General features: G+C 35.6%; 3 protein-coding genes and 2 long non-coding RNA genes across 5 annotated transcripts in view; 3 read left to right on the top strand and 2 right to left on the bottom strand.

Moving 5' to 3' along the window:
• Window positions 1-1,657: 1,657 nt before the first annotated feature.
• LOC136820926 (ADP-ribosyl cyclase/cyclic ADP-ribose hydrolase-like) lies at window positions 1,658-32,067 on the top strand. Its single transcript, XM_067077162.1, has 8 exons — window positions 1,658-1,808; window positions 2,705-3,109; window positions 14,207-14,298; window positions 14,859-14,991; window positions 30,009-30,091; window positions 30,847-30,948; window positions 31,205-31,333; window positions 31,965-32,067. The coding sequence occupies exons 2-8, from the start codon at window positions 2,789-2,791 to the stop codon at window positions 32,038-32,040; spliced, it is 936 nt and encodes a 311-aa protein (XP_066933263.1). The 5' UTR covers window positions 1,658-1,808; window positions 2,705-2,788; the 3' UTR covers window positions 32,041-32,067.
• On the top strand, window positions 3,447-9,036 carry LOC136820862 (ADP-ribosyl cyclase/cyclic ADP-ribose hydrolase 1-like). Its single transcript, XM_067077101.1, has 7 exons — window positions 3,447-3,470; window positions 4,021-4,112; window positions 4,933-5,062; window positions 5,910-5,992; window positions 6,496-6,597; window positions 8,161-8,289; window positions 8,891-9,036. Exons 1-7 carry the CDS (start codon window positions 3,447-3,449, stop codon window positions 8,967-8,969), a joined length of 639 nt encoding a protein of 212 aa, XP_066933202.1. The 3' UTR covers window positions 8,970-9,036.
• A 2,145-nt stretch (window positions 32,068-34,212) lies between the features above and the next one.
• On the bottom strand, window positions 34,213-36,629 carry LOC136820898 (uncharacterized). The gene is made up of 3 exons (XR_010848651.1): window positions 36,501-36,629; window positions 34,661-34,751; window positions 34,213-34,369 (listed from the first exon to the last, which is right to left on the bottom strand). It is a non-coding gene; the product is annotated as an uncharacterized lncRNA (long non-coding RNA).
• A 15,157-nt stretch (window positions 36,630-51,786) lies between these two features.
• Window positions 51,787-53,059, bottom strand: LOC136820964 (uncharacterized). The gene is made up of 3 exons (XR_010848666.1): window positions 52,755-53,059; window positions 52,474-52,545; window positions 51,787-52,235 (listed from the first exon to the last, which is right to left on the bottom strand). It is a non-coding gene; the product is annotated as an uncharacterized lncRNA (long non-coding RNA).
• An 8,780-nt stretch (window positions 53,060-61,839) lies between these two features.
• The window catches only part of LOC136820873 (fibropellin-1-like), a 35,645-nt gene continuing 35,289 nt past the window's right edge, over window positions 61,840-62,195 (top strand). The window contains exon 1 of the mRNA XM_067077112.1: window positions 61,840-62,195. This exon is cut by the window's right edge and continues 810 nt beyond it. Within this exon, the coding sequence (XP_066933213.1) occupies window positions 61,895-62,195 (301 nt within the window). The 5' untranslated portion in view covers window positions 61,840-61,894.

Raw genomic sequence — 62,195 nt, 5'->3', positions numbered from 1 at the left:
AAAATTGCTCTATTGCTTGAGAACAATATAATACCAAGCATAATGCGAGCTGGATATGGAGGTAGATGCTTCCTTATTAAAAAACATGTATTTAATTCAAGCTGTAACATAGTTTTCAAGAATTTATATATAATCATTGGCAATAAAATTGCAGAATCATTTTGTTACAGATTTTTAAATACCCTATAAAATCCCATTTTACCCAAATCACATGGCATTTTACTTATTTTCTTCCTGCACACTCAGGCAAAGGCAAGTTATGCTAATAACTTCTCAAATTTTAATCAAAACGCTTTCAAGTTTGGTATACACGTAGGATGGACTTTCTTTCTAAAAAATAACTTGTGGAACAACTGGAAAAACCGTGCCTTTTGATTTATCGATTTTTTGCTCAGACAGTAACTTGCCTGAGCATATACAGTTGTTTTTAGATCGAATGCCCCTGAAGATTGAGAGAGATATTTCTTGTTCAATTTTTTATGAAGGATACACTCGGTTTTTGGAATTTTCTACCTAGTACACCTTCAAACACCTAAAATGGGCCTAGTTGTCTACAGTGCGAATTTGGCAGTCTGTAAAGCAAAGAAAATTAAAATATACTACCAAATGAATTTTATTTCGATTTTTGGAATTTCAGGGTCGGCCGCGCCCGCAAAACAACTAATCGAATTGGTCTCGCCTAATCTAATTTTGAAACTTTTTTGAAAATATTGGTTTGAAAAAATTTGGTTTTCAAAATCATGATGAGCCTTATTACCCAATAGACATTAAATTTTGCGAACACATTTCTTATTAAAATACAACTATGGGATTGAAGCAAACATTAACATTTCGAAGCTCTTTTTAGAATTTTTGAATATTTTTTCAAATAAATGTCTTGACAAGATCAAACTTTCCTCATTAAGCCTTATTACCCAATAGACAATGACATTAAATTTTGCAAACGCATTTCTTATTAAAACACAACTATGGGATTGAAGCAAACATTAACATTTCGAAGCTCTTTTTAGAAAATTAGAGTCTCCTTTTAGAATTATTGAATATTTTTTCAAATAAATGTCTTGACAAGATCAAACTTTCCTCATTGACCTTATGAACCCAATTGATATTAAATTTTAGGAACGCATTTCTTATTAAAACACCCGGGGGGGGCACTCAAGGTAAATGACCTACCAGACGTTCGGCCCTTAAGGGTAGGTTTTTCATAGTTCAGCTAGTGCACTGTAAGGGTAGGAAATTACAAGACTGCACTGAACTGCACTGTAAGGGTAGGAAATTTTGGTAAAAGGGCAATTTTTGGGTAAAATTATCACAAAATTGGTCAATTTTGGAGGAAAAATTCCACATTTTCTTGGAAAATTGCAAAAATTTTCGCCCTTACGGGCGAGAAATTTCGAAAAAGTGCACTGTAAGGGTATGATTTTTCATGGAAATTCACTGCACTGTAAGGGTCCGATTTTAGAAGCCAAATTTTGGGCCGAACGTATGGTCGATTTCAGATCGAGTGCCCCCCCCGGGTTAAAACACAACTATGGGATTGAGGCAAACATTAACATTTCGAAGCTTTTTTTAGAAAATTCGAGTCTCCTTTTAGAATTTTTGAATATTCTTTCAAATAAATGTCTCGACAACATCAAACTTTCCTTATTGACCTTATGAACTATATTAGAGACAAGTCAAGAAAAAATAATTGTCATGCAAATGAGGCCCATTATTCTTTATCACCATTGAATTTAAGATTATGTAAAGTGAATTTTTAAAATTTCAAAATTAGTCAACGCTTAATAGCATTTGAAGCCACATATCTGGTACGTAAATTTATTCTTCTTTAGAAGCCTTTGTGTTCTAATTTTTTGTCTGAAATTTATTCTTGGATTACTTAGAGATTAAGTCAAATCGTTTAAAAATATTCTTAGGTCTAATTTCAGTCTTTTCTCGTATTGCAGAAATATGTGAAAAATTATTTTAAAATATTCTAAAAATTGACTTTCTTGAGTGCCGAGTGTCATTATTTTACAACTATGTATCACTGCTAAGTGACAAAATTGTTTTATTACAGGTTAACGACCAACCAAATCAAATAAGAGCTTGTAAAAACTTCAGCTTTTCCCTATAATTTCTGGGAAAATGTTTTTGAAAGTTCCTCTTTTTTGCCTTCTGCTTGTTAGCCTCCTTTTCAAAAATTTTCCACCCAGGACACTTATATTCCACCCCCCCCAATTATAAAGTTTTGAGTTTTAAATTTTTCCACCTAACTCGCTTATACCGAGCCCCCCATTTATTAGATACACAAAGACTTTTGAAATTTCCGTGAAAATATCAGGTCTGGCATAAGAAATCCTTCCCGTTACAGTAGTGTAGACAGGGGGCGCAAAATTTGTGTAGGGGAGCAAATTTTGCGCCCCTCCTGTCTAGCTACTGCGTTATATTTTTTTGCTATATCTAAAAGACATGTCCCCCCCCCCGGGACATAAAAAAAAGAACAATACACATACTATTAACGTCTTTTTTTGTTTTACTTTTTCCATTGAATCCGAAAAGTCTACAAGGTGAGAATAATACATTCCTGCAGAAAAATGCAACAAAACCAATGATTTTAATCTGATAAAAATCAAAACAATCAAGATAAGATAAGAAATCTGTCAACGCTCTAATGGTTAAACCATTAGAAAAACTGCTTAATTATCCTGAATTATTTTTGCAGAACCTTGCAGAAACCGAGGTGGAAAACAAAAGCATCTAATCGAACCATAGTTACTGCGGAGGCATTGCACATACACTTAATAAGATGAAACAAGAGGTTTTCCTAGCAATAGTCGTAATTGCGATTGGCCAAATTTCGGCTACCTGGCAACAAGGCTTGACAACGGAAAAAATCGATGAGTTTTTTGTTGATAGATGTGTAAAATTCGGAACTCTACCACGTACAAAGGAGATTTTTGATGTCAAGAAATTTACCAAAAGTCAATGCCAAACGTTGTGGAATCAATTTGCGGAGAATATTAAAGGTCGTGATCCTTGCAAAGTTACAAAGGCTAGCTATGGTGATTGGCTTAAAGCAGTTGATAAATTGTACTTGGACCAAAAATGGGGCTACTTTAAAAACAAGGTGAGGAGAATCTTTAGGTATTGTAAATTTCAGAGATTACCTTTAAGGAGCCCCCCCCCCCCCCAAGCAGACCTTCAATTCACGCAATCACGCAAATCTTTTTCCTGAATTCACGCACTCACGCGGGTATTCACGAAATTTTTGTTCACGCAGAGCTTTCCAATTCACGCATTCACGCATTTTTTTTTAAATTTTCACTCATTCACGCAAGTGGAAAAGGCCTTTCACGCATTCACGCAAACCGCAGGAGGGGGGGGAAGGGGGCTTTAAGAGAACAAATTTTGACGAGAACTAGCATTTTCTGTCTTGTCTAAAAGTAGTGTTCTTTCAAGAAATGATGGAAGAACCTAATTTTGACGAGGTACTAATTTTTGTAATTTTGGCGAGAACTAACTTTGGCGTACTTTGCGGGTAATTTAGGCAAATAAAAGCTGGTATGACAATCAGGGAAACGAACGAGCCTGTTTTCCAAATGGAAACACCGTTCACCACATGTGTGATTTTTTACCTAAGTGACTTTTTGTCCATATATTTATAAAACCCGAAGGGCTAGATGTCGTGCTTTAAGCCATCGCAGGCAAAAACAAGTGAATATCGGAAAAAATATTGTTGCTATCGTTTTTGAAAACTCACGAAACTTTTGATTGGTCAAGTGCTGAAATTCTATTGTAATGTCGAGTGATCTACCTAACCACGGCACACTTTTCAGCTAAAGTACGCCATCTAGCCCTTCGGGCTTTATAAATCTATGTTTTTGCCCTCTATTTTTTTTTTCGAAATCAAAGTCAGCATTCTTAGAATTCCAAACAATTTGGTTTCAAACCACAATCGGGAATTTTTTACAGATTCAAACATTATCCCATGAAATTCTCCAATAATGATCAGAAATAAAATTTTCTTTTTCACACTAGGCAACCTTTTGGTCACAAACAAAAGATTTGGCAGATGGAATGAGTGCAATTCCTGGTTCCAATTACCTAACTCTTGCCAGTATGGTTACAGGGTGAGTTTCTTTTATACCTTACATTTTCAAAATGTTCCTTTTGTTAATATTAGGACCTTGCAGTGCTAGATTTTTCCAACTCGAATAATTTGTTTACAGAGAGCTTCAAAATAAAGGAGGGATTCTCCAAAGCCATCGTGTGTTGTGTAGATATTTGAGTGCAATTCCTGGTTCCAATTACTCCCGCAATTACTCTTGCCAGTATGGTCACACTCACACTTTGAGTGTGACTTTGAACAGCTTTGAAAATGTTTAATGTTAAAAGTGAAAATGAAGTTATTGAGTCTACTTACGAATAATCTGAAGAATGTAAAGGCGCCTGAAGGTTTTAATAAAATGGTCAATTTAGAAATAAATTTAGTAAATTTTCTCGGGGCACTTAATATGCAACGAATTTCAGCATGGCGTTCCACCTAAACAAAAAAGGTTTACACGTCTTTTTTTTTAAGAAACACACTTTTAAGAAACATGAGGCTCAGAATGCCTAAAAACTAAGAAACATCTAAGAAACACGCTGAGGTTGAGAATGAGAAAATAACATTTTTTAATTCGGTTTTTTATAAGAACCTTCCAATCAATATGTCAAAAAGTTTAGAAACATGTAAGAAACATTTAAGGCTCAAAAGGCCGATTTCTTAAGAAACATTGAGGCTGCTTGGTAAAAGTAGTTTCTTAAAAAAAAAGATGTGTATTTCGAAGCGTATAAGATGATCAGAGTGTAAAAAGTATTCAATAATTCTTTCTAAGACCATCCTGAAATCTGAATCTGAAGTTGTTCTTTTATCTTCTACAAATTTGAGCTAGATGTTATATTTTTCAGATATGTTTTGGACGGAGACGTCGCTTGGTGTCCAACAGACTCTTCTAATTCGAAGGACGGCTGGGAATATGGAACAGGACATTGTAAATGTAATGTTGTCAAACATTTTTGGGATGCTGTATCTGAGGATGTAAGAAAATATTTATGTGCTTAGATATGGTTGTGAGATCTCACTGCGATCTTTAGAGTAATGTTTAAAAATCGGGGAAATTGAAAGTCTATTTTTGTAAAAAGTGCTGTAAAAGTACTTAAAATAACTCCATTCTTTGGATGAATAAAGCCCTAGTATGTACAATTTAAACACCAAATTTTTTTTTAAGACAGGTTGTTCAAAATCGGATAATTTTGGAAATGTTTACTTTTAGCTCCCTCAATATCCCACCACATCCCGCGTGAGCTCCCTCAAAATCGGAATTGGAATTATTCCGGATTGGAAAGGAGTAGAACTTTGAAATTTTCACTGTATATTCGCTTTTTAGTTCTTCATCAGATAAAGAAAAAATCATGTCTTTAGACATCGTCAACTTTTCTTTATGACCAAAATTGGACATTTTTGAATCCGATTAAAGATCGCCGTGTCTGAGAGGAATATATATCATATATCCCAATGTGCACAAACGTCTTTTGGACGTCTAATTTACGTTTCTAGGACGTCCAAAGGTCTTAAAGCCGTCCATGGGATGTTCATAAGACGTTGCGTGCCCATAGGGATAGTCTTCAATTGAGTCTTCAATATCAGAATTATACTGTTTTTGAGGATGTTTTTTTTCAGATGTTTTTTCAGATTTATCTTATAAGTTTCTCGTGCATCTCCTACTTGACAAAAGCTTTAATAACTGAGCCAGCCAAAGTTATTGTTCTCAAACAAGAACACAAAAAGCAGAAAAGAGCCTAGAAATACTACGTTTTAAGCATGTCAAAAAACGATATAGTCGATGTAGTCATTGCTGGCATTAATGGCATTTTTTCTGTTTTAGATGGCTGAAAAAGCGAGTGGTAAGGTGTACGTTTTGTTTACGACACAGTCCACACCAGAAAGACCCTCGTACCGAGCAAACAGGTTTGTAGAAAATAACATATCTAATATATAACAGCATCTTGAAATCGAAAATTGGATCCTTGTAATTTCATCCAAATTTTGATTTTCAAAGAATCTAGCTAAGTCGAGCACGTTGGCTATGGAGCTCCGTGGAAATAATCGAAAGACAGTAAAATTGTATACCAACGAACGAGTGTACATGGGGACATTGAGTTGAGTATCTCCGCAGATCCCTGCTTATGGATTATTTTAACTCCTCTACGACGAGTATATCAATTTCCACTAGCTGGCAGCGATGTTCTTTTAAAGGAGTTCATTTACAGTATCTCGCATCTACCATTTGCTGACACTGCACTTTTGAAATGAAAGGAAAGAACAACTTTCTCCTCCCGCGCCGCGCAAGTGCAAATTATGAAAAATTATTTTGCTATTAATTCTGCTTTGTCAGTATAAAAGACGCGCCTTTCCTTTCAATATACTGTTGTGGTAACATGAAAAGTAACTAATACCTATTTATTTGATAGTGTTTTTGGTCAAACGGAATTACCAACGTTAGAAGCGACGAAGAAGATCAAAGAGATGGTTGTGATGCTTCTTAAACCATTCAATGATCAAAACCCAGTGCAGTAAGTAAAAGTCTTCCGGTAAATTAATGCGCGTTCAAATTTCTTCTACTAATTTTTCGCACCCATTATCACTCCTTGCAGTATGATGAATAATAATTTAGAAGAATCGTATTCCGGTGTGGAAAGTGAAAACCACTGTTATTTTGGCCGAAAACCTGTTTTTCAGGCCATTTATGATGACGCCATAAATAAGAAAAAATTGAATATCTTAACATGAAATTTTCACCAATAATAGAAAAAATCACAAGGAATGTTTTATCAATCTCAAGACTTTTTAAATAGTTTAACAACCCAGCAGAAATTTCAAAAATTTAATTTTCTGCTATTTTTACTGACGCCATTAAGTTATTTTGAAATATTTTGCAATCAAAATACTCCGTGCATGATTCATCACATTACGAGGGGAGATACATGAGTGCGAAAAATTACTGAAAATCTGGACACAATAATTTACTTAAGTCGAGCCTTCTCCTAAAAGCTGTGCTTATCCTTTTCCCTTAAAGGTATCATTTTTTATGTTCCCGTTTCATATCAGACACATATTTATTTAACATCCGGACAGTGTCTTGCTAATATTATATTGTGCTGATTCTTTTCCTCTTTCTGACCAATCTTGCTTCACACCCATGTCAATTCAATGCGAAACCACCGACATATTTTTTAATTCTGGTAGCCCCCTTTCTATAAAGAAATATTCAACTCTGCACTTTGAAAACTAAAGCCTCACATCTTCACCTTATCGGGGAAAACTTCGTCGGGGAAAATTTTCGTCGGTGAAAATTTTTGTCGGAGAAAAATTCGTCACTTGCTGGTAGTTCGTAAACGCATTAAGGCCGGGGAAAATTTTCGTCGGGGAAAATATTCGTCACTTGTCCAAAATTTCGTTACTTTTCCCCGACGAAGTTTTCCCCGATAAGGTACTTTTCTTATTTAGAGAGAGAGTAAGTGCAATAGAAATCTTAATTTTTCTTTGAAAAAAATCACTACACACGAGCCAAAAAGTAACGCTACTTGCGAAATTTGTAAACAAACTGTACGTAGCGGATACAAAATCAAAACAAATGTCACATGTCAAAATAAAAAATCAAACCAAATATGGATAATTTTGATTGTTCAATTGTTTTACAAATTTTTTTTGGACACGTGATTTTAATTGTTCTCTTTAATGACACGTGGTTCGCGCAATGTTTACATTTTACTACTTTAATGTCCCTTTAAGGGGTGAGGCTATGTTACCTTTCTTCAAGAAATTTCTTTGTTAAGCGTAGTAAACCTTTTTCTTTTCCCAATACATAAATATTAATCCGACAAAATTATCGAGACAAAATGCTGGACAACCCCTTTCGCAATAACCGGGTGAGAATTTGGATGTACGTGCTTTTTTTTACTAAACTGGCCTTTGCAGACCAGGCCATAAATGTTTGAATTTCAATGTCTCCAATTGGAGGTTTTGTACGTTTGTACCACCTTGACGAAATATCTATCAATCAATGCGCATTATTTCTAAACCCAATTACACCCTCTTGTGTTATGCTTATAAAAAAAGTTATTTTATTATTTTAGGGCAGAATGTTGGGATTCTATTAAGCCAATTACCCCTGATAAATCGTTAGCTGATATGAAGAAAACTTTGGATTCTTTACCTTACATCAAGGGAATCAAGAAAGAATGCATTGGATACCCTGAGTCCAAGTAAGTAAACCTTAGCAGACCTGACAAAAGTTATATTAGACTATATGCTACCAAGAACACCCCCTTCTCACTGACTCGGTAGGATTTTTCCAGCCAGTGGGAATAAATATAACCGTATCTTTTAAGGCTGGGGATTTTAATTCTTTTGTTTTCAAGTCAGAAAATTCAGTGGGGATGGGAAAAATAGTAAAAATTTGGCAGTGAGGATTGGCTTATTTGACAATTTTTAATGGGGACAAAAATTGGAGGAAATTTTATACCGAGGACGATATTTTGGCCAATTTTCCAGTGGGAAGGGGTCTCCATACGGTAGATTTTTCCTCTACTAATTTGAATCGAAAGGGGGATAGCTTAAAAAGCCCCCCCCCTCCAGCAGAGTCCCCGATCACGCCGTCACGCAAAAAGTTTTCTCTCATCATGCCATTAAACCAAAAAAATCATTTTATCGATCACTGATCATACGCTTTTTAAACTCATAGATCATGCCATAACGCCAAAAAAATACTTAACCACGCTATCAGTTAAACCACCGGGGCCTTGGAGCCTAAGGAGTCGTTTTTTTGTTCGAATTTTTGATTCATTTCTGTATTCTTTTTTCTAGTGCATTCAAGGAAGAACTGTGTAAATTGAACCCTTCATTCAACGGATGTAAAAAAGTCGGACCCGTAGGAAGAAGATAAGTCCAAAATGCAGATTACTTCTAATAAGAGAATTATTGAAATACGAAATATATAGAGATTAATTTGATATTTGAAAACTTATTACTTGGACGCATAACTTCACCCCACACACTGAAAAATCGTTCAATTAATGCCAAGCTGATCGAAGAGTGTTTTGAGATATCAAGTATACATGCAAGTCATAAAATTTGGCGTAAATTATGCGGGTTTTACCTTGTATAAAAATTTGTCCACTTTTTTTTGGGACACACTGTATTCCTTTGTGTTCATTAATAGCCGAGCACGTTGGCTGTGAGTTCCGTTGAAATAATTGAAAGACTGTCAAAAAGTCCTAGCTTTCTTGGTTATCCAAAGAAAATATCAATCCTCTATCTCTTCATCATGCGACCACGGCAAAAAAAACCCATAATCACAACATCACGCATCACGCAAACCACTGGGGCCTGCCAAAGATTGATTATAAACCCCATTCTCACAGACCCGGTAGGATATTCCTATGATTTCTTTATGCCAGGCGATTTGAATTCAACTATTTTCAAGTCAGAAGATTCACTGGGGATGGAAATATAGAACAATATTTAGCATTGAGGGTTTATTTGTTTATTTTCAGTGGGGACAAAGATAAGAGTAAAATTTTCCACTGGGGGAGATTCTTTGGCCAATTTTCCCCAATTTTCCCAGTGTGAGGGGGTTCAACGGGTCTGTGAGATGGGGGTTTGATGATAGAAGCTCCTTAATCTTCTGGTAAAAATATAATCAAGCTATAGAGAACTTTAAAACATAAAACATAAAAATTTGATAGCCGCTTCAAGAATATCAAGGAGGGGTTAAAATTGATTACAGGAAATTTTCCCGCAGAATACTCCACCTAAATTGTACTACCCTTCCAAGGAAAACGGGGAAATCCCACTTGTTCGACAGTGTACTTGTTCGACGGTACATTTGTTCGATTTGTTCGACAAATCTTTAAAAATGTCGAACTGATGTACTGTCGAACAACTGATCGCTTAGTTGTTCGACAGACCAGTTGTTTGACAGTTATTAATTCGAAATTCATTTGTTCGACTGCATGGTTGTTCGATATCCACTTGTTCGATACTCATTTGTCGAACAACTGGGTTGTCGAACATGCGACATATCACCAGGAAAACTACCCATAAAATTATAAAATATATAGCTGATTAAGATTTGAGCCTAAAAGCTTTTATAACGGACGTATTGTAAAAAGAACAAAGACAATGTCACCTGTCGTACTTAGTTTGAGAAAACGACATTTATTGAGCGCATTTAGTTGTATTACAGACCGAAATGAACATTATGATATTGAAAAATCATAACCTAAAATTTGGATCTTTCATCGAATTTTCATGGTTCCCAACTACCGTTATCTTACATACAAAAGCGAGTTTATGTATTTTCACTTCCGAGGATGGCGGAGTACCTAAGTGATTTGGAATAGCCCGCAGTTTTGAACCGCAAAATCGAGGATAGAATAAGTGCTGATTTACCGTCTTCCTCCGCCAGTCAGAATCCAATTAAATTAAAAGCTGACCGTCTCCGTCACAGAAAAACACAAGATACATAAACTCGCTAGTGTCTTTCAATAAGATGAAAATTCTTTGTTCTACTCTGTTCTAGATATTACCAAGGTTATTTCTTTTTTAACCATAGCCCTTTTAACAAAAGAAAACACGTACTTTTTAAGTCATAAGTGTTGATGTAAATTATGAGATTTTTTCTCTTTATAAATTTAAATATATTCCGCTTTTTTGGTACACACTATAGGGCCTCTTTAGGGCGAAGTATAATATCTATTTTACTATCGAAAAGCGAGCGACACACATTTTTAATTTCTCAAAAACAGGAATCTTATTACGATATTAAATGGTCCAATTTTTGGTTTAGTTTTCAATTTAAACGGTTTACTGGTTAAAACAAAAACAAAAATCATGGACAATATCAACTTTGCTAAAACGATTTTTTATTCTTTCCTGTAGAGGAAGTCTATGATAACTTAAATTTCCTCCCAAAAATCAATAACAGAATCAATGATTTTAACCTAATAACAACAAAAACCACTACTTAACGCTCCAATGGTTAAACCTATTACAGAATCAAGCATCAAGGAATACGAAGACTACTTCAGCTATCAGATATCAGTGGTATTACATTTGCTAAAGAAGTAATAACACATCTTATGTAGAAAATGAAGCAAGGAGCTGTTTTAGTCATTCTTCTCTTTTCAGTATGCCAAATTTCGGCTACCTGGCAACAAGGCTTGACAACGGACAAAATCGATGATTATTTTGTAGACAGGTGTGTAAAATTCGGAACTCTACCGCGTACAAAAGAGATTTTTGATGTCAAGAAATTTACCAAAAGTCAATGCCAAACGTTGTGGAATCAATTTGCGGAGAATATTAAAGGTCGTGATCCTTGTCAAGTAACAAAGGCAGATTACAGTAGCTGGCTTAACAAAGTCGACGAGTTGTATTTGGACCAAAAATGGGGATATCTCAAGGATAAGGTATGAAATAATGACTTTCAAAGCTAATTTTTACTTATGGAAAACTAGTTTGACCCTTTCTGATTGCATTTAAGTCATTTTTATATCATCAAAGATAATTTCGGCTTACTGTTTGCTCCTTGACGTTGGACCAGCGAAATTTTGTTCTCTCTGGGACAATATTTTCGGCTGCTGATAACTTTGATTGAGGACCTAAATCTGGCTGAAAGATAGAGCTTTGAGAGAGCATTACAACGGTATTAAATATTACGGGTTTAGCTATCACCACAGCCGATCGAGATTCGATTCAAAGTTTAAGTATTGAAAACTCTTAAAAATGCGATTTTTTTAGCTTTTTGAGAACGTCTATTATTAAAATGAATATTACAGGTTGTAAGCACTCAGTGGGCCTCTAAACCGATCTCAATTTACAAATTTCGTGTATCGAATTTCTTTGGATGGCTTTTCCATGCTTCTTTCAACTTTTTTTGAAGCCTTTCTCTAAATTATCTTTCCGACGGTATATAATTATGCCGAAGCAGTTAACAGTTAGAGCGAATGGTCCACCTTTAATTCCTTGACGTCTTCAAAAAGCATTTTTAAGATTTTTCGATTTTCCAATTTTTACCTAAAAGCGGCGTTAATTTTTTCTCGATTTATATTAACAGATTTTAAGCATGATTAAAGGATGAAAACTATCCATTTTTTTACTCTATATCCAAAACTTCATTGATTTTCAATGGAATTTTCATCAGTTTCAAGAAAGATGACATCTTTTTTAACGTAAATTTTAGTTAATACTTACTGTTTTGAAGCCTGAATAGCGATTTTTACAAGTTCTGCCCTAATTGGCGTAAGCCAAAAATTAGGCTGTGGCGGAATAAGGGCCGGCGTAAAAGGGGCCAACGTTAAATTAGGGCCGGCGTAAAAAGAGCCGATAAGGTAGCTAAACCCTTAATGTTTGGTACCGCTCTTTCAAAAGCTCTATTTTTTCAGCGTACCAAATTTTTGAATTAGGTCCTCAATCAAAACTACCGAATGAAAAGGACTTTTTTCTGGAATAAATGGTGTGTAGATTTTTTCGTGTTATTAACCCTTTAAGTGCCACGGTCATTTTTTTCTATTTTTTAAAAAGAAAATCTCTAGTTCAAACTTTTAAAGGCTTATATCTCGAGATCAAGAAGGAGTTAGAAGTTTGTTCATAGCTCGTTGGATAGCTTAGAGTCTCCTCTTTGTTGCGCGGAACTGCCTGAATGATAGAAAGATGCGAATTAATTTGAAGTTTTACTTACCACTAGTAAAACTTCAAATTAATTCGCTGGAGGACAGAAAACAGCGCCAAATTTGGAGGTTCTTGGATCCCTCGTTGACCAAAAATGGTTAAAAAACGGTCAAAATCTTAAAAAGTGGATTTTTGTCAAATTTTTGCATTTTTTGACTTTTTGGCTTAAAATCTTGCTAAAAAAACTAACTTTTGATTTTTTTTGCTTGACCATGAAGTGAAGCTCAATCCAATTCCTACGAGTTAGACCAAAAATGAGGATTTCTAACTCAAAATGGGCATTACAAGAGGGCTTCACCTTCCTACATTGTCCATGTCTGATATATACGACATTGGCACTTAAAGGGTAAACAAGGTGAGTCTTTTTCAGTCTTTTTGAGTGATTTTAGGCCAAAAAATGAATATTAAAAAAAACAAGTAATACTTTAATGGACCTACCTATTTATAAAACGAATAATTAGAATTTGATGGAAGTAATGTATAATTTTAAATTTCGATTTATATATCTATTGGAACGGAGAAAGCAATTAAGAAACGCACCGATGTTTAACGGTGAAAGAAAAATAATATCGACACTTTAATCAATCATTCAGAGAAAATTAAAACTGAAGTAAACCGTTTTACGCCGGTTTTCGCCTGTTCCGACGATTTTTAAGGAGTTCCGGATTCAAAGGATGATTTTTTTGGAAATCAAACAATGCTAAGTTTTGGGCATCATCATAAAGAACATTTTTCTGTAAAGAAACAATTAAATAAGTTGAAAAAATGTGACGGAAATGTGAAAAAAACGACGATTTCCGGCACATTTCCGGTTCTACAGACCGGAAAAAAATTTTTTTCGACAAACGGTTTTCGACATCTTTTCGGCAGTACTAATGTGCATCTATGTGCAAAAAATCGCAAAAAACTAATGAGAAAATCTCGAGAAAATCTGTCGAGTATAAGTTGAAAAAATGAAGGAAAACCGTTTTACGCCGGTTTTCGGCTGTTCCGGCGATTTTTAAGGAGTTCCGGATTCAATAGATCAAATCTCAAAAAACCGCTTTTTTCGGGACATTTCCGGTTCTACCGGCCGGAAATTTTTTTTTCTTCAAAAATCGGGCTCCGTCACCTTCGAGGGTTTATAGTAATGCACCTTTGTGCAAAAAATCAGAAAAATTGAATGAGCCAATCTCGAGAAAAGTTGGTAATAACGTACTAACGAACTAACTAACGAACACGGGTTAATTTATAGGACACTACCTTAAGGTAGGTCCAAAAATAATAATTTTGGCATTTTTTAAAAAAAATTCTTAACTCAATTTATTGAGGAAATACTTTTACACAAAAATTGGCTCCAAGGAGAAGTGAGTTTTCAGACCAAAGTCGAGGAATTTCGACCAAATAAGATTCTCCAAATTCTTAAATTCGTATAAGCGAGGGTCAACTGTACATATATTACAAATTTAGGCAACCTTCTGGTCACAAACAAAAGATTTAGCAGATGGAATGAGTGCAATTCCTGGTTCCAATTACCTAACACTTGCCAGTATGGTTACAGGGTAAGTTCTTCTAAAAAATCTTTAAAAAAATTTAAAATCTAAATCTAAAGATCTAAGAAATTCGTTACACCTTAAATATTTTTGAACTTTGGCTTCGTGATTTTTGCAAAATCATCCATAAGGCGTTAGGATATGATGTTATTAATTTATGATATTTATGGCGAAGTCTTCAACGAAAACGCCAAGTATTTTTAAACAGAACAACAGCGACAAATTTAAACAACTTTTGTATACCTTATCGGGGAAAACTTCGTCGGGGAAAATTTTCGTCAGAAAAAAATATTCGTCACTTGCTGGTAGTTGGTAAACGCATTAAGGCCGGGGAAAATTTTCGTCGGGGAAAAATATTCGTCACTTGGTCAAAATTTCGTCACTTTTCCCCGACGAAGTTTTCCTCGATAAGGTAGTTTAAATTTACTACTACTGGAAAATACCGGAGTATTACGTAGAAAACATGACATCATGAATCTCATGAAAAGTATTTTTTTCGACAAAATGTTTTTTGATAAAAAGGTACAGTATATTGATTTAAGACTTTTGAAAGGTAATTATTTTTTCAGATATGTTTTGGACGGTAATGGTGTTGCTTGGTGTCCAACAGACTCTTCTAATTCGAAGGACGGCTGGGAATATGGAACAGGACATTGTAAATGTAATGTTGTCAAACATTTCTGGGATGCTGTGTCTGAAGATGTAAGAAAATCATTTATTAGTACTTGCAATACTGTAAAGAAATCCGAAACATTAGATTCTGAAGGCTACACTTTTTAATAAATATAAGTTCTACCCTAATTTTTGGAACAGAAAACTTTGAAAGTCATTTTCAGAAGGTTTTCTTCGTTTTTTTTGTAACTTTAAACGTGGAGGACGTATAATCTTTGACCTAAAAAAAAGCTTAAATAGTTGAAAAACATTTTCTCGGCGACCGTAAGGGTGTATTTCAAACTACAGTTTTTTTTCTTTCAAAATTGCATCAAGAACATCTTCATGATAGCAGTATGAAGTTTTTCCATACATACCATTTTTTGGGCTCAAACAATTATAGTAAGTTCATATTGAACAAGCAACATGCTGAATTGACCTACCTGAGATAGATAGCCGGAAACATGCTGAACGAAGATGAAAATGTTCGAACGAAAAAGAAAAGATGACAGATAGCATAGCATAGAGATACGCAAGCTTGAAAAACATGCTCGTTTCACACTGGCTTTTTGATGTTTTAGAGATAAGGAGCCATGCTAAATTTTTGGCACAAAAATTGAAAACTCCTTTGTTCTAGCTTTAATTTGGTCGTTACAAAAAGTATAGAAAAAAACGGCTCGTAATGCGAAAAGGGCTGGTTTCTAATGCTATGCTAATAAAAGTAGGTTGGTATTTTTTGTTTTTGATACAGTACAGTACTCTTTAAACTTTCAGTATCCAGTAACAAATTTTACACCAGCTTGTAGTCTGAAAAGTTCTCATCACAATGATACGGAATTATTTCTTAAAAATTTGATAGAAATTCATTAGACAGATTTGATTTCTTATTTTCTTGCACTTTAGCTTTTAATCTAATTATGCCGTATCATTAGAATCGCTAAAAATTCTGAGCAAGAAAATATAGGCATCTTTTGGTATAAAAAAGGTCTCTCCAAAATATAAGCTCCTAAAGTTTACGCATAATTTGACCGGAAACAAAAGAATTTCGTCATACCACGCTAATTATATGTACTGGAGCCTTATCCGAGTGCTTGCCTAGCAGACGAATAAGACGCAGTGGGTGAGTGAGTCTAGACTACGAAAGGGGCGGGCTAGAGGAACCTAGGGGAGTAGAACCTAATCCTATTTGCAGACAGGAACGGGAGACTATGCAGTTACAATAAACTAATATTTAATAATGACAACGCTCTACAATCGTGTTATAAATAAGAAAAGGATACTTACAAACCTATGTCCTGAGCAGGTCCGCCGCCGATCGCTGCCGAAACAACACTAAAGTTTAGGAGGGCTGGACAGCAATTGCTAAGTTGCTGCCCAGTGGAGCGTGGAAGGCGTAGTTGGGCGTTAGAAGGGCGCTAGATACGATCAGTAAAGGTATAGCCGAAGGAACTTTAGTACATTCCCTCCGACCTTAAATGGCTATGTGGGGTCGCGTTTTCTTTCTTTGGAGGCGTTCCCTGCTCAGGGCTGACTAATAAAATAATAAAAATAATAAAAATTTCCTAAACTTGACACTTCTTCCATCTTTGCTTGGGGGGATCGGAGATTGGTCGGGGGTAGCCACTCTTCAGGACAGGTCTTGTGCTTCTCAGTTGTTGGTGGATGGATCATCTTCTGCTGACCTTGGGATACTTTCTGGGGTGATTATGGTGGTAGCGGAAATAGCAGGTTCCACTAATACTGGTGGCTTGATGATAGTGGATGACTGGTAGTGGTGTCATCCCCAGCTGCCTGTGGTGGTGGTTTAGCAGGCGTTAAAAGTTTATTTGTTTGTTTTGAGGTTGTTTGGTGTGTCTTCTCAGCCACCAGTCTCTTTGTTTCTCCTTTGGTGGTCATATTTAGTAGGTCAGCAGATTCAGGTTTCCCTTGGCGTTGGTGGTGTTGGTTGCCATTTTGGGTAGTCAGTTGTTTGTAGAAGTGTTGGTTGGATGGGTGAAGATGAGTAGCTACCGCAGGGAGGGGCATAGGTCTTTTGGGTTCTGGTTTTAGGGGTTTTAGGGTTGGTTTCAGGGAGACTAAGGATTGGTTTGTGGCGTTTCTCGTGTTGTCTTCTTCAATCCCTATGCAAATACTATAAATATATATAAAAAAAAATCGTTAATTCAACATAGAATATAAAATAAAAATTTAATACGGAGTGCAGTCCCAACTTCGAATTTCTCGTTTCCCTTTTTTTTTTTCTCTCTCTCCTTTAAAAATGAAACGATTTTTTATAGAACTTTCTACACCTTTAAATTCCGACCCGATAAGAAGAGAACTCGAATTTCAGACCTCATTCAGATGAAAGTTTAACAAGAAAAAATTTTAAGAAAGAAAGCAAGTTGACCTTTGTTACAGTGGAATCTGTTTCTAAAAAAAACTGAAGATTGATTGTGATTTTAGGGATAAAAAAATACAGGCAAGACAGGCAAGGCGGAACGATGCCTGCGGTACTTGTAGAATACTTACGGAGTTTGCGTAATTTACCTTGTACGTCATTGCTTCTTTTTTCATAAAAAAATTCCTGAAAGATACTGAGGAAAAGGTCAAATTTAAAAATCTCTTGAAAAACTTGAAAGCATATGTTTAATTTCAGGTAGAGTGCCTGGACCCCTTAGTCGACCGTATCCATCGGATTGGGACGTCTTCTCCCGTGAGGGATCCCACGTTCCAAATATCTACGGATACGACGCACTAACCTTCCATCCAAACTAAGGGCATCCGAAGCACTCTGCCGCCTTCGCAGACGGACCTCACTGAACAACCTGGTGTTTAACCTATCGGTCAGGACCCGGGCGGTGACTACCGCCATGTCGAGACGATCCGTCCAGATCCTGAACAATACTTACTTGCCGCACATCAAACTCGGTGGAGTCGCACATCTGGGCAAGTAGGGGAAGGAGGAGTTCTTCGTACATCATGATCCTTGATTCTAGGAAGTTTGCTTCCCAAGTCAAGGATCCGATGATGTTCGCCGTATGGTCCTCCTCAGACTCGGTAATGTCGTCTGGTGCCTGCATCACAAGAAGCGACATTAAACGGAAAAAATTCATTGGGGAGCTAAAACCCTGGAACGTGTGGTTTCCCAGTAGGTGCACCCCCACTGGGTTTTGTCGGCGGACACCACCGAAAATTGGGTGCGGACGGAAAAACACCATTATCTCTCGAAAGCAAATGAAAAAAAATATATATATATATACTTACCTAGAACCTCTTTTCTTCTTTTCTGAAAGCGTATTGAGGAAACTGTAAGAAAAGAAGTCAACTATGCGGTTATTACAAACGGATTAAAATTAATTTTTTCATGAACAGCAGGTGTCAAACACCGTTTAACTACTGGACCGTGTACTGTTCGTCAGTAGTCACTAGACAAAATCAACAATGCTCATCCGTTAACCCGTTTCAACCTATTCGCATCTATGTACACACCAGTTAAACTGCTTCAACTCGTTCGTATTTATAAGCTGTTTAACCATTAAACAAACCACAATAAACAAAACAAAAACAAAAAAAACATAGAATATAAAATAAAAAACGTACACATTACTGTGTTTCTGCGTAAAATGTCCTTTCATCCAATAGATTTATGGCTTTATTAAGCCGTTGGCGATTTAACTGTCTTCGTCGCCTTACTCGCTCTACTTCGCTCTGCCTGGGTGCCGGCGGCTCGGGTACAGGTCTAAGGGTGACCGAGGCATACTCTGGGAAGGGCCGTGCCATGCGCTCTTCTAATGTACGTGGTACATCGTATACTTCTGTTTCTCGGGCAGGGGGTTCGTTACTTTGTAATGAGGTTTCCGAGCCAGCCGTACCCAGACAGTTCCTACATGTTCTACAGCCACCGATCTGTCCCGTTATTCTAAGGTAAACGACATACACCCCTAACGGAAGCAGTATAACCCAAATAATCATTCCGGGTATTCCACCAAATATTTCTTTGAATACAAAAGAGACTCCCGTTAGACTATCTTTAACCGCTGTACCTGTCGACGTTATGAGTTTACCCCCGGATTCCCCAATGGCTGTAATAATTTTTTCACCGCCACCCGCGACGCCACTAATGGTATCCTTGATAGCGCGGCCTAAACTTGAAATAACCTTATCCCCTGTTGACCCTGCAGCTTCCAAGACTGAAGCTAATCCCATGCCAATACCCTCGACAATAGATCCTGACCCACTCGGGCTACCCTGTATCTTAATTAGTTCTTCTAACGTGCGTTCTGATTCGGCTACCATTTGTAGCAAACTTGGTTGGTCCATGATGACAGGATTTTTAAGGAATATTTTTGTATTGAAGCCCCTAGGAGGTCGTACCAAGTGTGGGAAGAGAACCCTGTCTCGTATATTGCTACCTAAGAGGTCAATACGGCCGCGTTTGTCAATATGGTACGCCTTATTATCTTTTGTTATGAGCACGGTATGTTTTTTTCGCTTAGTACAATTAATGGACCTAGATCGCGCTAGCAGGTTCCTATCTTCTACCCTTAGAAAGAGAGTCATGTTGTTTCTTTTAGTGGTCACTGGGAAGTGCTGATAACACTTCCCATTTAGTTTCCTACCCCAATGGACTTTATAATCAGGTCCGCCTGAGACCACCATTTCTTGGAGTTTTTAACGTTAAGCCCGAGATGTACAAATACATCAATAGACTTTCCCCATTTGTAGCTTTCCCCCTCCTAAAGATTTTGTAGAACCGGCTGGTGAAATCACCAACAGGTTCTTCCCCCTTCATTCGGATCTCTTGGATCTTCGACAACCCTGGGTGCAGACGGTTTCTTAGACTTCGTTACGTATTTAAGGGCTTTTGAAAGTGTCTGAACTATCTCATCGCTATCCCGGGATTGGGTTTGGTGGAATCTATTGGGTTACTACCGTCTGGACTCAACATCTCCGGTCTAGATCTTAATCCTGGCATTGGGCGATTTCCCTCAAACACTAGGGGACTAAAATGATCTTCGTATGACATCGAGTGCCGACACTGTCTCTGTTTTATTTCTTTAATGTGAGTTTAGATCAAAGATATCTTTCTTATTTTAAAATCACTCGAAGTCTTACGAAGATGTACCTTATAGATGCCAAATTGCTTAGCGCAAATGGTAAACACTATTCAAAAGAATGGAAACAAACGAAAAGAAATAAAACAAATCACTTGATTTTTCTTGCATCTCACGACACTCAAAATTTGCCACTGCATGAGCGAATTCCTATCGAATTTCGCAACCCATGCGATTAGATCAGCAGCGTCTATCTAGAATTAAACTCTGATCTAATATACAAACATCGTTCTTTTTTGTTTAAACAGGTGTTTGTTCTGTTCGTTTACAAACACCTGTAGTCTAGCGGCTTCAATTTTCGTTTATCAAACAATCTCTACACACTTGCCGCATTAACTGAAAAAAAATTCTCATTTTCTATTTTTGCGACCAAAAGTTCAAAAAAAACAAAAAAAATTGAAAAAAACTAAAAAAGAGAAAAAAAATATCTGAAACTTTTGGCCCATACTTCGAGTTTAAAACCTGGACGCTTGGGTCCCGAAGTACATTGTCCACTCCCTATAGGGCCCTATAGTGGAATGAAAATCTCAATATTCTCAAATCACATCTTCGTGAAATCATTTACTCTAGATGTCTCAATACATCAGTTACTACAGGATCTCAATATCCTCAAATTATATCTCAATAAAACCGTAAACTCTGAAAGATGTTTCAATACATCAATTTCGCATAATATCTCTATCGAACACAAAGGCAAATGAAAATCAACCACTGGCGGCTCACCGCGCGCTGGGACTCCGGCACTAGCTAATTCTCATCCACATCGTGTGGGCCTAGGCAACTGGTCCTTAATTTCTTCCCATTCATGAAAAAGATTCGAGGCAGCCCAAGCTCGAAACAAAAACGCGAGAAGAGTGACAGTCGTTACACGACTACAGCGTCACTCTGATATTTCTAACTTTCTACGTCAACTCTCAACACTCCTCTCATCACACACACTCCTACATCTTGCTTAACAGCGTTCGCACCTTATAGAGGACAGTGCACCCTGGTCTTGTGGATTCCGTTATCAAACTGGGGATGCGTCCTATCGCCCACCCGATGGTTTAGAATCCCGGACCTTATTTTGTTTGCTGGGTATAGCTTAAAACCGCTTTTGATTAGGGATATGCAGTAAAAGATAACCTTCCTTACAGGTCCATGCGATGGAATTCTACAGAGTATCTGGAACCCCACCCCAAGAAAGGAAGAAATCCTATAGAACCCTTTCCCTAGACTCGGGAGTGATTTCTTAATTCTTTAGCTTCGGGTGAAAAGAAAAGTAATCATTAGCCAGTAAGGCTTTAAGAAACAAAAGAAAGACCACTGTTTAATTTCGTTGGGCGCCAATGTACTGGAGCCTTATCCGAGTGCTTGCCTAGCAGACGAATAAGACGCAGTGGGTGAGTGAGTCTAGACTACGAAAGGGGCGGGCTAGAGGAACCTAGGGGAGTAGAACCTAATCCTATTTGCAGACAGGAACGGGAGACTATGCAGTTACAATAAACTAATATTTAATAATGACAACGCTCTACAATCGTGTTATAAATAAGAAAAGGATACTTACAAACCTATGTCCTGAGCAGGTCCGCCGCCGATCGCTGCCGAAACAACACTAAAGTTTAGGAGGGCTGGACAGCAATTGCTAAGTTGCTGCCCAGTGGAGCGTGGAAGGCGTAGTTGCGCGTTAGAAGGGCGCTAGATACGATCAGTAAAGGTATAGCCGAAGGAACTTTAGTACATATACAACTTTTTTAAAGCAACAACAAAAGAAATCCAATAGCTTGAAACAAACTCCCTTAAGGGTATATGACGAGCCGCTTGTCTATTGTTCTCAAGAAGCTGTTTTTCCATCTCTTTACATTTCTCTGCTCACAGCCCCGGTGAACTTTTTTCCTACAGCGGGGATAAAAATTCTATCGTTCCAAGGTTAAAAAATCCAGTGGGATGGTTATGGAGTGCAATTTCTAAACAATGAATTTCGAATGGGGATAAAATCAAAGTCAATTTCTACTTAAGTGGGGCTGAAATTCTGAGGTATTTTTCCCACCGGGGACGGAACTTTTGCCTAATTTTCCAGTGGGGCTGGAGCCCAAGCGGGTCTGGTACACAGGGGTGTAAAAACAATCCTTTCTTTCATGTAAAGATAACTCTAGGTCCTTGAAGATAAAATCTTATGAAACAACTTCCACAAACCCAAAATTTGGACCAAATTTGGCGAAAACTTTTTCTTTTAACAAATCTTGAAGTCATTTTAAAGGGATAATCGGATGATTATTTAGAGATATTTAGATTATAGAAACCCTCTGTGGTACTTAGTAAAACTTTCAAAGTTTTTTTTTGTAACAATTTTCCGAAATCGAGATATCAAAATTTGAAATTTTTGAGTTCTTAGACGGTTCTTATGTTGAAATTCTATTGTTTTTATCCTAAAAGCTAAAAACTTGTAACTTAAATATCTCGACTTTGGAAAATAGTTAGCCAAAATATTTGTCCTGAGCAAAATCTTAAAATATGATTTTGCTCAGGACAATAGAAGGATCCCACATGCCAAATATTACAAACCATCTGATTATCCCTTTAATTACTATTTTGCATCATTGTGTAAAAAATCAGGAAAACACCATTTTTAGGCACTTTATGACTAAAATTTTCCAAAAGGTTTTTTTCCAAAATCGGGCTCTATCAGATTTTAAACAATACCATTTTACATCAGTGTGCAAAACATCAGCAAAAAATCAGCAAAGTCAATTTCATGCTTTGGCTGAAAAGTGTGCCTTAGTTAGGTAGGAAATCCTACCAAGGTCACGTGAAATTACAATAGAATATCAGCGCTTGACCAATCAGAAGCGTCGCGGGCTTTCGAAAACAATAGCAACAATATTTTCTCCGATATTTATTTTTTATTGCTCGGAAGAGCTTAAAGCACGACATCTAGCCTTTCGGATTTTATAAATCTGTGGTTTCATAATGGTGAACGATACGTTAAATGTATCAAGTTTACAAATTCACCAAGTTTTAAACCAATCACAAAAAAACAAATGATTCCAAGAAAATAGGATGAATGGCATTTTTTGACCATTTTTAGACACAAATTTGCGAAATCCACGTCACCAGATATTATTTAGGTTTTTTTGTAAGATTTTTTAGATAGAGCCTGGAAAAGGAGCTATTAACAGCAACACTATCTCATTGGGCTTTTCTAGAGAAAAAATTAAATTAGGGGGGGGGTGGTGGATATAACTTTTTTTAGAAATTTACGCCCGGACGTTGTGAATTTTGACCCCCTGGACATTCAAAATAACCCTCAAACTGAGCAAAATTACCCCCAGGTAGGTCCACAAATGCTTTCTAAATAAATTTAACAAGACATACTAAAAGGAGGTACTATGCAAAATCAATTCTGGTAAGTAAATTACACAATCAGCTGCTAATGTTTTTAAGTTTGGGATTTAAATAAGATTTCCACTTCAACTATACCAGTTTTCGTGAACAATTTAATTAAAATCTATTTAGCACAGCCATACTGTATATTTACAAAAGATTATTGAATTCTTAAAAATTCGTAAAGAGAACGTTCCGGCGAAAACATTTTTCTTGAAAGGTTTTTCAAGCAATCAACAAACATCATCAATATAACATAAATATTTTATACAAATTATAGAAAAAAGATTAATCAAGATGGGATGGACCATTTGAATCAAGACTTTGAATACAAACATAAATTGATTAACTGAATTCAAAATTGGTTTATCGTATTTATTTTAAACGAGTTATGGAGAAATTTTCGATCAACAGTTGGGACGGACCATTCCAATCGAGAGCTTGAATACAAACATAAATTGATTAACTGAATTCAAAATTTGTTTATCCTATTTATTTTAAACGAATTATGGAGAAACGTTTCAATCAACAGATGGACACACTATTAGAGCTCAGACCTTGAATACAAACATGAATTGATTGAATTCAAAATTTGTTTATATTTATTTTAAACGAATTACAGTGAAATTTTCAATCAACAGATTGAAACTCAGACCTTGAATACAAACATAAATTGATTGAATTCAAAATTTCTTTATCCTTTTTTTATTTATACAAATTATGGAGAAAATTTCAATCAACAGATGGACGACTCACTAGAGCCCAGACCTTGAATACAAACATAAATTAAATGAATAAACGAATTCAAAATTCGTTTATCATATTTATTTTAAAGGAATTATGGAGAAAATTTCAATCAACAGATGGACTCACTAGAGCCCAGACCTTGAATAAATGCATAAATTGATTGAATTCAAAATTTGTTTATCATATTTATTTTAAACGAAATATGGAGGAAATTTTTAATTAAAAAATGGTACTGTATCACGTCAAGTCTAAACAATTTCGATCATGATTCAAAAACTCTAAAGGCTTTGGGACACGAGAAATTTTTTTCGCGTTGGTGCAATGCAACATGCTCCATCCCATCAACCTGAAACACTTTCTCCTGTCTCCAACCCCTTTTACCTTCTACCAATAAAAGTCAAATCTCACTTTTGTCCCTGGGACAATGAAGCAAAATCGATTCAGGGACAAAATCAGCGTGTCTTTTGGGTATTTCTCTTTTTGTCCCATGAAACAAAGAAAGAAACCATGAGACATGGACTTTTTTTCTTGTGTTGATGAGATAGAGCATGTTGCATTGCACCAACGCGAAAAAAACTTCTCGTGTCCCCAAGCCTTAAGTCAATAATATGATGAAGTCATAAAATAACACTTATACTTTAACATTTTAGCGAACAATGTATACAAATAACCTCCCATTGAGTTCCCTTTGTTTTGGTGTGCTTTTATTGGCATCAATTACTAGGGGAGACCTGATGGTTTCATCGTGTTTAGAAGTCAGAAACATCACCCTTATTCCGACTATTATAATCAAGGATGAGGCTGTAGGAAATCCTAATATAAATTTTGAAAACTTAAATTACATGGATACACAGTTAAAATACTTAGTCAAATCAATATTGGATAAACCTTGCTTTACATTTTGGGCATTTTCTCCAATACAAAGCTGCTTGGTTCGGTTTACTGAGGAAAATTATAGAGAATTTTTCGAGACTGATTTCCAAGCTATAACACGGACTGATGGTAATGAATTGATAAAGGTGTTGGAAAACATGCCATATAATAACATTACTAGCAAACAAACGATTTTCTTTTTGGTAGATGGGTACCAGGTACATACTTTAAAAAAACAGATTTCAGTGATCAAGAAAGCGAAAAAAATGTGGGAACGAAAAGAAAGCGATTTCGTCGTATGGAGTTTTGATTATACTAGCGATGAATTATTTCTTGATTGGATACGAAAAGAAAACTTTATTCTAAGTCGCACCCCAGATCCCAATCCATATACATATAATACCAAGCATGCATTCGATCCACACTTGCATCAAATTCTAATGGATCAAATGATCAATCCACGGTACGACTGGCGTGAAAAATATTCACCTCATTTAAAAGTTCAATGTTCATCGTCCAAAGAGATTGATTTCTATTGTTGGGAGAAATATGTTGGTGGTAATCATTATGCAATCTATGACTTTTGGAATATTATTATTCAAGCTGTTTTCCCCAAGGTAACGTTTCACACAATCACTGTGGATGACGCGACAAGAATTTACACTTCCTTCGAATTTACAAGCATAACAATAGATGAATTAATGGAGCATTTGAAAGAAGAAGAAGAATACGAAGTTACCTTTTACCATTTACCTTTTTTTAAGGAAAAGGTAGATGATACATACCAACCAATGAAATTCAACGATGATAACACAATCAATTTAATCGAGAGCAGTTTCATTGACCAGTCCCCTGTCCTTCAAAATGGAAATATTGTTGTAAAAGATAATGCCGATTATCGTAACCCCGTGTTTTTCAAGTTGCTATTTGAGAAAATCAACTCTACTTTGTGTAGAAAAAATTGAATAAACATTTTGATTGTTACAATTCTGAAGAATTTGGCATTCATCATGATTTAACATTCTTGAATTTTTCAGCAACAATTATCTCCGCAGGGTGTCCCATAAAACAATAAAATCTACTGCTCATCAAAATCTGTTATTATGGGACACCCTGTAGGGAAATGAGAGTCTGTTTATCGATTGTAAATTCTTAGCCTGGATATCCAGCCCGTAAACTTTTTTCTTGATTTTGATATTTCTTATGTTTACGGTCTCTGGTTTACCTAGATCATCTGCATTCTGATCTGAGGATGATTATGCGGATATTCTGATTGGTTGGTCCTAGCGAATCAGAGATCTGAATGGTGGCGCGCGTATAAGAAATTATGCGAGCCGACTTGAAGTGTTCGCCTAAGTATTTGGATGGACCGCGCGGGCGATCAGCAAGGCGCGTACGCTGCTTTGCAAATCTCCCTGATTTTTCTTTTTCGAAGCAAATAATAATAGAATACCTAATTATCTCCCTTGGGTGTTTGACCACGCATCCAAATAAAAATAACAATAATGGTAGGGAAGAAGTGGGAAGATCAAAACATGGGAATTTTTAGATGTTCTGGTTGTTTTCTTTTCAATTACTTGCTTAGATATTCTTGTTTTAATCTTCTTAATGACTTGGTTGCATCGTGTAAAGAACTAAAGGTATATCTTTATTCTGCTTCAATTCTTCTTTTCTGTTTGCCAATTTTATATTGCTGTTTCGGGTTGGATTTTGAAAAAAATTGTTTTCCAAAATTCACTTTGCACTTTTCTGTCTAACAGACTTTCCACCACACTGTCTATATTTTATGGTCAAGGCTGCCATTCTAAATTGATTTATCACTGCTGGGGTGCCATCTTGCAATTATGCATGTCATTATGTGCATATATTTATTTGCAGCCATGGGATTCATGCAGGAAAATCTGTCAACAGGGGTTCACCTGATTTCTAGGTGAACCAAGCTCTATAATTTTAGAACTTTGTCTGGCTGGAGGTAAAACTTATTTTTTCTAAAATTTTGAGCTTGGATATCCAGGCTAGTAAATTCTGTACATAATATAGAAATCTGTCTAACACTGAGAGACGTGAATGTGAGTTATATGTGAGAGGTGCGTTTCACTATAAGTTTGATCTAATGTAACTTATTTCCTTTTTTCTTAATTTGGTTAGTTCAAATAATTTATTTGCATTTTATATCTTTTGTTCTCCATTTTCTATTCCGTTTCAAATCCGAAAATATTCTTCATAATATTATTCATAGAATATGCCACATCAAATATTAATCTTCAAACAAAACAAGGAGAAACCGTTTTTTCCGGCGATTTTCTTCTGTTCTGGCGATTTTTAGAAAGTTCTGGGTGAAAAAATCAGTTTTAATGAGAATTCAATCATGCTTTATGTTGGGTATTGTTATCCATAATGATTTTGTGTGAAAAATCAAAGAAATATAAGGAAAAACCCCAATGAAAATCTGCAAAAATGGCGATTTCCGGCCAAATGATTTCTTAACAATCGGACTCAGCCATGTTTCGAACATGGTTAATACGCATCTTTGTGCAAAAAAACCCGGCAATTTAGGCTGTTCCAACGATTTTAGAAAGTTCTGGGCGAAAAAAATCAGTTTTATTGAGAATTCAATCATGCTTGATGTTGGGCATTGTTATCAATAATGATTTTGTGTGAAAAATCAAAGAAATACCGGGTGACTCACGAAAAAGTATAAGAGTTTGGAGGGTAACCGTGTCCGAAAAAAATTGAATTTTAACTAAATTCTTATTTCATTGTAAAGAGGAAAGGCAAACTTAAATTTTGATGTATCATTTTTTAATTTTGGAAAAGTAGTCATCGAGATATGGAGGCATAAAGTCAAAAATCATTATTAAAAACAGTCAAAAAACGTCAAAAAAGACAGTATCAAATTTGTATCAGAACAAACATCTTTCCTTTGATCATTTGCTATTTCTTTGTCTTAAAAGTTTCGTGAAGAAAGAAATAAGTAATATCGAATTTTGGACAAAAATGATACTGTCTTTTTTGACGTTTTTTAACTGTTTTTTAACCTCCATATCTCAATAACTACTTTTCCAAAATTAAAAAAAGATACATCAAAATTTAAGTTTGCCTTTCCTCTTTACCATAAAAAAAGAATTTAGTTAAAATTCAATTTTTTTGGGCACAGTTACCCTCCAAACTCTTATACTTTTTCGTGGGTCACCCGGTATAAGGAAAAACCCCAAAGAAAATCTGCAAAAACGGCGATTTCCGGCCATATGTTTTCTTAAAAATCGGACTCAGCCATGTTTTGAACATGGCTAATACGCATCTTTGTGCAAAAAAACCCGGCAATTTCGGCTGTTCCGACGATTTTAGAAAAATCTAGGCGAAACAAATCAGTTTTATTGAGAATTCAATCATGCTTGATGGTGGGCATTGTTATCAATAATGCTTTTGTGTGAAAAAACAAAGAAATATAAGGAAAAAGCCCAATGAAAATCTGCAAAAACTGCAATTTCCGGCCAAATATTTTCTTAACAAGCTAGATGCTGAATGGACCTACCTGATGATGAAATTTAGATAGCAATGCGAGGAGAAAAATGAAAAAAAAATCAGTCAGAAAATATAGCGTTTATCATTGATTGTTGATGGGGAGAGAGGGAAGGGTTGTAGGAAAAAAATAAATAGAAAGTTCTGGTCGCAAAAAAATCAGTTTTATTGATAATTGAATCATGCTTGATGGTAAGCATTGTTATCAATAATGTTTCTGTGTAAAAAAACATAGAAATGAATAGAAGAAAAAAATACAATGAAAATCTGCAAACACGGCGATTTCCGGCATTTTCAACCGAAAAAAACTTTTTCTCAAAAATCGAACTCGGCCGTGTTTTGGGCATTGTTAATGCGCATCTTTGAGCAAAAGTCAGAAAAAACTAATGATAAAATCTTGAGAAAACGCCAAAAAAACAGTTTTTACGGCATATTTTGGCATTTTCGGCCGGAAAAATTTTTTTTTTGAAAATCGGGCCTCGTCACATTTTAGGCATTGCCATTTTGCATCATTGCACAAAAAATCAAAAAATAAATAATGAGTCAACATTGAGAAAAGCTATATTTTCTTATTTGGTTAAAGGGGGAAATTCCCCCAAAATACAAAAATCTGTTTTTAAAGGCGAATAAGAATTTTCCGGGAAAAACCACTTCAGCCATTCTTTAGAAATTCTTGCCCTCCATCTTTGTACAAAAAATCAGAAAAAAGTAAAGACAGGATTTTGCACAAAGTCCAAAAACCCTATTTTTAGCCAGTTTTTGGCCCAAATTTGCCCAAATATATTTTTTTTCGAAAATCGGGCTCCGTCACATTTTGGGCATTGCCATTTTGCATCTTTGTGCCAAAAATCAGAAAAAAATTAATGAGCCAAGCTGGTAACAGGCGAACAGACGGACGAACGGACGAACAGACATGTTAATTCATAGGACCTCCACCAGGGTACCCGGAGGTAGGTCCAAAAAGTTCATGAAGGCAGTTTTGAGAAAAACTGAAATAGGATCCCTTAAGGTTCTTGAGTTTACAATATTTACAATATATAGGACAACAAGACCTTTAAATTGAACGTCCCTCTCCCATAAACCCTCCCACTTTAATGGACGCAATTGGGCTGTTCCATAAAATTTCCATACAACGGGGTGGACAAACCGGCACAGAAAGATTTTTAGAAATGTGCGAATACCCCCTGGAAAATGTCAAAATTTGCAAAATAACCCTTGGAAAAATTCTTTTCCTATCTTAAACGTGAGGGTGGACGAACTAAAATCAGTCTTTTGCCCCTGGAAATTTTGAAGTAACCTTTTACCCCATGGAAAATTGAAAAAATACTTTTTCATACCCCCTGGAAATTCCTCTCTGATTACCCCCTGGAAATGTGCGTCAACCCCCTTGTTTGGATATAAAATGGAATGGCCCATTATATTGATCATAAAGTAAAAGCTTTAAACTTTATATGTATTTCTTTGTATTAGATGGCTGAAAAAGCGAGAGGAAAAGTTTATGTTTTGTTCACTACACAATCTTCAAAAGAAAAGCCTGCATACCGTGCAGACAGGTTAGTAACACTAACACAGTTTTGTATTTGAAAAAAATAAAAGGGAGGATTGAATCTTATTTAGCGAGGTTAGGATTCACTGTCTTATGCAAATAAATTACTAGAACTTAGGTGAGACTAATTTAATTTGTTGTTCTACGGGCCCGATATACCCTATTTTTGTTAAAATTTCCACTACAATATATTTTACACACTAGTTCTTTGTAAGACCGTCCGACCCATATATTTCTAACGATATGCCCGTAGAACAACAAATGGAAGTATGATATCGCCTTATATGGAGAATAAATCAATGATTGGTATGAGCTATCAAATATTAGAGTGGAACTTACAGAAGACTCAAAAGCTCCTCTTTCAATAAAGCTTTGTCAAGGTAGGGGAGAAATCATTTCCCCCCTTTTGACTTCACAAGTCATTAACAAGTGCAAGCAAGACCGCAACCTTTACGCAACGTAGTGGAGCGACTTTATACTACAAACGCTTAGCAAACTAAAAAATGGTTGGCAGATAGACATGGTCGTTATTTAACGTGGATATCCCAGTTATCCAAGACTTTTAGACAGTCTTCGATTGTTTTCACGGGGTCCACGGCCGTCATCTCAGTTGTCTATGAACTGAACGGAACATTGGAAAAAGTTGGGATTTGGAGCCGCAGAATCCCTGGTTTGAGACGCTTAAGTCTTAGACAGCTTGGACATCGTTCCTCAGGGGGAAAGTTTGAGTAATGTATCCACGATCTACTTCATTCATTTTAGCGTATTTGGTGAAACTGAACTCCCAAAGTTGGAGGCGATAAAGAAAATTACAGAAATAAGTGTTATGCTCCTTAAACCGTTCAACGATGAGAGGAAAGTACAGTAAGTGAATGCATAATAACAATAGGTTCCTCTTGCAAATGCTGCCTTTGTAACACCTGCATGCGTAATTTGTCGTTCTTTTAAACCACATGTAGTTAATTCCCGTGATAAACGAAGATGAACGATTCCGTAGGGGTGCTACAGTCACTGTCAGTCGGGGTTGTAGACGGCGAAATTTGTCGTTCTTTATGAAATTTGTCGTTCTGGTCTTCATCGCGGACAAGATTAAAAAATTGAAAAACCCCTTTAATTTTAGGGCAGAATGTTGGGATTCTATTCAGCCAAGTACCCCTGATAAATCGTTAGCTGATATGAAGAGAACTTTGGATTCTTTACCTTACATCAAGGACATCAAGAAAGAATGCATTGGATATTCTAAATCAGAGTAAGTAAAAGTCTCCATAACCATAAAATCGCTTCTTTCAAATTCAGCTAGTTGTGATTACAGATTATGAAAATAGATTATTTTTCTTTTCATAAGAACAAACTATAATATGAAGGCTTCAATGGTAAAAATATTAAGAACAAGCTTAGAACACTTACATTTTAAGGCCTCTAGAACATCTAATTCCTTATGAACTTGCACAGAATACTCACACAATGGTGAAAATAAGAACATTTATTTTGAGGCTCAAAGTTCAAAAAGTTAAGAACATCTAAAAGGCTTCAAAATTTTTGGATGTTCTTATAAAAAAAACGTGAACACCATAAGAACCATAATGAATGTTGAACGTGCTCTAGAAAAGTGTGGCTCTTCCTGTGACTATGCTGGAATTCAAATTTTTGCAAATTTTAAGACTTCACTTTCACTTGCCTGGTACAGATCTAAAACTCCTCCATAGCCTGAAAGATTGTCTGTAATAAATTGTCTGTAAACAGCGATATCAACTGAAATTTCAAAATTCATTTCCGTAGAGCGCTACGCTACGCTACTGCTTTACGTGACTACGTATGGTCAGGTATGGTATATAATGTCTTAAACGATACTTTTTAATTTATCCCTATGTTCTTTACAGCGCATTCAAAGATGAATTGTGTAAATTGAACCCAAAGTTCGATGGATGTAAAAAGGAAGGACCCGTTGGAAAATAATAAAATTAGAGATTGCTTCAAATTGTATTTGTATGAAATATATTGTTTCAATTTTTATTTACATCTTCAACATTAAAAAATAAATTTTCGACTTGTCACAGAAATATGATTTTTTTTAATGGAAGCTTTATCTTTGGTATCGAGCACTTACTTTTTTGATTTGTTCACCAATAAATAAGGATATAAATGAATTATACTTAAATAAAAGCAAAATTTGTTCGTCTAAGCTAGTCTAAGCCGTGTGTTGTTTTCCATACCACATTTCCTCAATCAACTCAAGCATTGGATTCTGGTTGCGGCGCTCTTTTCAAAATTGGAATTTTCATTTCAAAATACATCATTTTATTGAAAAGTTGATTTAGGCTAGTATGCGTATTAAATTCAAATGAGCACGCTCTTATGGGGTGAGGCACTGTTTAGAGGGCCAGGTGCGCGTTATCTTAGAGGAAATATGTATTTGTTGCGCTAATAGAGGAAACATCATTCAGGTTTGACTATTTCTTATAGAGGGATCCATTTCAAGCACATCTCTAAGCCAGCCCGGTGAGTTTTCAAACTCTACCGGGACACCAATACATTTTGTAAACATTGACGCTCCTTCGAAAGATATGCAATTATTTCTTAGAGGATGTAAATGATAATTAGATGATTTTGTGGTTTTATAATTACGAGATATATTTTTGTTATTTATTTTTCTGTCGTAGCCGAATTTTATCAAGTACAATTGATTATTAAACAACGAAAGACAAACCTAATTTTTTCTGAGGGTGGAAAATAAAAATTCTTTATGAAGACGATTAACGGATTAAATCTTACTTTTTGGTAAATTTCATGATCAAACTTGTACTTAGTCCATCAGTTCGCTTTTTTTTGAAAGGTTAGACTGTAAGTATCAAGACAACCAGTAAAATCAAAAAGCGCTGTGATTGAATAATAGTACACTAGTGGTTATGATCCCAACTTAACCCCCTGTATCACAGAACAGGTGGGAAACTGAAAATCAGCCAAAATAAAATCCCCTAAGAAAATATCCATAAATTTCATTAAATATAAAAACTTTCGCGCGCAGAAACTTTCGCAAAAAAGTTTGTACACCTTAAGTAATTTTGACTCATTAAAAATAATACTTTTTGAAAAAAATAAAAGTTATATGACACTGACCTTTCATTATTGAATGTTAACTTCAAATCCATCGAAGGAGATAATATACACATCAGAACTGCACGATCCTTGTATAGCACCATCTCTTTTAAATTTTTTTTCTCAATTTTCGATTTTATTTATACTAAAAAAGTAGAGTCATAAATCACAATAATATTATGTATTACAGGGTGCACCAGAAGTTATACCTCAAATTATCAACTTTTGTTCGTATCCACGGAAATTGATAAATTTAAAGTTTACCCTTCCGCTTTCCAAAAAAATAAGCATGGTTCTTTAAAAGAAACCTCAAAAAAGTCAATAAAATTTAACTTTATTTATATCTAGCACACCCGGTATGAGAGTATGAGAGGGCAAACGATTTAAAAATGACTGTATGTGCGGCCCAAAATCCAAAATTAGGGCCTTTGAAATGAGACCCTTATAGTGCAGAGAAAATTTAGCCAAAAATTTAATTTAGTTGAAAAATCGACCCTTACGGTACACATATACAAATTCTTGTCCATTTAAGGCCAAAAAGGTCAGTCAAAATATTGCCCAACAAACTAAGGGCAGTATACTGACACTGATTTTCGCACCTATGTTAGATCGCTTACTTTGAACCCACCCCCCGGGTTAACAATTCATCTTAAGAAACGCTTCATGGGTGAAGAATGAAATTTAAAATGGATTTTGGCTCAGTATACAAAACAACGGAAAATGTAAATAGTTGTCTTCAATTCTTTTGGTTCTTACATTGAACTTATAGGATGGTTTGTTGCTGAAAGTATAAAACGTATAAAACCTTAATATCTCAACTTTGGAAAATAGTTAGGCAAAATTTTCAGGTTTTTGCTCAGGACAATAGAATGAAACCATCACTGGCCAAATATCTCAAATCATCTGATTATCCTTTTTTTAAAGTAAACGAACAGCAGCTTAGGACTGATAAAAAGCTTGGTTTCGAAAATCTGTGAGAGTAAAGGTAACCAATGGTTCCGCCCATAAAAACTTTATCAGGATCAAACAAGATTTTTGTTAATTTTTAATATATTTACAAGAAGAAAAGAATCTCAGAATAAATAAAATATCCAAATGACATAAAAATGATCATTTCATACGATTCAGTAGGCAATTTTAATATAAATTATTCATGCCAAATCATCATCGTCAAATAAGTCATCAAAAGCTGAAAAAGAAAAAGATTTTATTGTTACATACATTGTCGGCCTTCTTACGCCGCCTGGCAAATTGAATGTAATTTATGGCCTTAATCTTGACTTAAGCTCGAAATTAGGCAGTGTCAGATTGCGGGTTGGCGTGGAAGAGTCTGGCGCTTGCTTAGGATTCATGTAAAAAAGGCGAAAGATACCTTACATTCTTTTTAAAAAGAGCAATTTTATAAGAACAATGAGACTCAAAAAATGCCGAAAATAAGACCAATTTAAGAACGAACTATGGACATTTTCTATATGCTTACAGTTATAGAAGTCTGTGTGGACTCCTTTTTCAGAAATGGAAATACTTCCTTCCATGCACATTTTAGGTAATACAACACCTTCATTTGCTACCTGGAAACAAGAAGAGTGATTCATTATATTTATATTTTTCATGCCATGGTCTAAAAGTGCTTTGTAGTCCTCGAATTCTGATTTAATTTATAAATTCTCAACAACTTTTAATAAAGTTATCAATAGACTCGGAAATTTAAATATTTTGGTTATTACATTTTTAAACAACAATCTTCATTTTTTTGCACCGCAAGAAAAACAAGCAACATGCTGAATGGACCTACCTAATGATTAACATCAGATGAAAATAAGAAAAAAGTGACAATAATTGTACAAAAATTCAGAATGGAAAAATAAAGCTTGTGTGTTGAATAATGTAAAATGGTAAAAAGGAATTTCCCCAAATACGAAAATCACTTAAACCATTCAGGCCTCGGCTCTCTGGCTCCGTCACATTTTGGGCATTGCCATTTTGGATCATTGTGCAAAAAATCAGAAAAAATTTTTGAGTCAACATTGAGAAAAGCTATATTTCCTTATTTGGTTAGAGGGAATTTCCCCAAAATACGAAAATTCGTTTTTTAAGGCGAATAAGAATTTTCCGGGAAAAACCACTTCAGCAATTCTTTAGAAAATCTTGCCCTCCATCTTTGTACAAAAAATCAGAAAAAAGTAATGACAGGATTTTGCACAAAGTCCAAAAAACCCTATTTTTAGGTACTTTTTGACCCAAATTTGCCCAAATAAATTTTTTCTCAAAAATCGGGCTCCGTCAAGTTCTGGGCATTGCCATTTTGCATCATTGTGCAAAAAATCAGAAAAAACTAATGAGCCAATCCTGAGAAAAGCTGGTAACAGACAGACGAACGGACGGACGGACGGACGGACGAACGGACACGGGTTAATTTATAGAACCTCCACCGGGGTACCCGGAGGTAGGTCCAATCCAAAAACTGAAAAATTATTTTTATAGTTCTGCCTTGTATCATCAAAATATACATAACAAATGTTCTGTTTTAAGGGCTCTGGTCATAGTGAAAAATCAATTTCAGAATTTGAAGATAAAACCTCATGTTTTCGCTTCTTTGACATGTTAAGAACAAACTGCTTTTGAAAAAATGAATTTTTAAGTAATTAGTAAGGAATAAGTGTGGCATGGACCTTAATAAAACATCGTAAAAATGTTACGCTATTCATATAGTTTTCACAAAAAAAGCCTAATCTCCTTAAGGAAATCATTTTATTGTTTCAAACTTTTTTTGAGTTAATGCTAAATAATTTCTTTATTTAGATTTTTTCAGAAAAATTTTCTATTTGGCTACAGCACAAGTTATAGCAGTTTTTGTATGGAAATTTAGTGGAGAAAATTGCCAAAAATGAGGTTTTTTGGAGATTTTAAAGGAAAGATACTTCCACAAAAATTTTCCGAAATTGTATTTTTAGATACTAAACAGATACATATCACCTGAACCTAAAAAAATTCCAAAATGTTTGATTTTTACCGAGATTAGGGCTTTGAACAGGTGAAATACTCTTCTTCGAAAAACTCTTCGTTTTCTTCTTCATTTAATTTTTTCATTTCAATTTTTCGATTTTTAAATTCTAAAATGGTAGGTGTAACAGGACATTATAAAAAAAGTTATACATTAATCTTTTTTTAAATGCAGAAATTGCCATTTCAGTTAGTGTAAAATCGAAAAATTGGGTATGTCCAGAGCCCTTAACAGAACAGAAAAGGATAAGATATGAAATAAAGGGAAAACTCTGTATGAATTCAACATTTATTATATAGTAACTATTAAACTTTACCTCATCTTCCCAGTTTGTTGATGAAGAGGCTTCAGGAAACATTTCGTCTTGCTCTACTGGCTTCATGTTTTCTCAATTTTTATATTTATTCACTGCCAGTATAATTCTGAGATAATAAAAAATTCCTCTAAAGTTATTAAGTCTTAATTTCAAGGGCTGCTATATGTTGATGGCAGAAAAGCCATCTTTAATGAACTTTATAATTTAGTTTTAATTATGTTTAATTTGTAATCCCGGGTGTATATAAGTTCTTTTGTTTAGTGTCTTTTCATTTCATTGCGTCTCACGAGGCTTCTTTGTTTTGCATTGCGTCACATTCCCTTGCGTCTAGATAATTGCCCCTCATGGGAAATTAGATTGGGTTTATATTTTGTAACTATTTTGTTTGTAAACTAGTTCGACAGAGAGAGAGTAAGAGAGCGTTTTTGTGTGTTGTGCTAGTAGAAGCAAAATTATTTTTACTGTCGTTTTTACAAGAACTTGAGAACTCGACTTAACATTTTTCGTTGTCTATTTTCTGTTTGGATTTCTAGTTTTCTACTTAAGTTCTTAATATTTCGACCAGTCATTAATAAAACCTTTTCACAGCCACACTATATATATACACTCTGCGTGAGAGCGGGAGGTATGTCCCTAAGTTCGATTTCTTTTATCAAACTTAAAATCAAACTCTATATTTTGAAGAATTTTATTCGACAATGAAGCCTAATCAACCATTAAAATCATCCAACAAAGTTACATTCAGTTCCACATAGTTTGGGAGGTAAACGAACGGTTTTTTGCCTGCGAGAGAGGTTAGGGAGTGGGTTTTCAGCTTCGAACTTTTGATAGCGATCTTTTTTTTGGCAAAAAGTTTTCAGGGTGGTATATATAATATTGATAGAAAAAACTACTAAAATTTCAGGGATTTTGATTGACAGAACTTAAAAAAAAAAAGATAAAAAAAAAAGATAAAAAAACAAGCAAAAACGGGTTTGTTTAAATCCAGAGACCAAATGGTGGAGAGCATCGAAAAAATGCATGGTGTACTCCAGGTTTTCAGGTCCCCCATCCCATGTAATGTGCAAGCATCTGTTTTGCAGATAGATGTGATGGATGGCGGTAGAGGAAATTTGGGATTCAATCAAAAACAAGTTATTAGAGCTTAGAAATAAATTCGTCCCACTTAAGGAACTAGATTGTCAAAGTTGGCAATCTAAGGGATCAATATCAATAGGAGAAGATCTGCGAAGAGAAGTGAGTGAAAAGCGTCGATTGCATGGAATGGGCCCGTGCCTCATGTCCCGTGGAAAGAAGACGCAACCGCCTCATCTACGTTACAGTACGAAATAGAGTCAACCGGATGATGACACAAGCCCGTAGGAACTATGAGCGTAACATCTGCAATAGAGCAAAAACCAAACCTAAGGTTTTTTTGTCACATGTAAGAAGTAAGATGAAAGCTTCGTCAGAAGTTTCTTCACTTCTTGAGTCACCAAAGGATAAGTCTTCACTTTGACACAAAGATCAAACATCCTGCGTCTTCAGCATCAAGCCTGACGGAGATCTTCCCGAATTCCCATGCAGAACAGAGCATGATATTGCTGACATCTTCATAACCAAAGATATGGTAAGTAAGAGGCTCAAAAAACTGGATTCAAACAAATTCAATCAAATGCTAAAAAAACTTGTCGATGAAATTTCTGAGCCCCTTTCAAGATTAATGATGAAGACACTACCTGAAGGGATTCTACCTGAGGATTGGAAGCTTGCTCACGTCACACCCATTTATAAGAACAAAGGAGGGCATAACTTGGCAGTTAACTACAGACCAGTGAGCTTAACATTTGTGGTTTGCAAGCTGATTGAGTCTATCTTACGTGAGCATATGACAAACCACCTGACAAACCTGCACCTTATTTCGGATAAGCAGTTCCGCTTCATCAGAAGATGCTCCACTGTTACCCAGCTTTAAAACTATATCGATAAGCGCTGTGAAATTATATTTGATGGAAAAGTTGTAGACTGCATCTATTTTGATTTTGCCAAGGCATTTGATACTGTGCCTCATCGCAGACTCTGCAAAAAGTTAGTCGGTATAGTCGGTTCAATAAAGAATTGGATTACAGCGTGGAAGAAATCAGTTAGGTAGTCAAGGTGAACCAATCAAAATCGAAAATTGACACAGTCGTGAGTGGAATACCACAAGGGAGTGTTTTAAAACCATTGCTTTTTGTCTTGTACATGATTGATTTGCCTGACAAAATTATCTCATCTCTACTACTTTTCGCAGATGACACAAAGATTTTCAAGGAGGTCAATTCTATCACTGATTCTCTCATCATCCAAAGTGATATAGAAAAACTCAAAAAATGGTCTGAAGATTGGCTCTTGAAATTCCACCCCGACAAATGCCACGTCCTTATGCTTGGTAAATTCGCAAACATCAAACATGCTCACCATCCCTATCGTCTTGTGAGCTTGAGCATGTATTCAAAGAAAAAGACCTTGGTATACTGACTGATGCTGAACTATCATTTGAACAACATATAGCCAAGCAAATCAACAAGGCTAACTCTATGCTTGGGATCATCAAGCGAGGTTTCACCAGCTTAAATCCAGAGATCCTCCGTAAACTATACTCAACCTTTGTCCGGCCTCATCTCGAGTATGCACAGTCAGTTTGGTCACCAAGACTACCCAAGCACGTCCAATTTGCTTGAGGGAGTGCAAAGACGCGCAACAAGACTAGTCCAAACGTGTCGCAACCTTTCGTATAGCAAAAGACTTAAAATGCTTGATCTACCAACACTGGTGGACAGTTCTGTGATATGGTCCAGGTCTACAAATTATGTATAACAAAATTTATGCTGGAGTAATTTGGAGTAATTAGTTATTCAAAAGACCATTAGGCCATTAGGCTAATGGAATTTAATGTTATGTTTACCGTACACCATAGCGTAAGCCGCCCTCATGTCTAAATCACCAAATTGTCATTTTTTACAACTTCTTTTTTTGTCATTATTTATTGTTATTTGGCACTTTGTCAAGATGCTAAAAGATCAAATTAAACAGCCCAGCAAACTATCTTTACTGTTCAAAAGTTAAACCAAAATTTTACGGCTTGAAAATCACCTTACCCATCTTACATAGTACCGCCCGTGAAGTCGGGTAACTTGCATCAGTGGAGAGGGAAACTTGCATAGCCATCAAATGTGACTGACCAGTCAAAGCAGTAAAATTTCAAAACAAATGAACTACGCAGCTCCGCTTTTTTACTCTACCAGTTTTGTTTTGATTTAACTTTTTATTTTAATGACCAGACAGGTCATTCATTTGAGGGCTATGCATGTTTGCCTCCACTGATGCAAGTACCTGATTTCACGGTATACCAGACCCGATCAATCAAATTTGTCGAACCAATCGAACAGTCGAACTAATCGAACTCCATCGAACGATTAAAGTTCGATTAAAAAAATTAATCGAACTCTAAGATTTTTTAAAAGATTGTGAGTGTTCGATTAAGTTCGATCAATGGGTTTCGGTTCGATCAGTTCGATAAACCAATTTTGTTCTGTTTTGTTCGACAAGTTTGTGCTGCTCCGCCACCGTATATTAGCTTCTTTTTAAAGCCAAATTCAGAATGTAAGTCCAGGTAAGTCGGGAAATTACTTCCGATAACGGATTACACACTTTTCCTGTATCCTTTTAGCGCCAGAGGCGGTTTGTTGGGGCGTAGTATTCCGCCACTCGGCCGCGCGCGAAATCGCAACAGAATATTCTTCACAAGACCCCCCCCCCGGGCATCATATTATTGGCCAACATGTATGGTCAGCCTCGTACCCATATATCCCAGGCTTAATATTTACGTTTTACGTTGATGCACGAGAGATGTTATATTATCTTCCACTCACGCAGTAAAACATCAAAAAGCAGATAATACGACCTGCCGGGCGGGGGGGGGGGGGGCGACGAGGTTGACGATTCATTATTCTTATAAAAAAGCGTGTGTATATATCCCATTCCACCCCCTGCTTGTCTGCTCAACTTTTATATAAAAAAAAAACACTGCCAAAAAAACTGTTTTTTTTACCCAGGGTTGGCTTTTTATTGTATTTTGGTCGAGGGTCGGCTTTTTTCCAAGGGTCGAGGGTCGGCCTTTTTCAAGAAGGGTCAGGGTGGTCTAGGACCTAGGTCAAGGTCGGGTTTATGGAGATTGCCACGTCAAGCTGTTAAGTCTGGTAACTGTCGAAATGGCAATCGCGTGCCAGGACAAAGTTTTTGCAAACGAGGGAAGATACGAGGATTTAATATCATCGAACTAATCGAACTTTTTACTGACCGAACTAATCGAACTGCTATTGCTTCAAAAATTGTGAGTGTTCGATTAGGTTCGATTAATTTTTTTTGATGGAGTTCGATTAGTTCGACTGTTCGATTGGTTCGACAAGTTCGATTGATCGGGTCTGGGGTATATCACCAAATAATCATTCATATCCAATTTGCACTGAACAGGTCACACCCTCAAAGTCAGGAGTTTTTGCCTGAATTAGTAGGGGGGGGGTGTTATTTTGCAAAAATGGCATAAATTCTTAGCCCATTTGTCAAAAGTTGCCTTTGGGTATAAAAAGAAGAAAAAATTATGTTAAAACCCTGTGGTACCCTTTTCAAGGTTGCCACGGGCAGGGTGCCACCGTGGCTCCGCCAGAAAAATCGAAATTTCAAAGATTTTCAAAACATAGTGAAGTGACCCCTCATTTGAAAGGTATTTTCATGCTGGTTAAGAAAATCAATATAATGAGGTTGAATAACACTGTCACAAAAAGTAATTTCCAACAGTTGGCAAAATTTTGAGGATTTGCTAAAAACGCAATTTTTTGATCGTTTTACTTAAGTTACTTCTTGTGAGAGTGTCTTTCACCCTTACAATATTGATTTTCTTAATCAGCATGAAAATACCTTTCAAATGAGGGGTCACTTCGCTATGTTTTAAAAATTTTTGAAATTTCGATTTTGCTGGCGGAGCGGCGGTGGCACCCTACCCGTGGCAACCTTGAAAAAAGTTCCACAGGGTTTTTACATGAATTTTTCTTCTTTTTATACCCAATGGCAACTTTTGACAAATGGGCTTAAAAAATTAGTCCTAACATCCCCCCCTAGAATTAGGAATTAAAGTATTTTACAATTTTCAACTAGCTATAATATACCCGAAGTCCTGTGACCTGGTCTTTTTGCACAAAATCAATTTTGAATTTACGTATAAAACGAATGGTCATATCATCATATGGTCAGATGGTTAGAACCTGCGGCGATTATGAAGTGATCAAGAGAAAAGGTAGCTTTTTTGAGCATTTTCCTGATTTGGGAAAGTTGTAAAATACTTTCCTAAGTAGGCAAGAACTCCTGACTGTATTCCTTGACCAGTTGACCCTGAAATACAGACATACAATTGACAATTTCCACCAACCCAGACCAACCACCTCTAACACTAAATCGCCACTTTCGTTTTCTGAAGTAAAATAAACCAGCCGAGGCTGGAAGGTCAGCCAATAGAGCTTAGCTAGATAGCTTTAATAAGTGGGTTAACAGATGTAAGAGATGTACTGAAACAGAGTAGACTAAAAATGTTGAATACACGCTTTTTCTTTTATAAGAATAACTTCTATAAGAATATCAGGGTGAGATTTCGGGTTTAAAACAATAGGCCTATTATTGTTTAGAACAATAGAAAAATAAGAATAATGCTTACCCTCAACCAAAGTACACTATTCTTATAAAAAAAAGCGTGTAATGTACAAAATGTGAAACATTTGATAACAAGCCTGAGAGCTCCTTCACACCTCCTCCCCCCCCCACGAGAAACTCAAAGTATACTTCTCTTTAGCATTGTAGCACTGTTTTTATGACATCAAACAATTAAGCTATAGTTCATTACTATAAAATAAAAGAGAAACATAGTGTAATTAAACTTTTTGTTAATTTCATTCCAGTCAGTTATGATACATTTTTTCTGTTCGATGTAGACAATATCCATATCTGACCAAAGTGTTATACTAGAAATAAACTGGAACTGTATTTTGGTAGACTTGGTCAAATTACAGAAACCATTTATCAGTTGTCTGCAAGGGCAATTAGGTACGTAAATACTGACTGCTATTCAGTCAAAGCCAAAATTTGGCAAGGTCAGAAAAACATAATTTGCATCCAGTCTGCGTAAATAAATTTTGCAGTTTAGTCGCAAATGATAATCGAAAGCAAAACTTAAAATTCATAACTATGCGGGGAAGCTCATTTTTCCCCGTTTTGCTTTAAACTCCCTTTTGATTGGTCTATGAATTTGGGCGATCGCCTTACCGCCTTAGCGGAATAAACACACGACCATAATAAATAAATTCAACAAGGCAGCGAAGTAGCAATTAATTTCAACTGGGAGTCCTCTCTTCTGTGCCAAGCACTGGCAGTGTTTTTTAAACTTTAAAACAATGTTAAATGAAGACCAGATGGATCTGTTGTTTTGTAACTTGGCGATATAATTCATTAAATTCTAGAAACCATTTTTCATAACTTTCTGCAGTCCGCTTTCTGCAAGTCTGATAAGAGATATGTATAAACTGTTATCGCCATTCATTCCATTCCATTATTCGGTCAAAACGTGCGCCAAAGTTAGGAAAGGTTAGAAAAACACAATCTGCGTCCGGAACTGCATGAAAAATAGTTTGATCAATTTCAACAAGAACTGTATATATTAATATTAATATAATATTAATATAATTGATCAAATTCCAAAGACCATTTGTCATAATTTTGCAAGTCCAATAATAGGAGATGTGATGTCATCATTTGGTTCCCGTCATCTGACCGACCCTGATTTACGGTCAGCAGGTAGAGTTGGAGAGTCGGAAAGCTTTTCCGCTGCTTTGCTGGATTTCCACTGTCGACCTCTGCACGCTCTGTGTTTACAAGTTTTCAAATCGAAGTAGCGAGCCACATGCTAATGGAGAGTAAACCGAAAACCAGTTTATCCACGGTTTCTCAATTTCTTAATTCGGATCAGTCCACACGACGGATTCCCTTTCAACAAGATGTAGCTGCTTCTTAAAAGAAAAATATTTTCAACCGAATGACCGAACGACCCCCACTTTTTAAAGTAGAAATGACGGGAACCAAACAATTTTTTGCGATTCGCCTTTTAGTCCAGGGGATGTCAATCGAAAAATTCGATTACCGAATCAATCGAACTTAATCGAAGCCAATCGAATGATTGATTTTCGATTAGCCGAATTGATCGAACGTCAATCGAATTTCACATCTTTTTTTTGATTGGATTCGATTACCGTTCGATTGGTGTTCGATTGACGTTCGATTAGTTTCGATTAGCTTCGATTGCATATACTTTTCGATTGATTCGATTAGTTTGATTAATGTTCGATCAATTCGATTTGTGTTCGATTGGCATTCGATTAATTCGATTTATGTTCGATTGGCATTCGATTGATTCCATTTATGTTCGATTGGCATTCGATCAAATTTTGTTCCGGTTTTTTTGTAATTTCGATTTTCGTGGTTCCGTATTTCCTCTATACCGCCGCCCTGTTTTAAGCGCCTCCCCCAATTAGCCTCCGTCTCAGAACGCGGTCAGAAAATTTTGCGGATAATTTCACAGCGAAAATGCATCCAGTGAAATGTAAGTAATGTATCATGATTCAAGTCGACTGACATAATTATACACATAAAACATGTTACAAGTCCTGCCTACGGATTCTCAAGCTCGGCTATAATAAAACTATTGCATGTTAGTAGCAGACCCGACTGACCAATGTTATGTAGCAGGTTGAAACGTGAGTTTCTGCTGGAAAGATGCAGTTTGTTTTCAAGTTAAATCTTCAAAATAAAACAAACTGTGTGGGTTTCTTTACTTCCAAACAACCTAACAATAGTTTTGGAACACTCCATAATAAAGGAAGATGGCTCTTCTTGTGGATTGGCTTTTTGATACCCCATATAAACACGATGTGACATGAATGTGAAGAGACATGATTTGTTGGTTTTTGTTTGATTGTTGACTCATATATCTCATGGCAAATGGGATAGCAAATGACTTTTCATGTATTGCTTGGCTCTACATATGATACCTCTAACTTTGAACACCTCCAGAATGTTGAAAAAAAGCATTTTACGAGATAAGTTTCAATTATAATTTTCATGGAAATTTTTAAAGCGACAGATTTGGCTTGGCGTCAGTTTTATTTGGTTGATGTTTGGTATTGTGATCATTAAAAGCAATGAAATGCCACACAGTCACTCTACACATGATGCCTCCAGCTATGATTGGTATCAGAATGTTGGAAAAAAACATTTTACGAGAAATTGTTGATAGAAATTATATTGACTTATTTTTACAATTTTGGCGGTGTGGGTTTAGTTGGTTGATAATGTTTACACTGTGGGATGGTTTTCAAAAAACTGTTATATTGATTGTTGGAATTGATTACCAAAAAAAAGAGAACCCTTTTTTTGATAAATACTTTATTTTTTTCATGAATCGAAAAAACCGTGTGGATAGTATGTCTTGTAGTAACCAATGCAGTGTCTGTTTTTAAATTTTGAAAGCTCTATATCTACTGAATTGAAGCTCTGACTAGCTCTGTTTTTTTAACTTTGAGCCATGTTTTTTTCTTTGTTGCTATTAAAGATAGATTTTTTTATTGTCGTAATGTAAATTTATGGTAAAGTTTTAGTTTTTGAGTTTAGTTCATCAGTAGTATATACATACAGTAGTATTTTTTCAGTAATCCTTTCTTGTAAATATAGTAACATTTAACCAGACTCATTGCCCTCATTATATTCTAATTTGTATTTTTTAGGACTGATAAGTACATATTTTTAAACACCAAAACAAAGCAAACAACATGCCAGTTCTTTCTGGACAAATGTATACTTTATTGTGTGCTTTGAGTTCTATTTTAATCAACCCTCTCAACTGCTGATCTTTCAACTATCATTTAGGAGTATAGAATGGGCTTCCATAGTACCATTTTCTCTAAGTATTTTGTGCAAATTTTCAACAAAGTAGACTTTTTGACTGTCTTTGTCCCTTATGTAAAAGTTGTTCTGATGGAGGACATTGCTATTTTTGGTAGCCTTCACATATCAATAAGGAGCTTTGGTGTAAATGTTTTTTCTGATGGAATCATACTAATCTGAAACTATAAGGCCTTTATGAACTTTCTAGAACAATAATCTTGCTCCAATCTTGAGAAACACTGGAAAAATAGGTCAGTATTCCCTGCCATAATTTCACAGATTTCCTCTGCTTTCTGCTTGAAAACGCTGTCGTATAGCCGAAAACGAAAGTGAAACTGTGAAAACGTCCGCAAATTCGGGCCCAGTCCTCTTCCGAGACGGAGGCTAATAAGCCCCGCCATCCAATAACAGCCGGATTGACCGAGTGCGGCTCGCGTATTACGTGGGAACCAACCCCACAGAACTATCTCAGTAGTAATAATTAAAGACACTCCAGAAATATAAATAAAATCTTAAGTTCGAAATTAGCGCTGAAATAGGATACGAACGGTATTTCGGAATTGCGGAATTCCACCCTCGCGAGCCAGGGCCGATAAACGATTCTGCGACTTAAAGAGGCCAGTACCGTATAATTGGAGGAATCGTTTAGGGCCCTGGTACTTTAGAAGAGAAAATATCAAGAATCTTGATATTTTTCGACCTTTGGACTCTGGCAGCTTGAGTGTGGGCAATATGTTGCGAAGACAAGTACAGCCGAGCTGCGAGCACACTTACTAAAATAATTTATATCAAAATGCTGTAAATAGTTCTTCTCCGTATGACCATTTGGCATGGGAAAAGAAAATAATGTTGATTTGGACATTTGGAAGCGAAATGCAAGTAGAAAATGACTGTGTTTGTTGTTTTGAAATGAGAATGGCTTTCCTCTGTCTTTTAATGGTTTTTTACTGGCTCAAAATAAATTAGTAGCCTTGCAATAAGTCTCAACTTCCAATTACTGTTTTTTAAATTTGGCTCTCTGATATGGATATTTTTTTGTGGTGAAGTTTTAGGGTTGGTGCAGAAAACTGCTGTGAACAGTTAAAGCTATAAATTAACTGGCTTTAAACACACTCAGCAGATCTAAAGAAATTTCAACCTTGAAATTATTGCTTTCTTTCTCACTTTTAGATATGTGAAAAATAAATAAAACATTTTCAACAGCTCTAATGCTTTGCTGCTGACTCTGGCTGATGCTGCTCATCCAAAAAGTAGCCGATAGAATTTTTATATCCAGCCCCAAGAACGTAAACTCCAATTGTCCGCCCATATCATGTCACCACAGCTGGGAACGATGAACGACAGTGACAGAGTAGAATTCAATCAGATTTTTGTACAACAACATATATAATGTTTTTGTGTGTAAAAACATGAAAAGTATCATGTCCTCAACATCATCATTGCATCTTGCTTTTGTGACTAATTGGCTGATTGGAATAAGCATGAGCTATAAAAACTTTGAGAGATTGCACTATTTGTTAGCCCTGGTTTTCCAGGATGCTAAATAACTAAATGCATTGCTCAGTCATCAGTGTCAGTTGAAGTTAATTTTAAACATTTGGCCACTGTATGATGTTTAAATAATAAGAAAGAAAAGATTGATGGACACTTTATGGACTGTGTAACAATTAAGGAGTGAAAATGCTTGTTGTTACTTTCACTTCACTGAAAAACAATTATTTAACGAAAAGGGACAATTGGAGATAAAATGGTGAAATCAGCAAGAGGCAAAAATTGCGAAAAAATAAGAATTTGGGGAATACAATTACTTTGGAGAGAACTTATTTTGGCAAGGAGCTAAATAAAATAGAATTTTTTATAAATGTGGTTTTGAAGAGAAATCCAATTTTTAATTTTGGCAAAAACTAATTTGGGCAAATAGCACGTAGTATATAAAGTGGTTCTTTTATGCTAAAAAATTAGTGTTTCAAATAGAACTTTGTTGTTACTAGGGGCCGTCCATATAGTACGTACCCACTAAAATGTCAAAAATTGAGTATATATATACCCCTCCCCCTATAGGCAAGCAGATGCAAATAGCTATACCCCCTGGTGAGTACGTACTTTTTTCATTCACACCCCCCCCCCTGGCTGAAAAAAAAATCAAATTCAAAAGGCTCTATGAGAGAGAAACAGCTGATATTTTGTAAGGAACAAGCGAATAATAATTCTCTTTTTATTCTCTTTCAACCAATTTTACAAGCAAAAAAAGGGCTGTGAATTTTTTTTTCTGCGTACTTACTTTTTCTTTCGACCCCTCCCCTTCCCCTTCCCATATGCTTTTGAGAAGACACCCCCTCTCCCCCTTATTGCGTACGTACTATGTGGACGGCCCCTTAGGAACATCACTGGAAATTTTAATTCTGGCAAGAACTTATTAGGGGCCCTTATTATGGTGAGGCAGGGTGAGGAAGCAATTCTTTCAATTTTGGCGATAACTAATTTTGGTGAATTTTGTTCTGTTACTATACTATATCATCATTCATTAAGAATTTATTTATTTATTTAGAGAACACATTGAATTATGTAAAATACCCATTTGAAATTTTATGAAAATTTTAATGCTAGCTATGAATCATTGTATAGAGTTTGGAATTAAATTCTAATTAATAAGAGCTTTCTGACTAGTAAAATGAATTTGATATTCTTGTGTGAATCTTTATACGTGCCATTTTTAAGATTTTTCTTGTGAATCTTTAAACGATTTCCAACTCAGAGTTTTGATAATAAAAACATGGTGTAATAAGTTTTTTAGAGATTTGGCAGATGATCAAAAGAAATCTGCAGGAATACATTTTACATGAAACTTTAATAAACTTGGAACATTTCGTTTTATTCAATTAACAAAAAAAGTTAGAAATATTTACTGGTCCTATGGAAAATGTTCATGGGAAAGGCTTGAAAATAATATTAGATTTTGTTGAATTTCAATATTAAAAAGAGGTCGATTGTAATCAAGGACTACCTTAAAAGAATAAATTATGACAGAAATAAAATTTGGCGGATTTACCAGGAATTCCGCCATACGTCAAATTAAATTCCCGCCAAATTTAATTTATCTCGTGTATTCTCCAAATTTGTGCTATTTCAGGCCTTAAAAACAGGTTTTTGCTTATTCGGTAACAATTTTTGGCCAAAAATTTCCTTCAACCGCCAAATTAAATTCTCGCCTAATTTCTTTTTTCTAGCAATCCACCAAATTAAATTCCTCTGAAAAAACTTTTTCAACCACCCGCCAAATTAAATTCCTGCCAAAATTTCTTCCTTCAAGGTATTATTATCAATTTATTTGTCAAGTCTCGAGAACAGTGAAGGTAAAGTACAATAATTCCAAATTTTATTTTTGCCTTTAATGGTTCTCTAATTTTTGATTGAAAAAAGTTCCAAAAATTAATCTTGTTTTATCAGTCCTTTCAGCTTCAAGGTATCAGATGCTTTAAAATGAAACAGCTTTGCTCCAAAGAAAATGTGACATTTACAAAAAAAAAGCAGAGATATGTATTCAATTTTTTGTAGTAAATTTCTCAATCATTTTGTATCAAAATAACAGAACTTGAACTGAAAAGACATATATAATCTTAAAGTTCTATTCTGGAATTTTGACCAAAATGTAGTTGATTGCTATATCTTTTGAAACAATGTCCAGAAATATTCATCTATAAAATAATAAAATTTGACACTTAATACAGCTTATGAAAAAAAATCTGTCAATGTTACTTTAGATGACTGTACTCCTATTTGATTTTATCCTCAAAATAGGTTAAAAACTGAAGACTCTATGGAAAACTTTCCAAAAATGTTGTTATGTAGCAAATCAGAACATGATGACGACAGTGAAACATAATCTTTAGTTCAGAATAAATTCAACTGATTTCAATCTAAAAAAGTCTAACATGTCATAATTGATAATCTAGATGACAGATTTGTTATATGTTTGCATAAATTTTATCCCGATAAAAAAACTACTTCCAGCTTCAACATTTTTTGTCAAATTTAGTCCAATATACACAATGTACCATACTAGTTTGTATACTTTTTGACATTTACGGTCAATATAAATAAATTTTCAGTCTGGTAATAGGATATGTTTAAAGAATTGTTTCATGGTAAACATACAGATTTATTTCTTTTTCAATACTTGAAGTTTCTTGCTTTTACACATTCATCAGTTGATTAGAATTGTTCACATAATTGCCAAGCTTTTAATTGTATAAACCATAACCAGAACATTTTTGCAGTGAGTTTGTATTGTACGTAGTCTCAAGTTTTTCTGAAAAAGCTTCTTCACCGATCAGTTCATTTTGACTACCAGTCAAGCAATCACTGGAGATGTATGTTTTTTTCTTTTTCATACTTCTGATGCCCATGGTCATGGACAAGATAGATGTCAAAATGTATAAACATCAGTCATTCATCACGAGTGATCAGATTATAAAGAAACATGCAAGATTGCTGTTGGAAATCAGTTCAAGCAAAACAATTATATGTGGACAGCAGAGGGTCTTTTCGAGTGAATTTTGTCTTTCTGTAAAAAATCGTTTTACAAGCAGTTCCAGTTCGCTCAGTGCAGGGATAGACTGCTTATCAAGGTCTCGTAGTATCTTTCTCTGCCAATCATTTAAATGACATTTTGCAATTTTGTCAATTGATTGGTTTGCCAAGAGTTCTTCATACTTCAACTTCTTCATGTTGAGAATCTGTCTTTGACTTTTAAATTTACTATTTACATCAGCCATTCATTACATATTTAGCTTGTTTTGATTTTTTCAAATTCTCGGAATTTGTAAAATGGCGGGATTATGCTAATCGACATACGTTTCGCGTACATGCCTAAAAGTACTTTCGTTTTTAAAGTGCACCAGGGCTTATATCCCCCGTCAACGCGTCCATCAGAATCATCAATAGCGTAAGGGGGTTAGATAAGCCATGGAGTCGAGGGTGGCGGAATTCGACCTTGTTTTCTTCGAAATTTGAAAAATTCCCTACCCTTAGATAGAGAGACTTTTTTCAAATTTTTCTCTCTGAATCAAAAAAATTTCCCAGAAATCTTGAATTTTCCGACCCTTAGAGAGAGTGATGTGAATTTTTGTGATTTTTGCTACCCTCTTAGAGAGACTTTGAAAAGTGAAAAAACCGACCCTTACCGTCCGCACATACCCATCACCCATTTTTGCCCCCCCCCCAGGAATTACGTAAGCAAACATTCTTCCGCTAACTTCTTTTGGCGGGAAGGGAATTTCAAGGTGGTGTTACCGTAAGTCCAGATGACTTCGGCCACTTTTGACCATTTTTATTTTCGTTTGCAATAAATATTGATCGTACGAGCATGAAACTTCTTATACATCATCTTGAAGTCCCTCAAATTAATGTGTTAAAATTTCACAAGCTAAAAGTATTTCCTTCGAAAGTAATGAACCAAAGAAGACCAAAAAGTAGCAAAAAATAACCTCGGCCAGCCTCAAAATCAAAAATATGAAAATATATCTGTCTGTTAGTAATTACGGCTCGTTAATTGTTCACGTATATTTTTACGATTACTAGGCAGTAAACCGGTTTGGTGGGATCGTGTTAAGTAACAACGTGCTTATTAATTAACCGTTTTTCCGATTTCATTTTTAGGCCCTGTCCTCTTTGGAATCAGGATGGATCAAGAAACGAAGTTTATAAGAACAAACAAACTCTGCAAGCATTTGCTTTGCGTTTGTTGTTTTACCGAAGCTGTACCGATCACATGTCAAAAGGAAAAGCGAGCAACAGAAGAACATAATAATCTGCCCTACACACTTGTATCACAGAACCCGGTGGGACCTAACACGGGAAATTGCAGTCGTAAATTTCTGTTGCAAAATATTTAATTGGGGAAGAAGATTTGGGGTTTAATTAAGTCGGGGAAAAATTGTGACGGGATAAACTTGTGTTGAATTTTCAAAATTGTCATCATTTCCCCCCGAATCGTTCAAGTTCATCTCCTTTTGGAAGTTCTATTGACAAACTCAACCCTTAAAAATGACTGAATTACTCAATGGATCTTTCTCTTTCCCCCAATTGGAATTTTTATCTTCTCTCCATTGGGTAAAATTCACCAATAACTGCGACATCACCTCTCCGATTTCACTAAACTGGGAATTAAACGCAAGTGTAAAATTTGATGATGTTTGGTTATTGTAAAGCCCCAGCGTGTGGACATAAACGGATGATATACACTGTCCCGGACATTTACTGACACACATAAACGTACATTTTTTATATTTCATACATAATAGAACACCCCTTTCTCAGTGACCCAGTGAAGTTTTGAAACCCACCGGGTCTGACTATAGGGTCTCCAAAACTCACTAAGTGATAACTTTTAACTTCCTCGGGTAGGGAAAAAGTAATTTCAAGTAATATTCCAAGAATTCTTAAATAAATTAACGATTGTTGGCCGGGGTAAGACCATAAATAAGATCTTTGATTTGGGTTCTATGTAATTTCTTTCGCCAGGTTATCCATCAAGTGGAGCTGACCGGGTCACTGATATAGGGGAATAGTAAAAATATTTGCATAAATAATCTCCGTGGATAGAGTCGGGTGCATAATTCTTAGCGCTTCGATGGTGAATAAATGATTTTCCTGCCGTGTTTTAGTCAAGTTGACAATTAAGGGTCATGTCTATCTGAGAACGATCTCGATTATCGGTTCATCCAGTGGTTCCTATAAAAGACAACGAATGAATAAAAATAGGTATGTTCAGGGCTTCATTACCTTAGCTCTTTAGATTAGAAATCACAATCAAACCCATCGAATATTTATTAGACATGTAAAGAAATTTACAGTTAACGTTATCACAAAACTTAATAAGCAGGTGGGGGGTTATAAAAATATCATGGGTGGAAAATTTTCGAAAGATTAATTAGCGCCCCCCAGCTATTAGGTACCCGAGAGTACTTACTTGTACACTATTCCGCACTTTAACAGTATCCCTCCTTTTGATGTCATTATATACCGCCGTCATTGATACTACCTAGAACGCAAATGTTAATGTCAAAATCCTGGAAATTAAAAGATGTAACTTTACTATTTATCTATGCTGGGATAAATTTTTGTCATTCAGTAGTCAACGACCTAAAATAGGGGTGCATGATAAAATTATTTTACTAGAAGAAAGATACATATTAAAATGGTATAAAGGATGACGATAAAATCAGGTGAAAACATTCGAGAACGAAATACCTTTTCCTGATTGTATGCCGTCCAATATGAAGATGTGTGAACTTCTCAATCCGGGATACTTGATAGCTGTATCATTATTCGACGTGTCGATTTGGAATATCTTGAAAGAAAAGAAATATATTCAAATTATTTTAATCTTCAACCGGCAAAACCACATTTAATACCGATCAGATATGAAACAGTTGACACACAACAGCGTTCATCAAAACCTTTTCTAACATTTTTAAATGTCCATCTCCATCATGTGGCGCTAGAAGATCTTTACAATCCCTAAACCAGCGAAATTCAGGATTCATTGACTTAAATCAAAATACCTTACGTGCCCGCCGCCTTAGGTAGATTAAACTCTGTGGAGTAATTAAAAACGGTAAATTTGTGATTTTCATGAATTTTCGCCCTTTTCGCAAAACTTAGTTCTTGCTAAATTGGTGCGTATTTCCTTCGTTGTGAGACAGGGATGTAATGGGTATTCCCTTCGTTGCGAGAAAGGGGTGTAATGTGTATTCCCTTCGTTGCGAGAAAAGGGTGTAATGTGTATTCCCTTCGTTGTGAGGCAGGGAAATAGGAAAGCTCACATACACACTCGCACGGGACAGGGATGTAATATGGTATTTCCTTTGTTGGTTGGAGCCCGAGAGGCGGGGAGAGCTAAAATGCCATTTTGCATGAGACAGGGATATACGTATATGATAAAATTATATTTCTACGGGAAATTCTCGTATCTTTTCGTTCCCTTTTTACGTTACCTTAATATACATCTTGAATTAATGCGTGTGAAAGAACATGAAAGAGTAAGCTTTAAAACTTTTATCCCGCTCACTTTTTATCGATCGTGATATATAGAGGCCCTTAAAAATATCCTTGAACTCATTTGCATGTCAATGAACTTCATAAAGTAACTCTCGCAGGAAATCTACAAAATGTTTTAACAACTTAATCGATTCAAAAAAATAGGGACAACTTTAAGGGGTTATAGCTCGTCAAAGATTCATCATTTTTCAAAAAGATTTTGTACAATTTACAATTGGTCTATTACATGCAGCACTGCTGTGTAAAATCTTTACAGATATCTATCCGCAATCTTTTGTGATCACGGTTTCAAAAAAGACGGTCGAAGATGTCCGTTTTTTGCCCCATTTTCGCTAGGAATGAATATTCTTGTTTTTTCTATTGTACCATCCGAAAGACCTTTATTGCGGCCAAACGTGTAGAAAAAATGAATGTTCATGTTCATTCTATAAAAAGTTACAGCCCTTCAAAGTCGGCGGAAGTTAACAGAGGGTGGCCGAAGTCATCTGGGTTTACGGTACAAAAAATCTTCCAAATTTAGCCCCGCAAAATTTAAACTTTTTAAAGTAAAATCGAAGTTGATCGAACGTTAATCGAAGTTGATCGAACGTTAATCGAAGCTTGTCGAACTCAATCGAAACCAATCGAATTTCACATGTTTTTCGGTTTCGATTAGAATTCGATTGGCGTTCGATCAATTCGGCTAATCGAAAATCAATCATTCGATTGGATTCGATTAAATTCGATTAATTCGATTGGTTCGATTGGCAATCGAACGTTCGATTGACATCCCCTGGTTTAGTCCAAAAAAGCACAATTGCATCCAGTCTTTATCAAATTTAGACAGTAGCTGTACTTTTGTAAACTTTATCAAATTCCAATAACATTATAACACCACCAATCCCACCTAGAGGCAAACAAGAAAAATATGTTTTTATTGCAAAAACGGCAATAAAAAGTATCAGAAAATTCAACATAAACAAAAACTTGAGCAAACGGCTTTAAAGCTTCAAAAGATATAGAAAAAGAGTCCCCTTGATGAAAATTATGTGTTTGAATTTCCGAGTTAAAAAATAAATGACAGAAATTGAAGCTTGCAACAGATTTATACTGGAAATACTTTGGTACAACACTGACTTTTATCACATCTGACTATCGCTTGAGCCGCCATCTTGAAACACCACATTATGATCTGTTAAAACAACGTACGCTAAAAGTACCCAAAAAGTTAACCCGATCGGAAGAAAGTTGAGAAATCAAAGTGAGCACATTATGATCTATAAAAACAACGTACGCTAAAAGTACCCAAAAAGTTAACCCGATCGGAAGAAAGTTTAGAAATCAAAGTGAGATCGGAAAATCGGATTTTTTTTTTGCCGTCTTATGGAAGAAGAAGAAGAAATGAATTTTACGGATTTGAATGCTCAGCTTAGGCTGACCAAAAATTCGAAAAAAAATCTTCGAGAAGACTGGAGAGGAGATTGCTGAATCCGATCTCCCCGAAATAACTATCGAAATCCCGATTTTTTGTTTACATGTTAACCCGATTTGGAATCAAAGATGGCGAACAAATCACAGCCAACAGCAAAAAGAACAAAAAAAATGAATGATCACGTTGAAGGTTTGTGATTGATAAGTTGATAAAATATTTAGATGTTTTTATTAACGCGTCTTTGAAAAGATCTTCTTTAAAAAAACTAAGCAGCTGCACTTGGATCAAATTGGAGTATGTAGAGCAGAAGAAGATGATAGAAAAAAAAGATAAAAAGTGAAAAAACGTGTGAAAAATTCTCTCTGGAGAAATTTGATGTGGAACATTCTGCTTGAATATACAACAGGTGGTAGGTAGCTATAATAAACCGTAAACTCATACTCTAACTTAGTTCTAGTGATATAATTGCATTAAACAATGAAGCCTTATCTTGTTGCAAACTAGGCAGTAGGTTAGATAGAGCAGGGAAGCGTATCAGTTCCCGGTTGAGACACGTTGAGACATGATGAGAGATCTTTCTGTTTTTGAGTTTTAGTAACTTGATTTGCTTGATAAGTTAGTGTGTAGGTGGAATTTTGATATTCCAAGATTTTGATTTTACCAGTTTTCTAGCAATATTTACGACCCTGCCTATGCCCCGGACGACAGTCCGGGGCAAATATCTGGGGTCTGAAAAAAATAACTTTTTCCCCGGACCTATGTCCGGGGCTCCAATTTTGGCGCCATAAATTTACCCCGGACGTATATCGTTGAGCACACATTTTTTTTATAAACCAGGGGATGTCAATCGAAAATTTCGATTGTCAAACCAATCAAATATAATCGAAACCAATCGAAGTGATTGACCGAATCGATCGAAGCCAATCGAAGTGATTGATCGAAACAATTGAAGTCAATCGAAGATTTACATCATTTTAAGATTGATTTGGTTCGATTGTACTCAATTGGCTTCGATTGATTCGGTCAATCACCTCGATTGGTTTCGATTATATTCCAAATTTTCGATTGACATCCTTTTTTGTTAGTGGACTAAATAAATAGCCCAAACAATAACACCATGAGTGATCAAATCAATCGAAGTAAATCGAAGTGATTGTTCATATAAATCGAACTCAATCGAAGTGATTGATCGAACAATCGAAACCAATCGAAGTGATTGATCGAATAGATCGAAGTTGATCGAAGATTTACATCTTTTTCCCATTTTGATTGAATTCGGACATTACAAGATCTTTTGGAAGACGGCGTTTGTCCACGGAAGAATATTTCAATGAATTAGAAAAAAGCCCGCGTGGTCAGCGATTCTATAAAAAGCGACCACGCGGGCTGTCTGGGGCGTCCGGGGTAGTCTCTCAAAAACAAATAATACGGACCCCGGGCACGCATCAAAAAAACGCCGGGCTCCGAAAATTGAAAATTGAAAATTCAAGCTTTTGTATTGAGTCAAGATATTCCAGCTATCTTCATTACGACCCACGGCATGGCCCGAACATGTTCTGGCCTCTTGATTAATACTTTTCAAAAATGGCCCGCGCGGGCCCGCGCAGTTTCGGACCATGTTTGGGCCAGATTTTTGAAAACTTGCTTCGATCGCGCGTGTAATTTCAGGACCCAATATTTATATTTTAAATTCCTTATTTTAGCAAACAAATTTAAAAATCTTCATCTTTATTCAAATATATATTGTTCAAATATAAAAGTTAATCATCTATTTTCCAATTAAGTTAGGAAAATTATTAAAAAGAATGATTTGAATCTTACATAATATGGTCTTCTTTTTATTCTTTATCCCGTTCCCTCTCAAGGGGATTAAGGCGGGGTCAAAATGCTTGCAACGTTACAAATCATTTTCAGAAGCTCATTTTGGGCTCAAACGAAGCGTATGACTAAGTAGAATAGGATTCAGTCTAGGCAGATGTTTTTTCATTTTGAAATTTTGCGTAATTCGCAAAAATCCTCAATTTTGCGCTATTTTGATGACGTCATAAAAATTGAAATCCCAATAACTTTTGATACAATTATCAAAATAATTTCAAATTTTGACCAAAGATGCATATTATTAATGTTTTCAAAATTAAAAAAAAATTTAATGAAATTTGATGACGTCATCACTTTTCAGGCAAAAAACTAAAATCCTTAAAAAATGCTGACGTCATCAAGATTTTGAAAATTTTTTGAAATTTTTTGAAAATTTGCAATGAAATGCACCTTTGGTGAAAGTTTGAAATTATTTTGATGATTCTATTAAAAGTTATTATAATTTCAATTTTTATGACGTCATCAAAATAGCGCAAAATTGAGGATTTTTGCGAATTACGCAAAATTTCAAAATGAAAAAACATCTGCCTAGACTGAATCTTATTCTAATTAGTTATACGCTTCGTTTGAGCCCAAAACGAGCTTCTGAAAATGATTTGTAACGTTGCAAGAATTTTGACCTCCACGAACCCGCCTTATTCCCCTTGAGCTTTTCTCATGGTCTTCTCCTATTTGAAGCAGAATTTTTCTGGATCGTTTTTTGTACTGTTATACAACTTTGTGAATCAAACTGGTATTTGGAACTTTGAATTTGTCTAATGAAAATATTTAACAATGGATGATGATAAATCCGAACATGGCCCGAGCAAATCCGTATCAATTGTAAATACATGGCCCGAACATGGTCCGAACAAAATGTTCGGGCCGATTCAATAATACTTTTTTGTGGCCCGAGCATGGTCCGAACAGGCCCGAACATGTTCGGGCCATGCCGTGGGTCAGTCTTCATTTTGACTGCAGACTTTTATCAAATTCTTTTTGTAATGGCTTGCTAACACTTCAAGGAAGAAATGAAAAGACATTTTTTTGAAAAAGAAGACATTGCATTGCAAAAAACAATGAAAACGTTATAAAGCGGAAGTTAAAATTGCTGAACCTACCTACCTTATTGGTATATATTTTTGCGTGTTACAAATTTTCGCAGGTACTTAACTTCGCAAGTTTTTTAGTCAATTTTCGCCAAATTTAATACTGTTTAAATTTTTTAAAATTACAAAATCGCGTAATTAAATACACGCAAAAAAAATTTTCTTAGTATTTTGTTAGTATTTTTACATCAAAAACGTTGTGTTTCAAGCAAAATCAGTCTTTTTCTTGCTTTATATTCCCACTTTCTGAAAATACCTAGTTTAGTGAATCGCGAAATTTAATACACGCGAAAATTTTCCAGAAGTCGGCAATCGCGAAATTTAATACTCGCGAAACACGTTTTTTCGAAAATTTTTCGCGATTTGCGAAAATTTGTAACACGTGAAAATATATACCAATAAGGTATCTTTGTAATCAAAGCGCTGCGGAGGAAAAATTCCCCATGGCATATAAATAACTGTTTTAGGCTAAAAAAGGGTCAAATTTTTCAGTGGTATCACTCTCTATAATTCTAGTCCTCATTTTCAGGCTGAAAATGCTTGCCAAAGTATGAAAAGTAAAAAATAATAACTTTAATGAAAGAATTCATTTCAGAGAGTAGCACCATTGGATTTCTCAGGTATTTTCTGATAAATATGGAAAGTTTCACTGTCTGAACATTTTTTCCTCCGCAGCGCTTTGAAATCAAAGATGAGTTGTGAAATTTTTTGTGTCCCGCACATCTAATTTTTCTAAAAATGGCCTTAGTTGAAACGAATTTTTAGACGAAAGTGTAGAATATTACACCTGCATATTATATATGGTTGGAAAGCTAAAAGAAAGCTCTAAATTACTCAAAAATAATAAATTTTATAGCTCAACTACACAAAAAACAATTGCTTGTCAAAGTTTGACCTAAAATTGAAGATTTTGATAAGCGTCAAATAAAAAACAAGCAAACCCGGAATGGCTACCTTGCTTAAGGGAGGATTGAAAGAGTTTTTCATCATTTTGAAAAAAATGCATTGCCAAAATCTTTTTCATCTTCACAGGATCAATTTTCAACCACAAAATAAATCTTTTGCTTGATGGTTTTTTTTTCTGACGTTCTTCCTCTGTTTGAAGAATATTGATCACTTTATTTCATTTCTCCCTTGGTAGCAACTCCAGAAGATTTTTCAAATTTTAATTCTTTTTTCAAAACCTACAGTATCCTTTCTTGTAGAGCTTTGAAAAAGAAAGAAAATGAGGAGTCATAGGCCTCAAGAGGATACTTTAATGGGATAAATTTTCGCGGGGATTAATTTTTGCGGATTTCGCGGATTTGGGTGTCATCCGCGAAAATAAGTCCCATTGGAAATTCGAAAAAGGCCCATCCGCGAAAATTAGTTTCCGCGAAAAATTTGATTTTTTTTTGCAATCCGCAAAATTTCTATTTTCATCGTTTTTTATTTTTTTTCTACATGAGGGCACGCAACCCTCGAAAAAGGTCAAATCCTCGATATGCTTGTTAGCGACTAAATCATTTTCAATTTAATTTTCTTATCCCGAATTTCTCTTCCGCTTTTTTCCCAAATAGGCTGTGAATATTTAGCTCCGCACCATTGAAGTTCAAATTCAACTTTTGATAGTTGTAATACATATCTCCTCGCCCTATTCCAAAACACCCTCTTATTACTTGTAAAAAAAATTCTTAATTTTCCTGGAAAAATTTTATTTCAATGTTTTAACCCTTTTCAAAAATTTTAATTTGTACCCCAATCCGCAAAATTAAATCCCCGCGAAAAATCAGGAAATCCCTCATCCGCGAAAATTAATCCCCGCGAAATCTTAAAATTTCGCGGATGAGCTCGACCGCAAAATTTTATCCCCGCGAAAATTTATCCCATTAAAGTAAGTGGTTGTAAAGATATTCAAATTTTAGTGTCAAAAGAAGGTTAGGAAAATAGCTTGGAAAAATTCGAAAAATGTGTCAAAAAAGAAAAAAAAGATATTTTCCAGTCAGGCTTCTTTAATTTAGCATATCTCTTTTTCTAGTGTAGCTAGAGACCTGAAATTTGGAGGGAGAATTCTTTGATGATGTTAGAATATTATTATATAAAAATATTTGTAAAATATTTAGTATATTTATGAAAATAACGAAAGATATATCTTTTTTTGAAAAAAGAAGACATTTGCATTGTTTTTATTTTTGTTTTTGAAGAAAATTAGCTTGGAAAAGGTTGAAATGAGTCAAAAAAGGTGATAGGACCCATTTTCAAGGGGCCTCTGGAAATGGAGGAACAAAAAGATATAAGTAAAGAATAAGTTTTTCTGAAAGGAGAAACCCCAAATGAAAAGAAAATCCATTTCGGCAGAAATATAAACGTTTTTTGGGACATTCCCATGCTAAAAAAGCAAAAAAGTGAAAAAAACTACATGAAAATCAAAGAACTTTTAATTCCTCACCCTTTCTCTGATAAACATACAAAGTTTCAGCCTTCAACTACATTTTCCTCCATTTCCAGAAACATTTGTTCATCAATAGTTGCAACTTATTTTCTCCCTTTGGAAAGCAATTTGGCCCAAGTCCACAGTGTTATATACCGCTTGAAAGCTAAGATCACGGACTTTCTTTTAGTAAAAATTGGAACGCTTTAGCATGCATAGAAAAAAGTTCGAAGGGTTCAAAGTTCACGGAAAAATGAAACATTTGGTTTGACATCAACGAAGGTTGCCTGACTTCTGGAGTTGCTACCCTTGGACCAGCGTGGAAATGGTGCACAGTACGCTGAATATATTCAGAGTGTGAGGCAGTAATAACTTTTGGCGTAAGGAGCGGATGTAAAGTAAGATATCGGCGTATGTCAAAGCCTTTCAAGACGAGAGGAGCACCGCCATTCTAACATTCAATTTCATTACGCCAGGTTTTAATTGCATCCCCCCTGCTCTTCGCCTCGATCTCCATTCTCTCCCTCGACCGCCATATAACAACGTAGAGTATAAATAGAATGTAAGGCTTATTTTGAGCTACTTTTAAGCGTGGGAAGATTAAATATCCCAGGGCTTAGGCCTGCACCCATTTGGAGGGCTTACTGCCCCCCAAACCCCCTACAATTTCCGCAAGTGGAACTTTTTTTGGTGTAGACCTCAGCTTAAATAAATAACAATTCAACGTGGACTTTAGATTGTTTCCACACTGGCCCTTGGAGTGTAGTGCGCACGAGAAAAAATTATTAGCTCTTGTTCTCAGATGGGCGACTAAAGACAAGGCAGTAATCTTGCGCCTAAGGCGCTACCGTGAGATCGGGTAACTTGCATCAGTGGAGGCTAACATGCATAGTCTTCAAATGAATGACCTGGCTGGTCATTAAAATACAAAGTTAAGTCAAAAGAGAAATGGTAGAGTAGAGCTGCCTTGTTCATTTGTTTTAAAATTTTGCTGCTTTGATTGGTCAGTCATTTGATGGCTATGCAAGTTTCCCTCCACTGATGCAAGTTACCCGACTTCACAGTACAGTCTGCCGTATATTGCGTGTCCACAATATATGATCCATATACAACGCTGTTACAAATTTCTTACTGTTACAAAGTATCACAAATTTTCTTGCTTTATGGGCTAAAAGATTCTTGGTGCAATTTTTTGTTGGTTCATCCCTAGAAATATTATGCATAGTGAACGAAAGTAAAAGTGAATGAATCTTTCCATTTGCCTTTTTTATACCTTGCTTCATTAATGGGATTTAAATCTTTACGGGAGTAAATTTTGCAATTGAACTCATTTTATTATTTTGCTGGGACTTAACTTTGCGGATGGCACCATTGATGACAACCATATCCGCGAAATCCATGATATTCAATCCCTGTAAAATTTTATCCCATTAAAGTAAGCTTTTCTTGGAATTTCTTCAATGATAGATTCTTTCAATCTCATTAGTTTTGCTCTTTCTTTCTAGATGCTCAGACATAAATGTAGGGTAAAAATAACAACAAAATGGTTTTTAAAATACTTTTTATTTGTATCCAGTTTGGATTTTTAAGTGCTCAACTTGATATTGTCACTGATGAAACACCTCTTGAAGATCGAGGAGCTTGCATCAGTAACCCTTGTTTACATAATGGCATGTGTACTGTGACTTCGAATGGATTCATATGTACTTGTGTTAATAGTTACATTGGAGTCAATTGTGAGCGAAGAGCTGATGACTGTCCAAGAGACTTATCTATGAAATGTGTACACGGTGTATGTAAGCTTGACATGAATGGTAATCCTAAATGTATATGTAAGGAAGGTT

Source organism: Clytia hemisphaerica, unplaced genomic scaffold (genome assembly GCF_902728285.1).
Source record: "Clytia hemisphaerica strain Z4C2 unplaced genomic scaffold, Clytia hemisphaerica genome assembly, whole genome shotgun sequence".
Taxonomy (NCBI): domain Eukaryota; kingdom Metazoa; phylum Cnidaria; class Hydrozoa; order Leptothecata; family Clytiidae; genus Clytia; species Clytia hemisphaerica.
The sequence above is the reverse complement of the archived record's forward strand: the minus strand, read 5'-3'. Positions and strand labels throughout refer to the sequence as shown.

What these genes read in the sequence shown, in the direction of transcription:
- LOC136820862 (XM_067077101.1), top strand. Translation starts at nt 3,447, where the DNA reads ATGGAAGAACCTAATTTTGACGAG. An exon ending in CCCTCGTACCGAGCAAACAG is followed by an intron (nt 5,993 to 6,495) that starts GTTTGTAGAAAA and finishes TTTATTTGATAG; the next exon opens with TGTTTTTGGTCAAACGGAAT. An exon ending in ATTGGATACCCTGAGTCCAA is followed by an intron (nt 8,290 to 8,890) that starts GTAAGTAAACCT and finishes TCTTTTTTCTAG; the next exon opens with TGCATTCAAGGAAGAACTGT.
- LOC136820926 (XM_067077162.1), top strand. Translation starts at nt 2,789, where the DNA reads ATGAAACAAGAGGTTTTCCTAGCAATAGTCGTAATTGCGATTGGCCAA. An exon ending in CTTGCCAGTATGGTTACAGG is followed by an intron (nt 14,299 to 14,858) that starts GTAAGTTCTTCT and finishes TTATTTTTTCAG; the next exon opens with ATATGTTTTGGACGGTAATG. An exon ending in GGGATGCTGTGTCTGAAGAT is followed by an intron (nt 14,992 to 30,008) that starts GTAAGAAAATCA and finishes TCTTTGTATTAG; the next exon opens with ATGGCTGAAAAAGCGAGAGG.